General features: G+C 43.8%; 3 protein-coding genes and 1 long non-coding RNA gene across 10 annotated transcripts in view; 2 read left to right on the forward strand and 2 right to left on the reverse strand.

Annotated features, from left to right (window-relative positions):
- Positions 1-1,682: 1,682 nt before the first annotated feature.
- On the reverse strand, positions 1,683-7,403 carry LOC129858025 (RNA-binding motif protein, X chromosome-like). 5 transcript variants are annotated; one of them, XM_055926890.1, is made up of 10 exons: positions 7,294-7,403; positions 6,530-6,655; positions 6,120-6,226; positions 5,869-6,022; positions 5,571-5,684; positions 5,358-5,472; positions 5,101-5,232; positions 4,931-5,016; positions 2,715-4,387; positions 1,683-2,576 (listed from the first exon to the last, which is right to left on the reverse strand). In XM_055926890.1, exons 2-9 carry the CDS (start codon positions 6,636-6,638, stop codon positions 4,074-4,076), a joined length of 1,131 nt encoding a protein of 376 aa, XP_055782865.1. In that variant the 5' UTR covers positions 6,639-6,655; positions 7,294-7,403; the 3' UTR covers positions 1,683-2,576; positions 2,715-4,073. The 5 variants fall into 5 exon arrangements, with proteins under 5 accessions (XP_055782865.1, XP_055782864.1, XP_055782863.1 ...); XM_055926889.1 differs by having other exon boundaries at positions 5,565-5,684; XM_055926888.1 differs by having other exon boundaries at positions 5,571-5,711.
- Positions 7,404-9,544: 2,141 nt separating this feature from the next.
- On the forward strand, positions 9,545-31,197 carry LOC129858023 (transmembrane 9 superfamily member 2-like). 2 transcript variants are annotated; one of them, XM_055926881.1, is made up of 18 exons: positions 9,545-9,859; positions 13,495-13,562; positions 13,655-13,748; positions 16,786-16,913; positions 17,181-17,310; positions 17,587-17,714; positions 19,774-19,885; positions 20,026-20,105; positions 20,713-20,818; positions 20,983-21,030; positions 21,448-21,580; positions 21,783-21,902; positions 22,131-22,188; positions 22,381-22,540; positions 22,742-22,893; positions 23,055-23,166; positions 23,456-23,627; positions 30,181-31,197. In XM_055926881.1, exons 1-18 carry the CDS (start codon positions 9,725-9,727, stop codon positions 30,246-30,248), a joined length of 2,004 nt encoding a protein of 667 aa, XP_055782856.1. In that variant the 5' UTR covers positions 9,545-9,724; the 3' UTR covers positions 30,249-31,197. The 2 variants fall into 2 exon arrangements, with proteins under 2 accessions (XP_055782856.1, XP_055782857.1); XM_055926882.1 differs by lacking the exon at positions 20,983-21,030.
- Positions 31,198-31,459: 262 nt separating this feature from the next.
- On the reverse strand, positions 31,460-37,012 carry LOC129858024 (probable G-protein coupled receptor 101). The gene is made up of 2 exons (XM_055926885.1): positions 36,295-37,012; positions 31,460-35,637 (listed from the first exon to the last, which is right to left on the reverse strand). Exon 2 carries the CDS (start codon positions 35,523-35,525, stop codon positions 34,182-34,184), a length of 1,344 nt encoding a protein of 447 aa, XP_055782860.1. The 5' UTR covers positions 35,526-35,637; positions 36,295-37,012; the 3' UTR covers positions 31,460-34,181.
- Positions 37,013-61,450: 24,438 nt separating this feature from the next.
- The window catches only part of LOC129858028 (uncharacterized), a 133,849-nt gene continuing 123,654 nt past the window's right edge, over positions 61,451-71,645 (forward strand). The window contains exon 1 of one of the 2 annotated variants that reach the window (XR_008759974.1): positions 61,451-61,902. This is a non-coding gene — a long non-coding RNA (uncharacterized LOC129858028). The remainder of the gene's footprint in view (positions 61,903-71,645) is intronic. The other variant, XR_008759975.1, reaches the window with a different exon arrangement.

The raw sequence follows: 71,645 nt of genomic DNA on the forward strand, positions 1-71,645 counted from the left end.
AGAAGCTAGTGTGTAAGGAGCGTCTTCCACTTTGGAAGATGAAGAATTTTCCGAATATGATCATGTCTCTGTCAATTCGGAGTCTGACAGTGAGTTGTAAGAAGAGGATAAGATTGACCCTCAGCCAGCCACAGGACCAGCCAGTCAGCAACCAGCTCATCAGCAACCTGCAGGAGAAATATGGATGTCAAATTTTTGTTGGGATTGAATGGTTTTCTTGCTCAAGGAATGAGCCACCTCGCTTGACTGCCAATGTGATAAGGATGCAACCAGGGCCGACGTTTTGAACTGTTCATTCCAGACACCAGCAAGGATAAGAACACCAAAGTATGCATGTAAATGAGTTTGGTCCATCTCTCCAAAAATACCCAAGATATTAGTGCAGTCCAGAAAATCATTCTGGACTGCACTAATCTGGAGGTTATTTTTGGAGAGATGGACCAAACTCATTTACATGCATACTTTGGTGTTCTTATCCTTGCTGGTGTTTTCAGATCCAATGGGGAGTCTACAGAATCCCTGTAGGATACAGAAACCAGCAGAGAACTTTTCTGTGTAACAATGTCTCTGGAAATCTTCCACATTCCTTCCAGTATTATCCGCTTCGATAACCGAGACACCAGACCAGCTCTGCGGCAGAGACAAGCTAGCTGCAATCAGGTCAGTGTGGGACAATTGGGTGGACCGCCTTCCCGTTTTCCAACCCTGGGCCCAACGTTACTGTTGACGAGCAGCTTATGGCATTTAGGGGCCGATACCGTCTAAACCCGCAAAATATGAAATCAAGATCTGACGCTGCTTCATCATATGCGTGGAACTTACATGTGTTTACGGGGAAGCCAGAAGAAGCCCCTGGGAAGAACCAAGTGAGGCAGGTTGTCCTGGACAAGACACAGGGACTCCGTGGCCACACCACATGCAATAACTTTTTTACTTCGGACAAGCTCCGCAAGACAAAGCTGACAATGGTAGGAACAGTACGAAAAAAAACAAGCCAGAGCTCCCACCTCAGCTGTTGAATACACAGAACAGACCAATAAATTATTATAAGTTTGTGTTCATGGCCAACACATCCCTAGTCTCCAACGTGCCAAAGAAGGGCAGAAATGTGGTACTCATGAGAACACTGCAAAGGGATGGGAGAATCTGTGGCCAGGAACTTCAAAAAACAAATCATAATGGATTAATGCCACAAAAGGAGGGGTGGACCATTTAGACAAGCTGGTGCCTGGCTACAGCTGTAAAACAACCCTACACTGGCCACATGATATTCTTCAACATTTTGGCATACAACACATTTGTCATCTGGATGGCGTAGCACCCAGATTGGCAGAGGGAAGCTCCAGAAGAGATGGCTCTTTCTCAAAGAGCTGGGCAAGGCATGGGTAAAACCTCAAATCCAGAGGAATCAACATATCCCAAGGTCCACAGGTTCTGCAGCCATCATAAGGATTCAGGCGGATGCTGGCGCCACCATCCGCTCAATCCACAGAACCAACAACTCCAATACCAGAAGAGTGAGTGATGTTGCATGTGTGTGCCTGACTCTCCTACCATAGCCTGCTGTAACTATATGTTATAACTATAGCACCAAGAAGCGGCGCTGCGATGTGTATGGACACAAGGACAAGAATACACAGTACACATACATCTAGTGCAAGAAATACATTTCCAACACACAGTAAAATAAACTCTCGGTGTGTAGACCGGCTTTAATTATTTATGTTCAGTGGGGCTCATTTATCTTTTCCATAAAATACAATTTTCCTTCCAATTTGTCCAGTTCAAAGCAATAAACATCAATAGTGATAAAAACCAACCATTTATATTTGTTCTAGATAAACATAATTTATTCCACCAAAGTCTTGATTATAGATTTTTGTCTAGGGGAAAAAAACAGAAAATAAATAGCGGTTATATTGATAAATGTGATCTAGCAGAGGTAAATGTCAATTATTAACCATGTATGTTGTCTATATTGCTTGTAATTGATAAGTCAACATCTAAGTATATTGTTATGGCGGTATTGTTTTAACCCAATAATGTTGTGGGTCCATCAGACATTGGGTGAATAACAAACACACACAGGGGTTAATGGGTCTTTCGATTCTTTGTATTAATTATTCTCCTGTACACACCTGGGAGACACTGGAGAATTCTGAGCTATGGTTGTTTGCGTGTGATTCCAATTCCACTGCAATAACATCAGGAAACAGAAAACCGTTATCTGATGGGCTCTACCATATCCGGCAAAGAAACATTCCATAATCTAGATTTCCGTAAGATGCCTATCACAAATGTGGCTCAGCAAACCAAACAGAATATGCATTCCAATTCTACTGTACCATCTTAATGAAGTTGCATAACTCCAGCAATGAATGATTATTGTGCTTTTGGGAACGTGTAACTCCTAACTTTTGCTCTTCCAAATGTTTTTATTTTTGAAACCAGGCATTGGAATGACCTTCCTTTTGAGTCTCATTTCTCTGCCTGGTTTGTGTTCAATGATGTTGGCTGTTTCCATGCAGGCGCCTGCCACTCTTAGTTGTAATTGGGAGCGGTGACAGCACAGGTACCTGAAACAGTGAAGAAAAGATGCATAGTCTATCACAAAGTTAACATGGTGCATGTAGCCATCCACAGGTGTTCTTCAAATGTGTTTAAGAGTTATTAAAACACTGTTCTTTTGATCCCTGAATTGGTGCTGGACATACCTGTTCGGTTCTCTGTGCAATGGTCCAACATCAACCAACAGGAAGGCTTAAATCAGCAATAGTTCCAGAAGCCTGCTCTTTTAGAGCTCATCCTGAAACAAGAAAATATAAATTAATGTCCTGCCATTTCTTTGATTTTGTATTACAGAAAGTTGATAACCCAACCCGCCAGTTTCCCCTGAAAATAAGTCAATGGTCCGATTTGATTTTCTCGCTCCCATTCACTTTCCAGTTTTGTTGTTAGGACATGGCTGGTCTTCCGAGTTGTCTCCATTTGTGAGAGTCGGCATGCTTGTGACAAGATGAGCTTTGACTACACCACTTACTAAAAATAGAAAATTAAATCCATGGTACACAAAAACAAAGATACCTTATGAATATTGCACTTAGTAAAATAAACTAATTTACCATACTTTTAAGTTAAAAAGAAAAAAGGTCTCCGGCAAAGGTGATCTCCTCGTGATTCTGCACATCGTTGACAAGTTACCCGTTGACCCTTAACCTAGGTTTAGTGGCAAAGTCATCATTTATCAAGCGAAATATAACTCCTTAAGTTGCTATCAATTTGGTTGACGAAATATGACAATTTAAATTGAACGCCATTGTTTCATTTCACTTCCTGGTGCACCCAGTGGCTCGCACACCAACTATTTGAGAAGACTAATTTACGGGTATGAAATTAATTTCACAGACGAGAAACAAAAAGGTTTTCTTTGCTTACCAGCTGTTGACACTATCAGTCGTGTTGAAAAGACTCTTGCGTTTGGTTGTTGGGGTCTTTCTTTGGTTAGGTCGTAGCAAGCCACCATTGTTTGGCTCTATGGTGAAGGATCCATATCCAGAGAAAACTACACCGATGAAGAGTTTGGAAAGTGACATTTGCTTTGTCTTCAGACAACCGGTTGGTTGACTGAAAGTACAGGACCGTTAAGTATTATCTACAAGCTTCACAGTTAACTGCATCTCAACTGATCTCTAGTGGACAAAACTTGTAGATGTGCGCTGAGATATGGGTGTACATTCATGTCAGTTTCTGAACATCCATTAGCGTTGCGAAAGGTCTTTGGTTAAAAACTTTATTAGTGTATGAAAGCCATATCCAAGACTATAGCAGGACATAACAGCACTAAATGTACAAAAACTAAACACTCATCACTTGGCAATGGTATCACATGGGCCGGGGAAATATAAAACAAGTAATTTTAACACTTAAAACAAAAATAAATTGACAGGCTGAGGATAAACAGCTAAAAACCTAAGCTTGTCCACGGAATTTGACATCCTAGTTTTTCCCCCCTCACTATACAAGTAGTGAATGAGCAGACGTTGTGTAACGATCGCTCTGATGTCATATTTATCTCAGTATCTGCTGCGGGCAATTCCTCTATCGACTCTGCTGCCGCCGCGGCCACCACGGGGCGCCCCGCGACTTGAGCCACTGTACGCTTCACGGGGGTAGCCTCTCTCGATTGGAGGTGCTGGCCCCCGCTCCTGCTTGCCCATTCGCTCACCACGGCTAGGAGGGTATGGTTCACTCCGACTGCTGGGGTAACTTTCACGACTGCCATAGCCATCCCGGGAACTGCTTCCATAGTCGTCATAGCGACTGCTTCCGCCACTGCCATTGTAGGATGGTTGGGGGCCCCTTGAGGGTGGGGCGCTGCGTGAGTTACCTGCAGGGTCAATGGGTCAGGTAATTGGCAAGTTGCACTTCACACACTTTGCTGAATTGTTATGAGCCAATCTTTTCCGTGAGTATTTCTTAATGACAATCAATAGCAACTACACGTTTAAATCTCCAATACGCTAGGGATCTGAACAAAAAGGTACACTGAACATTTAGGTGGTTTGGCAGATTATTTATCCAAGCTTGGCAGAACATAAAATACGCAATGAAACCCCTTTTGGCATGCCATGTTTTGTTGAGTAGCTGTTTTTTTTCCTTTTAGAATTCCAGTTGTTCGGGTCGCACATTGGTCACACGTGTTTTTCAGTGAGGTCTTGATGGTTTTGTGAGGGTCGTTTTACCCCCCAAAAACAGACTTATGTGCATGATTCCTTTGTGACACTGTCGAACGAACGATTGGTCAAGAAGCTTTGTTGGGCGTTTCCACCGACTCGTGATGCATATACGGTCACCAAATCCCATGGCCACATTGAGCAGGTTGCGAGATTAGAGCAACTTGATATCATTACACTTAAGTGGTCAATCTTACCGTAACCATCGTAGGGCTCTCGATAAGAGGCTGCACTAGGGCGCTCCATATAGCTTTTGGGTTCCCGGCCTCCACCATAACCATCACTGGTGAAAGAAATGGTGTAACATTACTTCACATTGATGCCAACGGAAACCTACACAATCTTTAGATTCACAAGTCAACCATACCTGTAGCCCCTTGACATTGACCCATATTCATCGCGGGAACTGGATTGGGGATAATCCCTTGGCGGATAGTCCCGTGGTGTTGGTGCGTAGTCCCTTGTATCCCTGGAACTCACATATTCCCGGCTAGAATAGCTGCCAAACGGGAAAACATGTCACATGTGTAAACAAGCAATGTGACATTTCTAAAGAAGTTTAATTCAGAATGTGTAACCAACCACAAATGGGTAGTGAGAGATTTGTTGCACGGGAACACCCACCTGTCCTTTGTGCTGTAATATTCATCTCTTGGTGATGGGTAATCATCCCTTCTGGACATTGAGTCTCTGCGGGGAGGGGGTGGGCCATAGGGGTCCCTGTCCCTAGACATGGAAGCTAAAGAAAACAAGATCCCATGTAATCATCATAAGTCTTTGTGGCACTACATGCTTAGTCAGTCCTCAGTGATAAAGTCGAGAGGTCCTCACACTTACGTCGGCCCATCGGAGAAGGAGCATGTCTCTTGGGTGGGGGGCCTCCATTACGAATCGGAGGTCCCCTTTTCAGTGGTGGGGGGCCTCTGGACGAAATCCCTTTGAAAAAGGGTTCTACAATCCCTACGTTATCATAGTAGTCTTTCGGCAGACAAGAAATCCAAATATTAATGGCAAGCTCAGAACTCACAAAACAAATCCAGTTTCATAGCCTACATACTTATTTAGATGGTTTTACAATAAGACTTTGCATAAATGCCCAACACCACAACCCCTGTGAGTACTTCTGTAAAGGTACCTCTGGATGGTGGACCCCTCATTGGTGCTCCTCTAGATCCTCTAGGACCTCTAGGGGGACCGCGGCCACGCATGGGGGGTGGGCCGCGTCTGCCTGCTGACTCAAACTGAGGTTTTGTTGCTTGTTCAACCTTAATTGGCTTACCGTCAAGTGACTGAGGAGTAAATAGATTATAACGTTAATATTACAAATGTATACAATCTACATAAGTTGGGGTCGTTTGAAGAAAAAGACAGTGCACAACTGTTTACCTTCCCATTCATTTCACGCGCAGCATCCTTTGCATCTGCTGGACTCTCAAAGGTCACAAAAGCAAAACCTCTTGATTTGTTCGTTTCACGGTCTTTCATCAACAGAACTGGAAAGGAAAAATATCTACTTAGTGCTCACACAGGAACTGTACTAGGTTACAAAATATTAATCTGAACTGATACTCAGAACTTTTTAGAGGTATTGTGCGTTTTTCCGAACCTATTGCTCATCAAAACCATTTGGTTATTAACTTACTTTTTCACACTTTACTTAATCATAACAGTTTATCCACTAAAGGAATCAAGACATTTCAACTTGGTACTACTGAATCTGTCCTCATACATATGTATTAGCCATGCATGGGCAATCCATTTAGAATGATTTAGTTAACCAATGCATTTATTTTTACCTTCTACTATTCTGCCATATTTGCTGAAATACTTCTCAAGGGCCTTCTCGTTGGTTTCAGTGTCCAGGCCACCGATGAAGAGCTTCCCTGGTCGGTCAGCCTCTGCCATATTTGGGTCGGTTTAAGCTATTAATAAGAGAACAGTCATTATTCCATGGAGATACCAGATCAACGTTTGTGAAACAAATGAGCATGTTTGCACTAGGGCATATTTGAGAAAACAACTTGTCCTGACCTCGGTTTCGAAACATGCAGGTAGCCATCTTGGCTAGCATAATATTAAATTCAAATATACGCGGTGGCTAACTGTTGGAAGTATGCCACGTTTACCAACAACGGCATTGTACACTAGAATGGTACGTTTTAACAGCACAAAATGGCGTCAAAGGGGGAATGAATGACAAGCTAACTAGCATTTCCAAACATTTGTGGCTACTCCTTCCAGTTAAGATGGCTTACTTGTTTGGAAGCTACGTTACAAACTAGCTAGTTAGTTTACAATAAAATAACCACGTGGGGTCATTGTCAGTTCAAGTGCATTATCAGTAAATTAACAATAAAATAAAAAAAGACGAAACTGTGGATTCATTCAACAAAGCTCAAAATGGCGACTGGTTGGCAAGCTGTTGGTCGATAAAACAAACGTGCGTGCATAACTGTATCGTTCAACGGATTTTTATAAAACATTAAAGTGTGTTGGCTGTTTAACATCTGCAAAACAGACAAGCCATTGTGCACAAATGTGAGCAGTGTCTAATACCTACCTTTTAAAATTTCACGACACGCTCGAAGCCTCCTCCAGGAAAATACGAAACGTCGAAGGTAAACGTATACTGATCACGTGGTATCACGCATCCGGAAGTAGTTGCCAACCTTTTTATTTATTTATTTGTTAAATTTATTCAAACATTTTCACAATCAAATTGCCCCCTTTTACATACAAAAAAAACACTTGCGCTAATTAACAGACCGAGCAACTAGAAAAATTACGAATAAATAATATAATGTAACGACCCGAGGAGAACACAATACCGGGTCGTTACAATAACATAAAATTAAACAAAGATGTAAACAAAACAAAGACAACGTTTTCTAACCAGGGATCAAATTAATTTGTATTTGTCACATGCGCCGAATAGAACAGATGACCTTACAGACCTTACAGTGAAATGCTTCCTTAAGCCCTTACCAACAATGCTTTAATACGTTTAAGAAAAACCGCTATAGAGTCAATGTGCGGGGGCACCGGTTAGTTGAGGTAAGTGAGGTAATTATGTACATGTAGGTAGAGTTAAAGTGACTATGCGTAGATTATAAACAGAGAGTAGCAGCAGCGTAAAAGAGGGGTCTGGGTAGCCCTTTGATTAGCTGCTCAGGAGTCTTATGGCTTGGGGTTAGAGCTGTTAAGAAGTCTTTTGGACCTCGACTTGGCACTCTGGTACCGCTTGCCGTGTAGTAGCATCGGAGTACAAAAGTTATTATAAAAACATAGGGCTTGTTTAGAATTAACTAAATTCAAAGACTTCATGTACAATGTAACCTCATTCAAAAATACTACAAAATGAGGGGTAGATTTTTAGAAACAACATTTGTGTTTGAAATATGTTTCCATAATAATACAATTATTGTAAATAAATGCAACATTTCTATCCTACATTAGGAAACCAAATCTGTCATTGTTATAAATTAAAGTGGGTTTAATAAGATTATTATATGTAAACCATATTGAAATGCATCCCAACAGGTTTTAGTGGGTTGACATGTGAAGAAAACATGTTCTGATGTTTTTCGTGTGGCTCAGTTAGTAGTGCATGTCGCTTGCAATGCCAGAATTGTGGGTTTAAGTCCCAAGGGGGTCTACTACAGAGAAGAAATAAGTATGACATGTATGCACTCAATACTGCAAGTCACTCTGGATAAGAGTGTCTGCTGAATGACGACAATGTAGAATAGCAGAGTTACAAAAAAGACAGTGGTCAAGGTTAAATATGTGTCTTAAGAAATCATTACATGGGTAAATGTCATTCATTGTTTTGAGATGAACAGAATTTATTTAGCTTTAGGTAATAAACGAAAAGAAAGGTATCTGGTTGTTATTATGACTATATAAATCCTAGTGAAATCTTGTCATATATATTTCTGTTTCAAAGTTGAAGAGAAACACTCAGAAGTAAGAGTAGTTCTTAAGAAATTGCTATTGCATTTTATCTAAGAATTGACATCCATCTATAATTTGTGGAATTGCCTTAACTTCACGCCACTTTGATACAGTTCAGACCAGAAGTGATTTTCGTAGCAGGTTAGGATAGCATTTTCAATAACCTCCTAGCCCTTTTCCTAACGATAACAATTTTAAATGTCAACTTCAATGTGGTAGTGCCGTCCCAAGGACCCCAGATAGTAAGGGTCCAGAAACAACCACGGCCTGCTGTTTTTTTATGTGCATGTCATGTTTTCCCAATCTAATGGGATATTCAGCATACTTTCTAAATAAGATATACAAATATAGAACATTGAAAGCATGGAAGAAGAAGAATTTAGGTAGTTTGCTAAATTTCAAATTACATGATGTTACCGAGAAGACCAATGATGTATAAAATAACAGAGAAGACAAGAGTCTGGAAGAACATGCACTGAGGCCTGAGTGTCATCAGCAGGATCCAGGCATGTTACATGTGAAGAAAGTGGACTGTGTTGCTTTTACAGCAATGATGGTAAACAGCACAGCACAAAATGTAAATATGTCATGAAAGATTGACATCATGTTTTCTGCAGCTGAGGTATTTCTATGATTAGAAGATGTAACATCTGAGGCGCTACATGGATTAATGAATCGTGCGGTCCCACCCACCCACCCTGTACATTTTCCCTTCCCTGTAGTGGAATTAACTTTTCTAGTGATTTTGTTCTTCACCGCCGTCCAGTTGGAGACGATAATACACGTTCTGCGTGTAGTTCGCCAATAAAACCAAAGAAGAAGAGTCTGAAAAACGACCAATCAAACATATCGCCCCTCCCTCTTCCTCACGACAATCACACAAACGACGTGTTAGACGCTAACTAGCTAGCTATCTAAACTCAACTGGCCGTCTTCGTAGTGGCTGACAAGTTGGCTAGCTAACGTCACTTCTCCTTGCAGAATTAAAAACGAAACTACACATCAGGTGAATTTAAGTTTGCAACAAAACCGGGACAATGAAGACGCGGATAGACATGGATTTTGTACTTGTGTTCACGTTAGTTGCCTTCAGTACTTGTTCAGGATTCTACCTTCCGGGTTTAGCCCCAGTGAGCTTTTGTGAAGACGATAAAGGAGGTGATGATTGTCAGGTAAATTAACACGGATGGTGGTTTTCTTTGAAATATTAATGTTTTCAGATTGAAGTTTATAAATGTTCCATTTGTACTTTATCTCCTTCCTACTGGCTAGCTAGGTGGTTAGTTAGTTGCTAACGTTAGCTACATGCTAACTAGTCAAGTGACACCAGGAGTAAGTTATTATTGTAACTAACGTTAGCTGAGAATTCAACTCCACGATACAATGGAGTTAAGTGGTGATGAGTTGGAAATACTACGGATTGCAGCAGCCCAAAATATAACGCATTTGCACAGGACAAACATAGTTATGTACAACAAGGTATGCATTAAATAATTTACATGTTTACCGTCTCGATGTAAGTTAGTCGGAGGTACACTCGGCCAAAACGCATCGCCGCACAGATGTGGCGTTCTCAGCTATTATTATTACCGGTCATAAGCTAAACTATCAAAACGTTAACGTAACAAGTGGGGGTACGTGCTCACCCCCCTTCCGTACTCCCTGTGCACCCATGACTGCGTGGCCACGCAAGTCGCCAACTCGATCATCAAGTTTGCTTATGACACAGTGCTAGGCCTGATTGCCACCACCAGAGTGGTGCCAGGAAAATAACCTCTCCCTAAACATCAACCAAATGAAGGTGCTGATGGTGGACTACAGTAGACAGCAAAGAGAGCACGCCCCCATCCACAAAGAGTGCACGCCCCCATGGAGAGTGTCAAACGCCTCAAGTTCCTCAGCGTGCACATCACTTACAACCTGAAATGTTCCCTTCACACAGACAGCGTGGTGAAGGTGCAACAGCTCCTCTTCATCCTCAGAAGGCTGAAGAAATATGGCTTGGCCCTTAAGACCCTCATGAACTTCTACAGATGCACCATTGAGGGCATCCTGTTGGACTGTATCACCGCCTGGCATGGCAATTGCACCGCCCACAACTACAAGGCTCTCCAGAGGGTGGCGCGGTCACACATCACCGGGGGCACACTGCCTGCCCTTTAGGACATCTACAGCACTCAGTGTCACAGGAAGGTCAAGAAAATCATCAAGGACCTCAGCCACCCGAGCCACGGCCTGTTCATCCCGCTACCATCTAGGAGATGGTGCAGTTGCATCAAAGCTGGGACAGAGAGACTGAGAAACAGCTTCAATCTCCAGGCCATCAGACAGTCACCACTAGCCGGCCTCTGCCCAGTAGCCTGCCCTGAACCTCAGTCACTTTTCTAGCCGGCTAACACCCGGTACTCTACCCTGCTGCCCTTTGTACATAGTAATAACACTGGTGACTTTAATAGTTTTTACATGCCGGTTTAACCACTTTATATGTATTTACTGTATTCTAGTCATGGCTCATCCTATATAACTACTGCTGTACACGCCTTTTCTATTCATATATCTTTACACACCACAGTATGTACTGTGTATGTATGTATGTGTGTGTGTATATATATGTATATATATAACACACACACACACACACACACACACACACACACACACACACACACACACACACACACACACACACAGTCGGGAGAACAAGTATTTGATACACTGCCGATTTTGCAGGTTTTCCTACATACAAAGCATGTAGAGGTCTGTAATTTTTATCATAGGTACACTTCAACTGTGAGAGACGGAATCTAAAAAATCCCAAATCACATTGTATGATTTTTAAGTAATTAATTTGCATGACATAAGTATTTGATACATCAGAAAAGCATAACTTAATATTTGGTACAGAAACCTTTGTTTGCAATTACAGAGATCACACGTTTCCTGTACTTCTTGACCAGGTTTGCACACACTGCAGCAGGGATTTTGGCCCACTCCTCCATACAGACCTTCTCCAGATCCTTCAGGTTTCGGGGCTGTCGCTGGGCAATACGGACTTTCAGCTCCCTCCAAAGATTTTCTATTGGGTTCAGGTCTGGAGACTGGCTAGGCCACTCCAGGACCTTGAGATGCTTCTTACGGAGCCACTCCTTAGTTGCCCTGGCTGTGTGTTTCGGGTCGTTGTCATGCTGGAAGACCCAGCCACGACCCATCTTCAATGCTCTTACTGAGGGAAGGAGGTTGTTGGCCAAGATCTCGCGATACATGGCCCCATCCATCCTCCCCTCAATACGGTGCAGTCGTCCTGTCCCCTTTGCAGAAAAGCATCCCCAAAGAATGATGATTCCACCTCCATGCTTCACGATTGGGATGGTGTTCTTGGGGTTGTACTCATCCTTCTTCTTCCTCCAAACACGGCGAGTGGAGTTTAGATCAAAAAGCTCTATTTTTGTCTCATCAGACATGACCTTCTCCCATTCCTCCTCTGGATCATCCAGATGGTCATTTGCAAACTTCAGACGGGCCTGGACATGCGCTGGCTTGAGCAGGGGAACCTTGCATGCGCTGCAGGATTTTAATCCATGACGGCATAGTGTGTTACTAATGGTTTTCTCACCACGAGGTGAGATCTTGCATGGAGCCCCAGACTGAGGGTGATTGACCGTCATCTTGAACTTCTTCCATTTTCTAATAATTGCGCCAACAGTTGTTGCCTTCTCACCAAGATGCTTGCCTATTGTCCTGTAGCCCATCCCAGCCTTGTGCAGGTCTACAATTTTAGCCCTGATGTCCTTACACAGCTCTCTGGTCTTGGCCATTGTGGAGAAGTGGGATTCTGTTTGATTGAGTGTGTGGACAGGTGCTTTTTATACAGGTAACGCGTTCAAACAGGTGCAGTTAATACAGGTAATGAGTGGAGAACAGGAGGGCTTCTTAAAGAAAAACTAACAGGTCTGTGAGAGCTGAAATTCTTACTGGTTGGTAGGTGATCAAATACTTATGTCATGCAATAAAATGCAAATTAATTACTTAAAAATCATACAATGTGATTTTCTGGATTTTTGTTTTAGATTCCGTCTCTCACAGTTGAAGTGTAACTATGAAAAAATTAGACCTCTACATGCTTTGTAAGTAGGAAACACTGCCGATTTTGCAGGTTATCAAATACTTGTTCTCCCCACTGTATATATATTCCGGTCCCTGACGTTGCTCGTTCTGACATTTTGTTGTTTTTATGAATTGTGTCTTTTTATTGCTCGGTATTACTGCCCCGTTGGAACTAAACACAAGCGTTTCACTTCACCTGCAATAACATCTGTGTACATGACCAATATACTTTGATTTCCTTATTTGAAGTGGGCTATATGATATTTGACTATGTCCCAATTATTGTTCACTAGTTAGAGAACTAGACTTGATTTTTAGTTTGCCAAGATCATTAACTCGTTAGCTAGCAGCTTATGCCCCACGGCTGGCTGCTCAGTGGCTGGCTGTCTAGCTAGAAAAACATGAGTCATGCAATGCCTATCTTTTCATAAGGTTGACGAACAAGTCTGTTCAGATTGGTAATCCGTGCCTGGTTGTAAGTAAGTTACACTATAGCTAACTAGCAGAGTTTGTAGCTAGAATAATGTTTGGAAAACATATTGTAATTTCTTTAAGTAGAAATGTTAGGCCCCTGTGTGTGTAATGATACAGATTGAAATGACTAGAAACAATACCAATACTGACAACCCAATAATTATCCATGTCTTCCCTTGTCATTGTACTGTTGCATGCCTATATACAGACCCTCTCTCCTTCCTTACAGACTCTCATCCAGCTATTTGTGAATCGCTTGGACTCAGTAGAATCAGTTCTGCCCTATGAATATGATGTGTAAGTAGTTGCTCTGACTGGCACATACGTCTTTACTTTACCTTATTTTTGCTGGATCATTGCGCATTCATTGTTATCTCTTTTTTTCACAGCTTTGACTTCTGCAAAGATGATAACGAGAGGAGACCGTCTGAGAACCTGGGCCAGGTGCTATTTGGCGAGAGAATTGAGACATCACCATACAAGGTGGAACTCAATCATCATATATCTTCCTTGGGGGGGGGGGGTAGTAGATCACCTTTAAATATTGCAGTAATATTTTGGGTTCTATTAATTATTTGAATAAGTTCTAATCCCTGCTTGATTGAAGTCAACTAACAGCACCTCCCGAGTGACGCAGCGGTCTAAAACACTGCATCGCTGTGCTTGAGGCGTCACTACAGACCTGGGTTCGATCTCCCAGTCACAGCCGGCCGTGACTGGGAGACGCATGAGGTGGTGCACAATTGCCCCAGCGCCGTCCGGGTTAGGGGAGGGTTTAGCCGGCCGGGATTTCATTCCCATCGCGCTCTGGCAACTCCTCATGGAGGGCCGGGTGCCTGCAAGCTGATTTCTGTCGCCAGCTGGACGGCGTTTCCTCTGTCACACTGGTGCGGATGGCTTCCGGGTTAATCGAGCAGTGTGTCAAGAAGCAGTGCGACTTGGCAGGGTTGTGTTTCGGAGGACGCATGGCTCTCGACCTTCGCCTCTCCCGAGTCCGTAGGGGAGTTGCAGCAATGGGGAGAAAATGTGGTTAAAACCTTTTCTCAATAGGGGGTGCTGTTTGCACTTTGTAATAATTTCGTTCCCAAATTAAACTGCCTCGTACTCAATTCTTGCTCGTACAATATGCATATTATTATTACTATTGGATAGAAAACACTCTCTAGTTTCTAAAACTGTTTGTATTATATCTGTGAGTAAAACAGAACTGGAGTTGGAGCAATTTTCCTATGAGGATGTGAGAATGCAGAAATCTGCAGGCTGTTCTGAGGTCCCTTTTATTAATTTGCCTGTCTTCTATTGGTTGAGATGCACTGCATACGCCTTCCCCTGGATGTCAGCGAATAGTGAGAATTGAAATGGTGTTGCTAGGCAGATCTAAGAGCTTATAAATGGGCTGGCAACGTGGGGTCCTTCCTTTCTTCTCTTCGCCATGACGCAAAAAAGACCTCTGGATGTCGTTCTAGAAAGCTCCCGTTATAGCCCTTAGATATATCCGGCTCTGTTTTTATTCGATATAGGTATTAAAGACATCACAATGGTGTTATTTTAAACCGAGTTATATCAGTTTATAGCGATTTTCGGATATTTATCAGTGCTGCGTTATAGTGAGTTGGACACGTCTTTGCCACATGGCTAATGTTTACTGCTAATTCCAACGTTGAAGGCGACAATCTACAACCGAGCAACGATTCTTTTGGAAAAAGGACAACTTGCCCAGGATTCTGATGGGAGCTCATCAAAAAGTAAGAACTATTTATGATGTTAATTCGTTGTTCTGTTGAAAAATGCAAAACTCATATTCCGCCATTAATTTCGGTGCGGTCTCGCTTTAACGCACGCTGTATTTCGTAGTAACGTTAATTTTAAAAATCTAACACAGCGATTGCATTAAGAACTAATGTATCTTTCATTTGCTGTCCAACCTGTATTTTTTAGTCAAGTTTAGGATTAGTTACTGATTAGATTAGGTGCCTCTCCCAAGATTTCTCCCGACATATTGTTGGCAACTTGGCTACTTTTCTCATTGTATAAACACGATTTGTGCTGCTAAATATGCACATTTTCGAATAAACTCTATATGTATTGTGTAATATGATATTATAGGACTGTCATCGGAAGAAGTTTGAGAAGGTTAGTGAAAAAATTAATATCTTTTGCTGGTTTATTTGTTATCGCTATTGTTGGGCTGAATCAATGCTGTTGTGTGGTTGGCTATTGTAGTAAGCTAATATAATGCTATATTGTGTTTTCGCTGTAAAACACTTAAAAAATCTGAAATATTGGCTGGATTCACAAGATCTTTGTCTTTCATTTGCTGTACACTGTGTATTTTTCAGAAATGATTTATGATGAGTATTTAGGTAATACACGATGGTCTCTGTAGTTATTCTAGTTGCTTTGGTGAGAGTTGTGATGGTGGCTGCAATGGTAAACTATGATTTATACCTGAAATATGCACATTTTTCTAACAAAACATATGCTATACAATAAATATGTTATCAGACTGTCATCTGATGAAGTTGTTTCTTGGTTAGTGGCTATTTATATCTTTATTTGGTCGAAATTGTGATAGCTACCTATGCAGGAAAAAAATGGTGGGGGAAAAAAGTTGTCTTTTGCTATCGTGGTTAGCTAATAGATTTACATATTGTGTCTTCCCTGTAAAACAACAATCAGAAATTATTGCTGGATTCACAAGATGTGTATCTTTCATCTGGTGTCTTGGACTTGTGATTTAATGATATTTAGACGCTAGTATTTACTTGTGATGCTATGCTAGTCAGCTTTTTTACTGATGGGGGTGCTCCCGGATCCGGCATTGTGATGAAGTAGAAGTTAAAATAATACTTACAGCAATACTGCTACTTGGAGCTATTTTCGCTCACATGTATGGTACGTGTAGTTAATTAATTAGGCTACACATATATTCCTAATTTCCTCTTTCTGCAATTGCTGTAATACCACCCACAGGCAGCCAATCAACCATTTCATTCTAATCTTATCTCCATTGTGCCGATGTCCACAGATTAACCCATCTTTCCCAGTATTATACAATTTTGCTATTTCCTTCTACAATACGAAGGATGTATTGCAAAAGGAAATGGCAAAATGGTATAATACTTTGACAGCGATGTCATAGGAGGACCTTGAACCTCCCTATTTGTAACATTTCTACTGATAGTGCACTAAAAATAAACAATTTACCTAAGAGTATAATGATATTTCCCATCATTGATTTGTGGTTTTTCAGATCCCCTAACAATGCAGTTTGCAGGTCCATCTGCAAACAGCGACTCTTCCTTGCAGGTTTCATTCATAGTCTGATCTACCACTGGGCTTTAATTACCCTAAAGGTCCTCTGGGCTCAGCTTTCAGGTATTGGATTGCATTGTTTTGTGTTGCTAAATCACTCCTGGAAAGACCGGTTATTCACGCTATCTTGTCTGCCCTGTTCTTCCTGTTATACCCAGTAGTTCTTATAAAGTTTTTTTTTTTCTCTCCTCCATTTTTCCCTCAGTTCTCATTCAAAAAAGATGTGAAATGCCATGAATTGTGCACCAAAGCCTATGTGAAGGGCAAACCTGAGGATAAGAACATGCTGGACTTCCTCAAGAGAGGAATGCAGTTGAACTACCAGCACCATTGGTGAGCTAATCTTTCTCATGAATAGGTTGAGATAATTGTACATAATTTTACAGATACCGTTCCACTTACCCCCCAAGCATAGTAGAGCCTCTTAGCATGACACTAATCCTATACCACGGGTAACACTGTGTTTTTGCACAGCCTTTGGTTAGACAGATGGATGAACAGGAGACAGATTTGTTTAAACTAAAAACCCTGCAAGTGATCCCCCCCCCCCGTGTATTTAGAGTATTTTAATTGGATTTAACCAAATGTGTGTGTGTTCAGGATTGTTGACAACATGCCAGTCACCTGGTGCTATGATGTGGAAGACAGCCAGAAATACTGCAATCCTGGATTCCCCATTGGCTGCCTCGTCACTGCCGATGGCCGGGCTAAAGATGCCTGTGTCATCAATGTGAGCCATACTGTTACGTTGTCTCACATACAGGATGGTTGCCCAATATCAATCTGATAACGCCAGATATTTGAAGCTATGGCAATTGTAGTTCAAGCCAGGCTGTGTTGTGTTATAGTAATATAATAACACCATCATACGTTTAGACCTTGACTGAGACATGCTGTTTTTTTGAATAGCTCTAATGATGACCTGTTTTGTACGTGGTTGTGTTTAGTATAAGTATGCACTATGGAATCTGGCGGTAATTGACTGGCATCTTTATCACCTTTTCAGTCGGAGTTCAACAAGAAGAATACGTTTTACGTCTTCAACCATGTGGCCATCAAAATCACCTACCACAATGGGGAGGGGGAGGGGTGGAGAGGAGCTCGTCTGGTGGCTGCCACACTGGAGCCCAAGAGGTAAGAACTTCAGAAAGACCCAGACAGAGGAAATCAGGTGTGTGTGTAAGCATATGTATTCATTTTTCAATAGCAGCTCTTGAACTTATTGTCTCCGACGCTTCCTTAGGTGTTTATGAATATGCACTGTCCTATATTCATTTTAAAACTGTTTGCCACACGTTTGTTTGATTTGATTGTTGATCAGTGTCATTTCCACATTTCACAAGAGGAGGCCGAAACACCTACCCCCCCCACTGCTGTATCTGGCAGGTCTAAATTCACCATGCATTATTAGGTAAATTAATTGGCAGTTCTATTGTTATGGTGTGATTTCAAAATGTCCAAACCTAATTATACAATCCATTAAACCATATTTATGAATATGTTTGATTGAATGAACAGTTTTAGCAATCGTCCGTATACCCAAGCAGAGTTTCATATGAAGCACTGAAAGCACCCTCCTTTTATAATACTTTTTGAAGGGTTTTGTGTTGTAGCTGGTTATAAACACAACGCATTAGGTTACAACAGTGCCGGACTCAAATCATTGGAATGCCCCCACCCCACGGCCCAATTAGAAATGTATACCAGTCCGTATGGTGGTCCCGCCAGCGTGAAGAGGAAAAGAAAGGGTCAGAGCCGGGGGGCTGGACTCTTAAATATATGGTATCCATGATTCGGCTATGCATACTGTAGGCCTGTAGTATGGACTGGAATTGTGTGCCTCTTTCAAACCATGAAGCTGGGAGAGAACACACAACAATGATGGTTCCTTGATTTGCGTAGGACATGGCTTTTAATAGGCTAAGCATAGTAACCGTACTTCAATAGATGAATGCGGCTGTCAACTGAGCCGCAAATTCACAAGCAAATATTTGCCTCTAAAAAGGAAACCGCTATCATGTGCAGTGCGCATTAGAATGGCGTTTTCCGCTAGGCCTACTTGCATTATGGAACATTTGCGCGTATTGCCATGTGTGCATTGCTGCGCTTAGCCTTTGTTGCGAAGAAATAATAATGTATCAACATTTTAACAAGCACAATGTTTTGTCTTGTATCGTTTTTTTAACTTTTGGGATTTGCAGGAGTTGTATGAACTTTGGATCTATCATCCCAGAATTGTCCTAGAGTCTGTTTTTGACATATAAAAAAACAAATAATAATTGTAATGCCCTTAATTTCGAGCCCTGGCTAGGCATACTTGTCAACTGCAATGTTGCATATTTTAGAACAACAGGACACTTATATAGGCCTAAGGAAAACATTTTACAGATGTTGTAAGCCTATTCAAATCATTTAAAGTAAAATATGCAGTATTAAAAACTTGGATATGGCACCAATCTGTCAAGTATGCCAGGTTATAACAGTAGGCTATAACCACTTGTTATAACCTCTTGATCAATCGATTCAAATGGGTATTTCAAGACAATGGACTGGTGCCCACAAAGGTAAGACATCTAGGCCATTTAAATATCAACCTTGAACAGGATTATCTTTTTTCATGGAACTGATAGACTGTGACCACGTGCGCACAATTTTTTTTTTTCAAGCGAGGATATTCGAATGATGGGCCGTTTTTAAAACGCTGCAGCTGCAATTTTAAAAAACGATATATTATTTAGTCTACATAAAAAATTTAAAAAATAGGTGACCCCCGGAACTACCGGCTGTAGAACTAGCCATAATACGCAGTGACCGATGGAGATTAATGTACATTTATCATTCAGATATATTAGCCCTATTACTGGAGCATATAAAGGCTATGCTACAGCAAATGTACCTGTCACTGAGCTGATAAGATGATTCGTGCTTTATGAACTACGCTCCATCCACACTGAGATGTGGGATTAAGGATATGCTTTGGGAACACCCATGCGCTCTGGTGATTTGGCTCGTGATTTTTCTAGTGTCAAAGTAGGGCAAACTGACGAGAATATCAGATTCTTCAGGAGAATTCCAACCTACGGCCTCAAACACACACCGACATGCTCTGAATTTAATTCAAATATAAGCGACAGTACTTAACTCTTCCGCTTGCCCAGATATAAGTGGATTTTTATATTTGTTTGATTGACAGTATCAAAACTGCTGATGCTGAAAAACCGACATGTGAAGGCCTTCCTATGGAGGTTCCTGTAGAGTTTGACAGCGACTTGAAGATCACATACACCTACTCTGTCACCTTCGAGGTATGTTAGACCAATAGAACGATTAACCACAAAAATGATTTGTTTTGCACATGTAAGTACACCATTTTTGAATTTGTGTGGTCCTCAGCATAGTTCATTGAAGTATTCTCTTTTACGAATAATACTTTCTTCATTCACAGGAAAACAATGACATCAAGTGGGCCTCCAGATGGGATTACATTTTGGTCTCAATGCCTCACACCAACATCCAGTGGTTCAGGTCTGTTAGGTCTCTCAAGACAGCCCTCATAAGAGACTTTTTATTATTATTATTATTTTTAATTAGGCAAGTCAGTTAAGAACACATTTTTATTTACAATGACGGCCTACCCCGGCCAAATCTTACAGTAGAGAAAATGTCTAACAGGACTTTCCTGAGAAAGCCCTTATATCCTAATAGGCAGACACATGCTCTGTAAACACCAGCCTGAGAAGCTTGTAGGAAGTCAAAACAAAAGGTAGTGACTTTGTTTGCTGCTAATATATCAGTGTTTCACAAAATACAATAATAATCAGTAAGTCCTCTGTCCTTGTACCTCCAGTCTGACGTCAATCACTATCAATAGATATCAGTTTAATCCATAACATACAGCATCAAGTTTAGTGACCATCAACCCACATCTTAAATGTCACAAACAGAACACTGGAACTCGTGTCTAACAGAAACTCCAAATATGCTAAACATTGTGTTGATCGCTCTAAATGGGATAGGAACTTTAGTCATGTTAAATATTCCCATTCCAGTGCTGTTATACAGTAGATTACATTATGGTGCTCATCTGCTGCTGTTAGTCATGTTAATGGTGTATGACTTGTGTTCTTTCCAGCATTATGAACTCTCTGGTTATTGTGCTCTTCCTGTCTGGCATGGTGGCTATGATAATGCTGAGGACTCTGCACAAGGACATCGCCAGGTATAACCAGGTGGACCAGGTAAACCAGATTATTCAATTGTATTCTATTGTACACAAATGAATCCATCAAGAGTGAATGGGTGAGTCGGACATAGCAGAGGATTTGTCTGCCAAAAGTTAATGTGTGTTCTGTTTCTTACCGACCCACAAGAATGAAACCCTTGTAACATTTCACATTCACAGGGAGACTTGATAAAGGTTCCATCACCACAAGGAAAATCCATATCCTATGTAAGCTTATCGAAAGCCATTTGAGCACAAACTGGGGATTGGTGTTGTGATTTCTGGGAGCTGTCTCTTGAGGCGTCATAAAACTTCAAACTTTTTAAAATGTGGTGTAGTGCAGGCCATCATTTTACAGCCGCCAAGTCATTTGAGTAAAAAAACAAAAAAAGATTCCATCATTGTTTGTCTGCTTTTCGGCTAAGCTGAGAGTTCATGTCTACACCATATTTTACAGCCATTGGCTAATGTGGTAACGTCATGTGTCTTGATGTGTTTTTTGCTGCACTGTGTTAGACAAGCTGGAAGATAGGCTAATGACTCAGTCTTGGTGATTTGGCTGATCCGCAACAAAGCAATTTATATGTGCATAACTTTGACCGTTCTCTTGGTTCTGATTGGTTGTCATTCACTCTAACCCAATAGGAGGATGCCCAGGAGGAGTCTGGGTGGAAGCAGGTGCACGGGGATGTGTTCCGGCCTCCAAGGAAGGGCATGCTGCTTTCTGTGTTCCTCGGCCAGGGAACCCAGATCTTCATCATGACCTTCATCACCCTCTGTAAGTAACTCTTCCTCAGATACTCAGATAAGCAATGTAAACTCGCAATGCATTACAGCGTCTTCAGAATAGTTTTTCTTTGATGTAATAGTTATTACAGTTATAGTTATATTATTACCGTCTCTTATTTTACTTGAGTAATAGTGTTTGTATAACTGTAGTATGAGTATTATGTGTAGTGATGTAGGTTTGTCTCCTCTAGTCCTGGCCTGCTTGGGGTTCCTGTCTCCAGCTAACCGAGGGGCTCTGATGACCTGTTCTGTGGTGCTGTGGGTTCTGCTCGGGACCCCTGCAGGATACGTGTCGTCACGCCTCTACAAGAGTAAGCCTCATTTACACACACATCAGCGTACCACACGTGAATGGACAAATTTGAGATTTGAGTTTTAGAAAGGTACGATATAAATGCAAAGCCAGATCATTGTCAGTTCAGGACCATGACATTCCATCCAACATTTCAGTTAGATATGTATTTCTGTTCTGCCTGAACAGTCTCTCTATTCTGTATGCCCTGCTTATAACTTGCACCCTTATTTTCCTGTGTCCTCAGCTTTCGGTGGTGAGAAATGGAAGACCAATGTCCTGTTGACAGCACTGTTGTGTCCAGGGTAGGTCGGCTGTTCTCATTTGTAAAAATGTAATGTAACTAGGCAAGTCAGTTAAGAACAAATTCTTATTTACAATGACGGCCTCATACTGTAGCGTCCAAAGCTGCATTCATTTGACACACTCTCCTCCTTACCAGGGAGATATGTACAGACGCTTCACGTCTCTCCTTTCTTTCTCTCGCTTCCCCCCAGGATTGTATTTGCAGACTTCTTCCTGATGAACTTGATCCTGTGGGTGGAGGGATCGTCGGCTGCCATCCCCTTCGGCACGCTAGTGGCTATCTTAGCTCTGTGGTTTGGCATCTCCGTGCCCCTCACCTTCGTCGGCGCCTATTTCGGCTTCAAGAAACCTGTGAGTCCAAAATCCCCCCCCTCTGTCCATGTAATCTCAATTACAAAACGCATCTTAGATCAGCAGTCCTACTTTAAGATGGATTATTACTACGGACCATGATATTTTGTCCATGTTAATACCCAGCCCTTGTTTTGTTTTTTCGTACAACTTTCCATGTCTTGGTGAGTTATCACACCTCTGTCTTGCTCCATTTTACAGGCCATTGAGCAGCCAGTGAGAACCAACCAGATCCCCAGACAGATCCCAGAACAGTCCTTCTTCACCAAGCCTGTCCCCGGCATCGTCATGGGGGGCATCCTGCCCTTCGGCTGCATCTTCATCCAGCTCTTCTTCATCCTCAACAGCATCTGGTAGGGGGGAAAAAACAGTAATACAATTGTGTGTCTGTCATCTGTATGACCATCTGTCTGTGTCTTTCTGGTTGAAGCAACTCACCTGCTTAGCTGGGAGTCTTGTTTGGCTGATGTAATAAAGTTAAAAATAAATAAATAAATGTAATCTTCTGTTCCAGGTCTCACCAGATGTACTACATGTTTGGTTTCCTCTTCCTGGTCTTCATCATCCTCCTCATCACCTGCTCTGAGGCCACCATCCTGCTGTGCTACTTCCACTTGTGTGCAGAGGTGAGAGGAAACTACTGTTCACGAGTCTTTCTCTCAGAGTAATGGTCTACTGAAACGTTTAGGTGTTAAGTTACTGAAATGTGGACTGTGGTGTACTACGAAATAACATTACAAACATTTTCCAGGGTAGAGTTTCCTGGGACTTCCCAGTGGGCGAAATGGGTGGAAATGACATCACAATGACTTAATTTCGACTGCTGGCTTACTACTTACGTAATGATGATGTATTCGACTGTTTACAGTCAGACTGTCACTGTCTGTAGCCTAACCTACGTCCTGTTTCCTGTAGGACTATCACTGGTGGTGGCGCGCCTTCCTGACCAGCGGCTTCACGGCGGTCTACCTGTTCGTCTACGCCGTCCACTACTTCTTCTCCAAGCTGCAGATCGTAGGAGCCGCCAGCACCATCCTCTACTTCGGCTACACCTCTATCATGGTGCTCATATTCTTCCTCTTCACAGGTGAGTGAACTGGGAACACTGCGCAAGCCAGGTTTTGATTGGGATACTAAAACAGGTTGGCGTCACCTCAATGAAACATTTACCTTGTGTAATTTGCTAAGACCCGTCCTATTGTTTGTTCACGGACTATGGTTAAGAGGCATTAACTTGCCCATCCTTCAATGCCAAGTACTTCGGTGTCAAGTGTGCTGCTGCTTGCAGTTTTATGAATGACAGTGACGGGTCGTCTGTAGTAGCTATCTGTGTGTTCACAGAATTCGATAGTAATCGGCGTGTTCTCTGTCCCGGTACCTCCAGTCTGGCATCATTCACTATCAACAGATGAGAACAGTCCATCCAACATCCAGCTCCAAGTTTAGTGACCATCAACCTGAAATCTAGAGGCGTCACAAACAGAACACTGTAAAACATGTGTATAACAGAAAGGGTCAAATGTTTAAATATGCTGAATGTGTTAATTACTCTAAACTGAATATGAGCTTTATTGATCTTACGTTTCTGCATGGGGAATGGGAATTGGTTCGTTTCTGAAGAATCCCAGTAGGTTAATGTCAGAAGGGACAGCTCGGCCCATTCCTGTACACATTTACTTAGGATGCAGGAACTCGTATCCTGTTCCAGTGACGGCATAAACCTAGGAATGCACTAGTGTTGCGACACTTTTGTTGGTTCAACCCCCCCCCCCTTGTGACAGGTGTCACACCTCTGGTTTTACTGGCAGTCCAGCTCATAGGAGGAGCCTCAGAGGGAGAAGGGTTTTACTGGCAGTCCAGCTCATAGGAGGAGCCTCAGAGGGAGAAGGAGGGAACATCCTCAGCGAATTTCAGAAACATTTTAAATAGTGAGACATTTAAAGTGATCCTTTTTAGAGAACTATACTAAACTTTCAGCATGAGCTGACATGTTGTCCACCCAATCAAAGGAACAGAGAATGAATCTAGTACTGAAAGCATAAGCTACAGCTAGCATGTGGTGATTTAGTTGACAGTTTAACAAATTCATTTCTTAAATGGAGGGGCTAGCTATATTTGTATTTTTTCTTCCAGTTACTTAGCTAATGAATGCAGCTAGTTTAGCCTACTCAAATAGGGATGCTATCTATGTTAGCTAGCTGGCTATTGCTATCAAACACTGGAACTCTTCCAAGTCAAGGTAAGCTTTTGGTTTTATTAATTTATTGCCACTGGGGCCCCTTGGTGTAACTGCTCTAGTAGTTATGTTGACTATGACATTGGCTAATATGGGGAAAACGATGTAGGCTGTGTGTAGAGGCTAATAGTTATGATATGAAGGTTTGGCTTGGACGTTTCTTTTTTTTTTTGCCTGGTCAGGCAGCTGTGTTGTGTCCACCATTGTTCCTGTGCCCAAGAAAGCATAGGTAGCGGAACTAAATGTAACATTCACTTCTGTCATCATGAAGTGCTTTGAGAGACTAGTCAAGGGTCATATCAACTCTACCTTACCGGACACCCTAGACCCACTTCAATTTGCTTACCAGCCCCAATAGATCCACAGACGATGCCATCGCACTGTATTCCGCCCTATCCCATCTGGACGAGAGGAATACCTATGTAAGAATGCTGTTCATTGACTATAGCTCAGCATTCAACACCATAGTACCCTCCAAGCTCATCATTAAGCTCAGGGTCCAGGGTCTGAACCTCGCCCTGTGCAACTGGGTCCTGGACTTTCTGACGGGCCATCCCCAAGTGGTGAAGGTAGGAAACAACACCGCCACTTCATTGATCCTCAACACAGGGGCCCCACAAGGGTGCATGCTCAGCCCCCTCCTGTACTCCCTTTTCACCCATGACAGCGTGGCCACGCAAGCATCCAACTTAATCATCAAGCTTGCAGACAACTCAACAGTAGTAGGCCTGATTGCCAATAATGACGAGACAGCCCACAGGGAGGAGGTGAGGGCCCTGGGAGAGTGGTGGCAGGAAAATAACCTCTCGCTCAAAGTCAACAGAACAAAGGAGCTGATTGTGGACTTCAGAAAACAGCAGAGGGAGCACCCCCCTATCCACTAAAACCCTCACCGACTTTTACAGATGCACAATTGAGAGCATCCTGTCGGGCTGTATCACCGCCTGGTACGGCAACTGCACCGCTCGCAACCGCAGGGCTCTCCAGAGGGTGGTGAGGTCTGCCCAAAGCATCACCGGGGGCAAACTACCTGCTCTCCAGGACACCTACAGCACCCAGTGTCACAGGAAGGCCAAAAAGATCATCAAGGACATCAATCACCTTAGTCACGGCCTGTTCACCCCGCTATCATCCAGAAGGCGAGGTCAGTACAGGTGCATCAAAGCTGGGACCGAGAAGCTGTTTTTCAGCCTCTATCTCAAGACCTTCAGACTGTTAAATAGCCATCACTAGCCGGCTTTCACCCGGTTTACTTAACCCTGCACCATAGAGGCTCCTGCCCTATATACGTAGACTTGGAATCACTGGCCACTTTAGTATGTATCAATTTATATATTTCTTAATTCCATTCTTTTCTAGATGTGTGTATTGTTGTGAACTGTTAAATACTACTGCACTGTTGGAGCTAGGAACACAAGCATTTCGCTACACCCGCAATAACATCTGCTAAATATGTGTATGTGACCAATACAATTTCATTTGTGCACTGAAGTCCACAAATGATGGGGAAATGTGACAGGAGGAGAGCGCGTAGATGCGAGAAGGAATTATACAACGATCAAAGGGATCATGCTGTTTGTATGTGGCTGCTATGAAAGTGAACTGTGATCAGGGGTGTATTAATTCCATCGATTCTGTTAAACATTTATTAAATGGAAGCAAACTGAATGAAAAGGGGATAAACATACCTGAATTTGTGCAATAGAAACGCTTGTTTGCAACTGTTGGGCTAATGATTACACCCTAGATCAGCTAGATGCAGGCAATAGTGTGCAAGGCGGTATTGTGTCACTGTAACCTTGATCACTAAACATTTTTTCTATCGACCTGTGCACCTACATTGTAAACTTTTCATAGGCTAGGTTGTAGCAACCTCATGATGGGTATAGGGAAATTGAGTATCATGTAGTAGCCTAAATCTATCAATGTTACATTGAACTGGGTGAATGGAATATGAATGACAGTCATCCAATATGCTGTAATAGAAATGAGGCCATGGTACAGCTACACTGTGCTAAATGTAAACTTTTTAGACTTTTACTGCAGATGTCTCCGATTTACAGCAATGTCTTAAAGATGTCTTTGTTGATGCTGGAGTGGATCCTTGAAACAGACTATATAAAGGCAATTTTTATGCTTGATCATAATGTTAAAGGAATAGTGTGCAGTTAGCTTGTAGTATAAATGTGGTCATTTATACTGCAGAGAAACAGACCAGTGTTATGAATCGGTTATATTTAGTGACTTTGCCTCTTCCTGGTTCATGTGCCAAGTCTGGCACTGAGCAGCTCATTCATATGCTGAGAGGAGGTGACATGACAAGGCTGCCCTCTGTCAGGTCTAGAAAGGCCAGACTGACTGCCAGACTGACTGTTCTACACAGTAAACCCCTCTCACTCAACTGTATGGGGGGGGGGAAACTGGTCAGAGGAGTGTTGGCGTAACAGCACTCAGCCTTGCTCTCTGGCCACCTCTCCATGTTCCTGCTCATGCATTATACAGTGCATTCGGAAAGTATTCAGTTCCCTTGACTTTTTCCCCCTCATCAATCTACACACACTACCCCATAATGACAAAGCAAAAACTGTTTTTTAGAAATGTTTGCAAATGTATTAAAAATAGAAAATAAATCCAATTTACGTAGGTATTCAGACCCTTTACTCAGTACTCTGTTGAAGCACCTTAGGCAGTGATTACAGCCTCGTCGTCTTGGGTATGACGCAACAAGCTTGGCACATCTGTATTTGGGGAGTTTCTCCCATTCTTCTCTGCAGATCCTCTCAAGCTCTGTCAGGTTGGATGGGGAGCGTCGCTGCACAGCTATTTTCAGGTCTCTCCAGAGATGTTAGATCAGGTTCAAGTCCGGGCTCTGGCTGGGACACTCAAGGAGATTCAGTGACTTGTCCCGAAGCCACTCCTGCATTGTCTTGGCTGTGTGCTTAGGGTTGTTGGAATGTGAACCTTCGCCCCAGTCTGAGGTCCTGAGCGCTCTGAAGCAGGTTTTCATCAACAATCTCTCTGTACTTTAATCCGGTCATCTTTCCCTTGATCCTGACTAGTCTCCCAGTCCATGCCGCTGAAAAACATCCCCACAGCATGATGCTGCCACCACCATGCTTCACCGTAGGGATGGTGCCAGGTTTTCTCCAGACGTGACACTTGGCATTCAGGCCATAGAGTCCAATCTTGGTTTCATCAGGCCAGATAATCTTGTTTCTCGTGGTCTAAGAATCCTTTAGGTGCCTTTTTGGCAAACTCCAAGCGGGCTACCCATGTGCCTTTTATCGAGGAGTGGCTTCCGTCTGGCCACTCTACCATAAAGGCCTGATTTGGTGGAGCGCTGCAGAGATGGTTGTCCATCTGGAATGTCTCTGAATGTCCTTGAGTTGCCCGGACTTGAACCCGATCTAACATCTCTGGAGAGACCTGAATTTCTGTGCAGCGACACTGCCCATCCAACTTATGTAAATGTGATATTTCCATATTTTATTTTATAGATTTGTAACATTTTCTAAAAACCCTGTTTTTGCTTTGTTATTATGGGATATTTTGTGTGGATTGTTTCTCCCCCCCTCCACAATTTAATCAATGTAAGAATAAGGCTGTAACAAAATGTGAGAATTAAAGGAGTCTGAATACTTTCCGAACACACAGTATATGCACATATAGTGTTCATCAGACCTGATTCAATACATGTTAGCCAAGATCAACAGGCCCTCCCCTGGTCTCCTCAGTGAGACATTTGACTGGACTTTAGCTATTATCAGCACTGTTAAAGTGGAGCACACATCTCTTTTTTTTTTTAGGTCATCGGCAAACAAGTAACAGACGTATTAGGCATTGCTGCTTGTAGTACTTGATCTGTGGTTAACCATCCTAAAGGTATTCGTTTTACAGATGGCGACTTTCGTCTCCTAGAAAATCGATGTGGGGCAGCGCCCAATTTACCAGTTGCCATGGATTCTATTAGATGCACCAGCATCCCTGACTACGGCTGTTATGGCAACTTCCCCGCGCTGGCACTCAAAATATATTGCTGTGTACCATGAGGAGAGCAATGTGGGCGTTTACTTCGTATCCACACACAACAATGCTGTGATGAACAGAGCTGCCTCCCTCTGTCCTTACTGTGGTGTGGAACAGTTAGAAATGGACAAAGGGTTGACATGGTAACAGCGCTCTTTGGCGCCTTCTGGCCTTGTCTTACACACCCACACACATATGTGACATAGGACACCATGTAAGGAAAGTCGATACAAAACTACTACTGAAGCCATTAGTTTTTTCCCATAGTTGGCCTGTGGTTTTATGATGACATCCTCATAGAAACTTGGCATTTTAAGGCCAAATAAGTAGCCTGTATTGCTGGAGCAGTGTCAGACCCTATCTTTAGACTGGGATAATCAGTATTGGAAAGGGCTGGCAGAAGATCATCGCTACCCAAAATAAATCCAATAAAAAGATCTTCATTCTCCCGGCCGCTCAGGATCTTCATCTGAATAATCCTAATCTGCCCTATTTCTAATTGCCTTTTTAAGAAAAGACGTTTCTTATTTCTTTCCTTTTCACTTCCTCTAAACTTTGATCAAAACTAAAGCCGGGAGTTTCTTGTACGGCCCCCATTGAGCCGTCAGATACAGGCTTTGAGTTTGACGAATTCTTCGTCTCCTGGGATTTTGCCCAATTAACATTTTATCTACTGGCTTCTCTCCAGAGAGGAGCTCAAACAAACTGAGCTATCTCTTGATTTCTTTCTGCCAAACGGAATGCTGGTTGGTGCCTACTGCCTTGGCAGACTTGTGGCTTCATCTTCTTTTTTTCCAGCCACCTCTTTCAATCGGAATTGATCAGCCTTTTAAAGGAGGAAAATTTGGTGGCGCTGAGTGGGATAGCAAGCCGGGCGGCTATAAGATGTGACGCCAGGGTTATTTTGGGAGCGTATGCTCCTGAAGTGCCACGCCCTGAGCTCTTTCATTAGTTTTGTGTTTTTATTCATTCGTTTCTGGTCCCCTCCTCCCCGCGCTCCACGGGGCCTGCGTCTCACTGCTAAAATCATCCCTGTGTAGATGAAACCGCATCCCGTTCAAAAGCCACACGCACCCTACCTCTCTGCCTTACCCAGGCGTTTCAATAGGCTGATGTGGGTTCTTGCAAGATTACAAATTCAATGTTTTTTTTTTTCAAGTTCAGTGTCCTAACGTGACCCTTTCTTGCGAGGGCAGTGTGCAAATATATGTATGTATGAGTGTCTGTACGAGACGTGTACATTGCACATTACCCATGTCAGACGCATTGTATGTATTATGTTGCGTGTCATGTATACTGTGTAATTTGTATACAGCAGTAATGTGTGTCTAAAGACAATTTTCCCCTCTAGAAATTCATCCCTGTCCTTTCTTCTCAGGTACCATTGGCTTCTTTGCCTGCTTCTGGTTTGTAAATAAAATCTACAGTGTGGTCAAGGTGGACTAAAGGAAGGAGGCCCGGACTCCCTGCTCTCCCAGTGCAGTGCTTTTACAGTGGACCGTTATGAGGAAAGGAAGCCCTTTGAATACACTCTGACTTGAAACCATCACATATCTCAGAAAAGACCTGAAGAGGGCCTTCCTTTGTTTAAGCTCGGAAACTTAATATGTTGCTGTCATTGTTTTTGCTTTTACTGTCTGCTTAAGATTAAGTGACGCTTGATTTGACTTGCACCGTGATCCTCCAGGTTAGTTCCAAATATCTAATTGAACGGGCGACTACATAGGGGTGGGTGGTGAAGGATGAGCCGAAATGCTTTTATTTTCCGTTTCTAATGTAAATCAAATACGTACTTTATTTTGCTTTTATATTCTCAGAACCCCAAACGTCTATTCACGTGTTTTGTTTTTCACCAACTCTGCTGTAATAAGAATATATAAATGTTGATACTTAAAAAATGTGACCTAATATGGAACTGTCCTTTTAAAAATGTTTTATATCTGTTTGGACAGGTGAAGATGGGGGCTATAGAATCCTAACCATTAATGGCCTGTATTATAGTTTACTGTATAAATGACCTTGCCATGATAGAATCTATTTGTTCTCTTATTTTTATGGCTATATTTTGGTTTATGAAAATAAGAATAAATAGCAACCGTGGTTATGAAGCACGTGATATATTAATTTGCTATTACAGTGGAAATGTAAGCCCACGCTTATGACTCATCGACATTATATTATATATATATACATTTTTTTGGTTTGTAATATCTCACATGGCACAGGAGAAAGCAAGTTGGTAGTTGACGCAAATTTATTACAGTATTTCTTATTAGGTAACTTACTGTAACTAATGTGTATAAAACTACTGCGTTTTTTTTCTTTTTAGCAGTGGAGTCATCGCCTAAGGTGATAATGTTTTTACAAATAATAAATACATTTGATTCATTGGAAAGAGCTACTGCATTTTCACTTCCTGTATACTCTCAGATGGAACTTGGTGACGTCATTTGAACATTTCCCCACCTTTTTAAAGTGGCAACCCGGGATTGGTACATACAATTTTTTTGTCTTAAATTAATGATATACAGGCATTGATTCTTGAAGAATATAACACTTTACCAAAACAAGTGACTGGGTTGCCTTTTTGTTTTTCAAATGCCGGATTGCCTCTTTAAAGGAAAAGCATCCCTCTTACTGACATTGCATTGAAGGAGTTTTGTTCAGCGTTGTTAACTCACATTTTATTAATTTTTATAAATGAACACATCCTCGGACCATGTTGAAAATTATGAACAATAAAAAAAGCACAATAGAAATCCTCACATCTCTAGGACTGCATATAAAACATGTTATTTACTTTAGTTTCACTATGACATATTCAACAGGAAACATATCACACAGTACTTTTTACAATCGTGTCTATTGTCAACTATCTCTCCGAGTCAACTACCTTTTAAACAAAATAGCTGAAAACTGAGATTCTCAGTACTCGAGTCCATTTCACTCATACGTAACACTTCAGCCTCTCAACATGCATACAGATTACACTTGCTGAAGGACTTCCACTCAGAACAGAGAAGAACCAATGCTGAAAAGAACTACTGTAACTACAACATCAGCACCATGCTCCAGTTTGGTAACCAACAGGTCTGTGATGAGCTTGCTTTAGATTGAACAATTTCACTTGAGGTACTATGAAAACCAACCGTTATGGTTCCTCAAGACCATGGACAGAGACTGATCTCTACATGAACTGTACATTCATCATGGCTTTGAGCAATACATTTCCAAATCAATATGCACACATTTGTATGAGTTATGTACATTTTACTGTATTGAATATTTTAACCAATATTTTGAGGTCTCAACATGAATAAAATCCCTAGTAATGGTTTACAGTACATTGCAACCTGTTTCATATTGACGGATACTTAATGCTCTATGCTCTGATAAAGTAACAACAATACTGATATGGTATACTAATACTACCTATGCTTTACAGAAGCTGCAAAGTGGACAAATATGGAGTCAGTGGAGCCCTACCATGACGCATGGCCGCATTCAGGCAAGATGTGGATTTTGTTAGTGCTCTCAGCCGGCCTCCTTTGAACCTCTGAGATGAGAGAGACAAACTGGCTAAGGCAAACATGAACAGTGTACCTCTCAGAAGGTTGCCTAGAGCAGTTCCCTTGGTAGTGGAGGGGAACAGTCAATGAGACACTGCACAGCTCAGTAACAAGAGGTGCTTTGAAAGGGAACCAGACGGTACAGGGGGCAGAGAGAGTGCTGTTCACAGGCTCAAGAGGCTTCAAGGACATGCATGGGCACTCCACAGTCCCCATAACACCCTGAGTTTATTGGCAACACTGGCAGGCTGCTTAATCTTACTGAGTAATGGGGCACAGGGATAATCAGAGATAATCTTACTGAGTAATGGGGCACAGAGATAATCGTACTGAGTAATGGTGCACAGGGATAATCTTACTGAGAAATGGGGCACAGAGATCATCTTACTGAGTAATGGGGCACAAGGATAATCTTATTGAGTAATGGGGCACAGAGATCATTTTACTGAGTAATGGGGCACAGGGATACTCTTACCGAGTAATGCGGCACAGGGATAATCTTACTGAGTAAGGGGGCACAGAGATAATCTTACTGAGTAAGGGGGCACAGAGATAAATGGGGATAGTAGATGAGATTCTGGAAATGCAGAAGGACAGCTGTGCATATGATAGGTAGCTAGTTGTGATAATTCTAGTGCTAAACTAGTGAACCCGATTCACGAATGACATGAATCAAGGTCATTTTGTCCCTCTCAGCCATCTCTTCCTTGACATCATGTGTTATATTATACAGTACAGTTACAACATTATTGCACTACAGGCAGGGTGAGTAGTAATACTCCTCACAGGAGACAAACATAATAAACTGTCACCATGAGGAGTTTGTGTTGTGTAACAACAGAACAGTCAAATACATTTGCGGCATGTTCTTTCAATTTGATATGATAATACTGATCTGTTTCGTGGATGCTTGACAGAGATTTTTCTCTGAGGGTAGAAAACACTCAAAATAACGCATCAACCATAACTGAACAATAGGAGAACTAACAATGGCTTTTCACGGAAAACACTGCCGGACAGGTCTCATTGTGACGTGTAATGGAAACGGCAGATATAGGAGACATTTTCTTAAGATCGACAACATTTTTATCCATTCAACAGGGATGGAGTTTTCTTTTGTCAAACTTTCTTTATTGCAACAAATGATGATAGAAACTGTGTTTTTCGGAAAAATGTATTGCCGAATAATGTATTTTGAATGTACGCGGGGCACGTTATGTCAACACTTACTATGAAGCTCCACTCCACATTTTAATTCTAAATGCCTACTGCCTGCTAAATCAATGTTTTAACCATAAAAAGTATCTTTCTTTGCAGGATCTTTGTCCTGACTTTCAAGAATGGCTGAATTGCTTCACATAGATTTTCTGGTTGGCTGGATGCAAGTTTCACCACCCAATTATTCTAGGCTGTCGACAATTTATTAATGCGCAATTTGCCTAAACGAAAAACTTCAACCACTTAATTTTTATTCGACACTATAGGTTTTTTCGAAAACGTGTTTTATTAGGTGTGACGTCATTACGTACAGCTGTTTTTATCGACATAAATTTGTTTTAAATGGAAACTCACAGTAGCAGGTATTTGACGAATCTATCATCTATGCGAACTTTCTAAACGTTAACAAAAAAAATTACTGGACAAGTTCATGGAAACATAGCTATTGTCAGAATGGGAAACCCTGTAGACCAAAGGCAAATTTGCTCAAGTTTAGCCATGCTGAATAACCATGTCTTCACTGGAGGGGAAAACTGCCACACAAAAAACAGTTCAACCCATCTCCCAGGCTGTTTTGCTGTAGACCTGTCTACTACGTGGAGGTGTGGACGGCGAGCTCTCTCTCAGAGCTCAGGCTGGTGGAGGTGGTGTCTTTGCGGCTGTCCCTGGACCTCCTATCCATGGTGGAGGAGGTAGCCTCCGTGGTGGTGCCCTCCTCCCAGGTGCGGAGGGGGCAGACGCGGGCAGCCAGGCTGGGCAGATGGGGCTGCGTGGATCGTCCGTCGGTCACGGTGAAGCAGCTGTCCTGTGCGGAGGTGTGGCAGAGAAGGCCCTGCCTGCAGAGCGGACCACACAGTAGGGCCAGAAACTCCTTCCTCACACTGCGGTGCATGTAGCCGTAGATGTACGGGTGAAGGCAGCACTGCAAAAAGAAGAGGACCAGGGCTAGGGAGGCTAGCCATGGAGGCACAGCAGCACTGAAGCGAATGGACATTGTGTTGAGAACACTGTAAGGTCCCATGCTCAGGATGTACGATGCCATGATGACAAACACCACCCGGGCTGCCTTGCAGTGGTAGTGGAAACGTCTGTGCCTGCCCCGGATGGGGTACCCCCCGGCCGAGAAGGAGTCCAAGGGTGGGGGTGGCTGTTGGGGCTGGCACTGGGGGCTACCGGTGCAGGGGGCCTGGGGGTCCGGAGGCTGGTTAGGCTGGGACTTAGAGTGGGTCTGGATGGGGTGCACCAGGGCGTTCTGCCTCCTCGCTGCCCTGAACACCATCCAGTAACAGCCCAGCATGATGAGCACAGGCAGCCAGAAGGAGAACGTGGCAACCAGGGCTGAGTAGGACAGGCTAGAGGACCACACCACAGAACACACGTTATGCCTGCGGTCAAAGTCTATGGCCCCCCAGCCGTAGAGAGGTGGCGTGCTCTGGAGCAGGCTGAGCACCCAGGTGCAGGCGATGAGGTTGGTGCCCAGATGAGGGGTCATACGGGTGGGGTAGGACAGTGGGTGGATGATAGCCAGATAACGGTCCACCGACACCACGATGATGGTGTTGACCCCGGCAAAGGCAAACAGGTGCATGAGCACCACCAGGGCCTGGCAGAGGCGGGCGTCCAGGGGCCACATGCCGGGCATGGTGGCAGCGATGGCGAAGGGCATGACCAGCACAGTCTGGAGCAGGTCTGCCAGGAGGAGGTTGAGCACGAAGCGGTTGGCCACGTGGAGGAGCTGAGGCTTCCTCTGGAACACCAACAACACCACCACGTTACCAAACAGAGACACACACACGATGGCTGAGATCAGCACCATCTTCACTACGCTGTTGGCCACCGACGGCCAATCTGTGGGGCCAGGAAGACCAGAGGAACCAGGGTCCCAGGGCACAGTGCTGGAGTTACTGCCCACACTGGGCGCCTCGGAAGTGGGCATGCTGAGGCTGGTGGGGTGGGGGAGACAGCATGTGTGGCTGTAGCTCCGACAGGGTCCGCAATTTGCACCCGACGTCTCACAGGTCCTTTTTATCTGTCAGTCGAATTTCCATCTTGAAGGAGAGGATGACAGAGAAGAGAAAAGCACAAGCTCAAACGGGTTTGTCTGCTTTTTTTATCATAACATGTCACACTAATTCTAAAGGACTACACTGTTGAGGCGGATTCATTTCACTCTGAATTCATTCATTTAGCTGCAAGACCAACACATACAGTGGCTTGTGAAAGTATTCACCCCCCTTGGCATTTTTCCTATTTTGTTGCCTTACAACCTGGAATTAAATATGATTTTTGGGGGGGTTGTATCATTTGTTTTATGGCAATTGTTCTTTGTAACAGCTGCATTAGACATGTAAGGAGAGTATCACAATGAGCTTGTCCAGGCATTTTATAATCTGTCAACAGAAACCTGTGCCTGTTTGAGACCCAATCACCAGACACATTAGGCTACTGTTCTCACAGACCAAAATTTCACGAGACACAGTATTATAACATACCCCACTTTAAATGCAAATAAATATATATTTTAAACATAGGCGAATTGAAATGAAGAAGGAAAATGATTCAAACAACCGCCTCCGAATTTCCATTGTTCCTTGCTCACTGATGTCCCCATACAATCAATTGTAGACATGCAATTGATTTTGTATCTTGTGCTCTTCATTGTTTCCAAACAGCAACACAAATATCACTGAGCATATACGTTTTACCTTGAAATGGCCATCTGTACTTTGTTATGTAGCGGGTTCTGTTGAGATGCTGAAGGCTGCGGTGTTTTGGTCGGTGATGATGCTCCGTTCTCCTCAGCACCAGATCGCTGGTTCCCCCATTGATACGGTTCGATTGTCATTGCTTCGCCGCGCTCCCATTTTAGTCAGTCACTGCTGTATCGTCAATGTCAGCAGCCTCCCCACGGCTTGTCATCACTCACTCAGCGGGGCATCTTATTTTCACAAGCATATAACCTCCACTGCTCTTTACTGTCAATTTTCATGACAGATCAAACATAACGGACTAGAAATACTGCGCTTACCCATTGATAGTGGGTTAGCCCTATACACAGTCGATTCGAGCTTGTCATAAAACAACGACACCTGCCTTGTGAGACTGATAGCTGCTCATCTGTAATCAGCTACATTAGCCCCTTTTCTCTTTGTGCAAAATGCAAAGGCTTTTTGGTTAACCCCTGCATGGTTAACTCCCCCCCTGCATTCATATTTCAATCCTGATTTAGATCGATGTACACTACATTACCAAAAGTATATGGACACCTGCTCATCAAACCTCTCATTCCAAAATCATGGGAATTAATATGGAGTTGGTCTTCCCTTTGCTATAACAGCCTCCACTCTTCTGGGAAGGCTTTCCACTACATGTTGAAAAATTGCTGTGGGGACTTGCTTCCATTCAGCAACAAGAGCATTAGTTAGGCCTGGCACGCAGTCGCCGTTCCAATTAATCTCAAATGGGTTCAAGAGGTTGTTGAGTTCAGGGCTCTGTGCAGGCCAGTCAAGTTCTTCCATACTGATCTCGACAAACCATTTCTGTATGGACCTCGCTTTGTGCACGGGTGCATTGTCATACTGAAACAGGAAAGGGCCTTCCCCAAACTGTTGCCACAAAGCTGTAAGCACAGAATCGTCTAGAATATCGTTGTGTGGTGTAGCGTTAAGATTTCCCTTCACAGGAACTAAGGGGCCTAGCCCGAACCATAAAAACCAGCCCCAGAACATTATTCCTCCTCCACCAAACGTTACTCCACCAAATGGCACTATGCATTGAGGCAGGTAGCGTTTCCCTGGCATCCGCCAAACCCAGAAATAGTACATCAGACTGCCAGATGGTGAATCGTGATTCATCACTCCAGAGAACACGTTTCTACTGCTCCAATGGCAGCAAGAGTCCAATGGCAGCAAGCTTTACACCACTCCAGGTGACGCTTGGGATTGCGCATGTTGATCTTAAGCTTGTGTGCGGCTGCTCGGCCATGGAAACAAATTTCATGAAGCTCCTGACGAACAGTTGTTGTGCTGACGTTGCTTCCAGAGGCAGTTTGGAACTTGGTAGTGAGTGTTGCAACTGAGGACAGACAATTTTTATGACCTATGCGCTTCCGCACTCGCCGGTCCAGTTATGTGAGCTTGTGTGGCCTACCACTTCGCAGCTGAGCCGTTGTTGCTCCTAGATGTTTCCACTTCACAATAACAGCACTTACAGTTGACTGGGGCAGCTCTAGCAGGGCAGAAATTTTACAAACTGACTTGTTGTAAAGGTGGCATCCTATGACGGTGCCATGTTGAAAGTCACTGAGCTCTTCAGAAAAGCCATTCGACTGCCAATGTTTGTCTATGGAGATTGCATGGTGGTGTGCTCGATTTTATACACCTGTCAGCAACGGGTGTGGCTGAAATAGCCAAATCCACTAATTTGAATGGGTGTCCATATACTTTTGTGTATATAGTGTATCATCAAATGGGATTTTCCATTGCTTTGCATTATCAAATCAAATGTTATTTGTCACATGTGCTGTATACAACAAACAGGTGTAGACTTTACCATGAAATGCTTACTTAGGAGGAGACCTTTCCCAATAAAACAAATGGAAAAATGTAACTCTAAATGTATATTTGTGACCAAACTAGACCAAAGTAATTTACTGGAGTGAAGGCCTACACCTCTGAAATATCCACAGGTGCATTTTGTATGGATGGTAGGTGCACACTTGCAGCCATGTGAATCATTTGAATCATTGTCAAATGATTTGATAGTAAAATCCTAAAGCTATATATAGTTACATGACAATGTGTGGAGTTTTATGTGTCGGCCTTCTATCCCAGTTTGTTTTATTGGATCTTCAATAATCTTAATGGTCTCAGTGTTTAAATAATCCAATCAGACAGTCGATGAAGTGGGTATCGTAATGTTTGGGATGTAAACAACATAGCGTGTCAGGAGCTGGCACAACAACTGGACACAACCTGCAGTGAGTGACAAAGAGCTTTTCCTGATCCTGACCACATGATCTGAGACTGACCAGTAAGAACTCTGTGTGTTTGGCTCTGTAAACCAGGCTATAATAGGGTCTGGATTTGTTTCTTGGTCAGATCATGTGATCAGGAAATATGTAAAACCATGTATGGAATAATTCATAATTAATATAAATAGACCAATCGTCTTGTAGAACTAGGTTTGTTTTGACAATCCTAGATTGAATGTGTTAATTACATCATCATCCGGAAGTCTTTGCAGTTGAAAGTGTGGAGAAACAAAAGCATCTAGGATACTCTGCCCAATCCAATTAAACTGTAGCATCCACAGCCTCGTCCTATTCATCGTCTGTATTGAAGCCTCTTGTTACCAGTCTGCAGAATCTAAGGCATCAAAAAGTCCTTTGAAGTGCTGAGTAAGCACTCCCTGTTAGATTTGACTGCATATTAAATGCTTGGTGGCTCTAGGAAGACGTTCCTCTTCTTCCTCCTTATTGCACCATGGCCCCTGGTTCAAAGGGAGCCCCGCGGGCCCAGCAGCCTGCAGTGGCCTGTGGGATTAGACTCTGTTCCTGTGGCTCTGTCAGGGACACCCTCAGGGGCCACACACACACTGGGCAGGAAGGGCCCCCTTGTCTCTGGAGCCTTCCAGCCAATACTACCCAGGTGTGAGGCCCCTATAACTCCCTCTGTCTCTCTTTCTCTCTCACACACAGGCTGTTAACTAGTGCTCATTATAACCTTTGGCAGAGATGAGACGGATCAAAAGAGAAAGTCACAGTGTTGAAAAGAACCACAGAGAAGAGAGAGAGAGGAGATGAAACATATTTAGTCCCCAGACTGTTGATCGGAAGAACGTTCCCAATGATCAGCCATGGAAATGGATTCCTTGATGAGTTCAAATCAAGTTGTAATATGAACCGGTCTGATGAGGGAGAGCTATATTTGGGAGAGGCATTTCACTTTGGGTTTGGGCACTCATGATACTTCAGACCAGGCTCAGCTGCTACTGTCTTTGAAGGTGTAAAGTACGAATAGGTGAGTGGGGGGGGAAGTACTTCTATGTGTAAAGTGACTAAATGTCTGTGTTAGCTCTCTGGGGGGCTCTTTCTCAACAGAACCCTGTTCTTTTGTCAGATGAAGATTGAGCCATCAAATGTTCTGTGTAGTAGTGGCTTGTCAAACATTACAACAATGTGAGTATGTGAGGAAATCTCTTATTACAGTTGTAAATTAGGAAGATTTTAAATGCACCATTTATTTAGTGACGCCATTGGTTTTCAACCGTCATAACAGAGTGGTTTTATACTGCCATCTAGTGCTGAAATTAAGACTTTTAATCAGATTTTTTGGGGGGTCCTCACTGATTCATAGTTATCGTAAATGTTTCACCATACATCACTACATTCATCTTAATTGAATGGATTAATGCAAATAATTAGAAAAATCTAAAGATTTCATATAACCATGAATATTAACTTAGCACTTAGCAAAATGTAGGCAGAGTGAAGTGTGTGGCAATGTTAAGCAACACCTTAGCCCACGTCATTCTGTTTCGAAACCACTGATATCCATATCTTCATGATTAGCATTCCCTTCACATTGCCCATCCACATGCTTAATACATCAAACTACATGACATTATTCAACAATTGCCTCAAATCTACTGCTGCGCTGCCTCATCATAAATATATTAGGCATATTAAGTATTATATAGCCTAGCTTAGAGAGCTCTTTGATGTACATGCATAAAACATATATGTAAAGTTACATTTTACATTGACAATTCATTACGGTAGCTAGAAATTAAATTGCTGAAAGGCAATTCAGACTCACTGCTCTTGTAACTGAGCCAAAATGAAAAAGTTAAATGGATGAACTTACTGAGTTAAAACACTCTGGTAGCAGCTGAGTCAAATGTATTTAGAGACTACCAAGTCTACCTTCCCATACATTTTTTGCTTTATTCTTCTTGGAAAATTCCATAACTTCTGTTCATTAGGGGTCAGGGAATGTTCAAACAAACAAACAAACAAACACAAACAAACACACACACACACACACTTTAATAGGAAGTTCCAGGTGAAACAAAAAGGACAGCTGTCATTGGTAAAGTCAATCAAACATCCATCCGGTTTATTACGAGTCTAGCTGGCCCTTTCTGAGCAGGCCCTTTATATCCTAACCAGACAGCAGCAACTTCTGTAAACACCAGCTTCTTGGAGACAGGCCCTTTATATCCTAATCAGACAGCACCAACTGTTCTGTAAACACCAGCCGGAGAGGCTGGTAGGATTTCAAAACAAAAAGGCAGTGACTATGTCAGCTGCTACAGAATCACACAGTGTTCACAGAATGTCATCAGTACCATACAACAGTGAATAATCAGTGCGTTCTCGGTCCTTGTACCTCCAGTCTCACCTCAAACACTATCAACAGATATGAGAATAACATTTAGCTTTAATCTAGTGACCAACAACCTGCAACTTGACTCAATTACACACACACACACACACACACACACACACACACACACACACACACACACACACACACACACACACACACACATCCCCTATTACTGTGGTTGTGAGGGGCAGTGGCTGAAGAGAGCTGTCCATAAACAAACAGATAAACAGGAGATTCACAGAGCGAGCGTCACACTACTGCCCCTGAAAAGGACCCATTCACTTCTTCTGCTCACCACAATTGTGTTTGTCTCCAGAGCCCAAACAGTTTAGAAGTAATTACTTGTGTTTTCCCCAGAAGGTGATTACTTCGCCACACTTGGCAGCCATTGTCACCGGCCATGCTTCACATTCACGCAAGTGGGCCCGGCCCACAAAGGAGAGAAGTGCCCGATTGATGACAGCCCTCAGTGGCCAAGGGAGAATTTAAAAGTACTTGTATGGGGCTCTTTCAGGAGATTAACTTGCTATAAGGGCTACCTGCCATGGACACATTCGCCGTATTCATGGAGCAAGCACAAAGAGTTTTTTAGAGGGGCCACAGCTGCATGAAAGTGAATGGGATAATGGTCACAAAAGGCAACAAACCTCAAGTGTAGAAAAATAAAGTGTCCTCTCAGATGGGAGGCCTCCATTCACGGACAGACGATTCCTCCCATTGACCATTGAGGATCTGCCCGCTCCACCACCAAAGGCCCCAAGCTAATTAATTTTAGACAAGCAGTGTTGTGGGGAAGGGCTCCAAAGAGAGGGCACCACTCCGGAGCAAAGTGCTCTTTAATTAAACCTTTCTATCTGACAGACTTCCCCTGGAAATGGACGTCACAGACCAACACACCAGTATAACGAGGAGTCTCCTGGCTAGAGGCCCCTGGCCCCCCGCCTTGAGCAAGAAGCACACAAGAAACACACACAGAGACTTTGCAAGAACACAGATATATACTGCTGTCTGTGTGAGTCTTTCATAATACCAACACACACAAACAGCGCACTGAAGGATACACGTTACACTTTATGCTTCCTGACTTCAGGAAGTCTCTTAGACTACGAGCAGCAACAAATTGAGGATAGAGGAAAAAGTCTGTTTTTCCCGTACTCTGCATCTAGAGACCCAGGGTTGAGCTTGGAACTGCCTGTGCTAATAAGATGGGTCGGGGACTGTGGCCACATGGGTCAGATTCAGGCTCCTGCCTTTTCACATTCTGTGTATGCATGAGCAAGAGAAAGAAAGAGAGGGAGAAAGAAGGAAAGAGAGAGAGAGAAGAAGGAAAAAAAGAAGAAGCGCGAAACAGGAGAAATATAAAGGAGAGACAGAGAAACAATCCATGTGTGTCCAAATGCATTGCTTAAATGTGAAATTGCTCATGCAATTATTTCTGGGTTATAGATGAGAAAGGGGGGATTGATCTTCTTATATAAAACAGACATGGACTACCACATACAGAGAGGCCGAGGGAGGGCCAGGCTTCTTTGCTCGTGCTCATGCAGTGGAAAGGCACTGACAGGTGTGCCTTTGTATGTGCATGTGTGTTCATGCGGTGTGTGTGTGTGTAAGCGTGGGCATAGACGGATGTGTGTCCCCAGTTAAGCTTCTCTAAGTTGTGTGTTTAATGCCTCTCCCTGGCTACCTCCTCATACCCCTCATCATGGTTTGGAAATGAGGGGCCATCTTCTCACACTCTGTTGGTCTCCAGTCTTAACAGACCAGACGGCCAACGCCGGCCAGCAGTTCAGCTCATAGGTACATAGGGATGCGATGGATGGAGCAGACAGACAGACACCGTTTCAATGCTAATCGATGGAAGGAAAGGCCTTGGTGCATGAATATCTTTTCCAAATGGTCCACTGGCAGTTCATCTAAGACCCGGGGAAGTCTTCAAACGCAAAACCCCAAAAACCAAGCGGATATTTTGGAGACCTGGTAAGAATACTTTTTTAAACAATCAGTATAAACTCTGGATTTAAGTATAACATTACTGTACTTAAGTATATATATATATATTTTTTTTTTTGATTTAATTCATTGACTTAAGCTATGTCCTAAAAAAGACAGATTTGCTAAAGTGTATAAGTCAGGCTGTGCCAGGCTCACCACATAGCACCACTGGGGTGTACAGAGACATCATGTGTCAGGTCGTCCCAGTCTGACAGTAATAATGCATCACTGTCGGGGTGAGTGGCACTTCCAGGTCAAAGGTCACCAACTCCTCATGTTTACTGCCTGAGTGTAGCAAGCCTCTTTACACCAGGGATTAGTCCAGCGGGTGCATCTGTGTCTCTCTTGCTGTTGTATTGTAGTGTAGTTTTTCACGTCTACAAATGTCTATGTAATAGGAAAAAGGGAGGACCATGTATTGTATCCGATTACACTGCTATGTGTTTGAGAACTGGTAGAAACGGGTGTACTGTAGTATTTGGCCACTAGATGTCAGAGTTTGCCTTGTTAACAGAGCTCTGCTCCCGGCGCTGCTCGAGGGAAGCTTGCAGAGTAGTACACGTGGTGTGACAGCTTCCCCAGGAAGCTAGGGTGACATTTGCCTCACTTAATGACACAAGCTAATTAATCATTAGCGATCCCAGAGGTATTCCTGTTAGAGAGGCTTTGTCGTGCCTGGCCCTGGCAGGGGGTCCCCAGCCCCAACATGTTGTATGCATATGTTTAACTGCCGCAGCCCACACTAAAACGTCTTAATATTCTCCCGTTTAGGTATTTAGACTGGATTGCAGTTAGCTGTTTTTCCCTATTCCTTCCTCTTGAAACAAGTACAAGGGTAAAAGCCCTTTTAAGATAAGTGTAACTGTGTTCCTTAATCTTGTGCATGTAACCTTATGGAGGGCCGTGCAGAGGCTTCCTTGTGTAGGACTAGGGCCCAGCTCTATGTGTATCTCAGGGAGAGAGGGAAGAGAGACGTTATCAATGGTTGATTGGGCGGACAAGGGGAAGGAGGTTTTGTATTTCCTGCATCAGTGGTTTTAACCCCATCGCTTTGTCTTTATCAAGCAAAATAAGCACATTCGCAGACAGATCAATTCAGGCCAAGAGTAGCAGAAGATAGACTGATCCAGTCTACCTTGCATTCATTGCCGTTGTGCTGTGCTTTGTTGTTGTGCTCGATGAAGTAGCACCTGAGTATATATCCTCTCAGTGTTGAAATGCAAGGTTGACTGATGGTCAAAAGTGTGGATAACTTTTTTTATTTTTTTTTATCTCAAAACAAACAGGCGGTTTATCCTATTGTGGCTTGTCTTCCTGTTCTGTTAAGCCGAGCGGTGAGGGGGATAGGATGTACAGTTTTGACTGTGTATGTACATGAACTGTGGTAGCAGGGTCATTGGGTTATGGCTAATTGTCTCTCATGGGGTAAACCCCTCTCTCACTCATATTTGAATTGCACCAAAATGTGAGAACGGATTTTTATGAAATACTGAACAAGTGGAAGCTACCCCCCCCTGGATGTGTTCTCCCCTTATGCATCATTACTGCCCCCCCACTGTGTCCCTGACTGGGTCTTGGAAAGATCCAGTCTGGCTATTATGTACCGGGGGCTCCAAGTGACCCACCCTGATGCCCCCTCCACCCCTGCTGCCCAACAGAGAATGGCATGGGGTCGCATGGGAGCATAGGGGGAACTTGGAGATGAGTGGTTGAGCAGGGTTGGCTGGTAGGGGGGCTGAGTTCGTTTTGGAGATGAGGGGTGAGTGAGATGCGTTACCCTTGGGATAGGCTGACCCCTGACCCCTGAGACCTGCTAGCCAACCCTAATGCTTTGTACTGTGACCTTAGTGGATCAGGGCTGGGTGTTTTTGATGATATACAGTTCTGATGCTGGGCAGAAATATTCCTCTGGACATGAGCTGTAGCAGTGGAGCTACGAACCCACCCACTGAGTTTGACCCTGCTCTGACCTACCAGTTTCTACTGGACTCTGTGTTCCTCTCTAACCAATAGCCAACTTGGATAATGGAAGCTCAAAATGTACATATCGTACTTTATACTTCTCGTGTAATTTCGTCCTCATTCTTAGCCGCCTTTATTAGCGGGTGGCCGATGCTATTATGAAACACGACGTGGGCGTTCTCTTCTGTCTCTTTCCACCGCGGCAGTGACGGCCCACTGTGCTTCTGTGTAGCAGCTCTGCTCCTCCATTTTGTTTCTGCGTGGGTCAGCGTGGCAGGTTGCGACTCCCCCATTGAAAGTGACGTTAGTACGGTGATACAGAGGGATGAATTATTCTGTTTCATAGGGCCACTGTACGGCTCATTGATATGCAAAAGAGAGCCTGGCATGGCTTTACTGCCCTGGGCCCTGCCAGGTATCCATTTAATATCACTTGGAAATACACAGGATCCTTCATTTCTACTCTAATCAGGGGGATGATTTCATTCCAAACAGAGCCATTGTCATTTCACCGGCCTATAAAGGAGGAAGATACTGCCGAGTTCTTTCCCATGGCTGAGTAGGAGTTGTAAACCTGAGATGGGATCTGAGGTACTAAGGGCAGCATCCTCTAAGGCTAGGCCCTGGCCCTTCTACATAATCCCCCACCTACTAGGCTACAAGCTGCCAAACTCTTTCCCCCGAGAAGTAACACCTAGGGTGCACCGTCACAATAGAACGCCACGCATCTTAACATCATTATTTCACCACAGCATTAGAGATAAGGGTCAAAAAGACAGTACCCTGTCAGAGATTTGGCTCTTGACCCATCAAGTGTGTGGAATGGACACCTTCCGAGTGTGAATTACCATGGCTCCAGTAGGTCTGTGGAGAGACAACAGGCGAACAGCGTAGGACCGTAGTGCTCTAAGTCAGGTTGGGCGAAGAAGACGAAGTCGGCGCCATTTTTGTTTGTGCACAAAGTGCTCATCATCTCTGTCTTTTCGGAGACAGACACGGGCGTGTCTGTCCTGTGGGAACCCCATCTGCAGGCCCATGGTGGTGATGGTGGAACCTCCCCTTCCTCCACACCCATCAGCGTTCACCCCCAATTACACACAAATAGATAGACTACCACAAAGGCACAGCATGCGCAAACTTACCTGCCCCCCCCACACCAATTGTTTGTGCCCAGGAACATATTTAAAGATGCACGCTTCCACACCCTTATATCTCCGCAGGAGGCCACAGGAAACAGATGAAGATGCAGGCAGGTTGATCAGGAGAATAGTGCGGCCTACATGTCCCTGAGTGACGTGTCGCAACGTTGCACCGCCAAACCACTGCCATTATCAACAATGAATCGACATCATTTTCTGTAGAAAGCCCAATTTGGACTTGAAAGAGGCTGCCATGGAAGCCGATCGCTCAGATAGGAGAGGGAGGGGAATCACTTGTCGCCCGGCGGAGCTTCCACCCCTCCTGTCGTGACGGAGGCAGCCATTCACACCGAGCATCTATCAAGCTGCATGAAATTGCCTTTTTGCGTCAGCAAGTGGTGGATTTGTAACAAGGCCTTAAGGATAGCTTATTTACTCACTTGTTTATGGCGAATCAAAGTGAGCCAAACTTTTCTCATCTTTTTCTTCTCTCTCGGCGTCGAAGCCTCTTAGCCGGGGCCCTTTCATGGTGTCAGGGGCGGGGCCAAGGCGTTGCATGTGATTCCCTATCTCCGGGAACCCCGCAATTACATCTGGCACAACTCTGCATGAACTAGCGCTTTATAGTCCTTTGTGCATCTCAGCTTTGAAGCGCCGGGTCCCTCTATAAGTTGCCTTTTTGTCCCCCCCCATCGTCCTACACCCCGCACCCATCCCCCAACCAACCCCCGCTAGAGACAGAAGACAGAATGCGATGTGTCGTCTTCCTCCCCAACACAAAGCCCCAGTGCATTGGACACACCTTGGACAGCACAAAGGATGAAAAGCGCGGCGAGGTTTGGACACGCAGGACCACGCTGCCAGGCCCGATAAAGACGCTTCAAAAGTCGAGCTGTGAGCAGCGACCCTCCTCTGCCGCTCCTTCTCTTTCTTCCCAGGGTCCCGGAGTGACAGAAAAAGAAAGAAAAGAGAAAGAGAGGGAATGAAAGAGAAAAATATTATATTTTAGTTTTCCGCTTATTGTATTTGTGACAGTGCGTTCGAGGTCTGTGCATATAAATAGCAATGTGTTGCCGAGGAGACTAGGCAGACAGAGAGTAGGGTAAATGTGTAAATAAGCGTATAGATTAGTGTGTGTACGCTTGTTTTTGAGGAAGAGTAAAGGATTATCCAAAAACATCCCCAGCTTTGAGGCTGGCGACCTATTAATGAACTCTGGAACCCCATCAACAATCTTCCTCTCTCATCTCACAGAGACAGACTACCCACAGCTTGACAGTATCCTTCCAAAACACCATTACTGAAAAAAAACAGGCTTCTGGCAAACAGCTGTGGCAAATCTTTGACCAATTTGGTTATATTGTCACACGCAAATGTGTTTTGTGGCAAAGTGTTGCTGCAAATTTGCAAACTTCTGGCAAGCACTTCTGGGATACATGTGGCGACGGTTCTACAGTTTGCTTTAAATTTGCTGCAAACTCATTATGAATATGCAAATTAGATCAGGTTTTTGGTTACTTTGGCTATTAACAACAATGAAATGTCATATCTACATAAACCAAATCACATATGAACTTGCTCCTCACAGAGAAAAGTAAACTAAACATACTAAATATACTAAACAACATGCATTCAATGTCTTAACAGATACAAATAATAAATACATCCAATACAACTTGAAATCATCAGCCTGCTAAATATTTCCCTAAATATAAATTGTTTATTTCATATTTTTATGGAGCTACATTTACATGAGAGAAATGCCTGCCATCCAGGACATCTACAGCACCCGGTGTCACAGGAAGGCCAAGAAGATCGTCAAGGACCTCAGCCACCCGAGCCACGGCCTGTTCACCCCACTAGAAGGTGGAGACAGTACAGGTGCAAACAGCTTTGCTTGGACCAAGAGACTGAGAAAACAGCTTTTATCTCCAGACCATCAGACTGTTAAACAGTCACCACTAGCCGGCCTTGTATGCTGCCCTGTGCCTTAGTCACTGTACTAGCCGGCTACCAGCCGGTACTCTACCCTGCACCTTAGAGACTGCTGCCCTATGTATAGTCATTGAACACTGGTCACGTTAATGTTTACATACTGTTTCACCCACTTTAAATGTAGATACTGCATTCTAGTCCTGGCTCATCCTATATAACACATTATTTTTGTGTTATGTATTATGTGTGTATTTTTTAAATTATTGCAGTGTTGGAGCTAGAAACCCAAGCATTTCGCTGCACCTGCCATAACATTTGCAAATCTGTGTACACAACCAATAAACTTTGATTTGATTTTAGGATTAGGTTTAAAGGGGCAACTACAGAATTTACACGAGCCAAGTGATAACTGAACAATGAGCTTTCAACCAATGGATGTTAAAAAGAGAACGAACAAAACTGAAATAATGAAAACAACAAAATCAATCACCCGGTTCAGAACTATTGTCTTTGGAGACGGCGGACCCGTGGAAGTCCTTCGTCCAAAGCTTGTTGAATGCATGAACTGAAACAATCAGAAAACACCAAACAAAGACAACATTAGTATACTGAAAACAATTACTGAAAACATGTTCTATTTTGGCATCTTAAAAGGTAGACTCAGCGGCTAATGGATGGGTCTGGTTTTGGAAAAACAGGGTCAGCTGTTACAAAGTTGCCTTGATGTTGCTTTGCTTCTCACTGAAACTGGCATTCTGTGTGTTTTACAGCAAGGAAACATTTGTTTCTGCCTCGTATAAAAGCTGTATAAACAAACAATGTAGCTAGCATAAATGGGGACTTAGGCCTAGCAAATCTACCTTTAAATGTGTGGCCTACTGTTCCTAGAGACCCACAGTGTACACGTGCTTTTCTCCAGCCAAGCCTCAACACAATTGATTCAAACTATTGAACTAATTATGATCTTCAATCTAGAATGGGGACTTCATCACTAAGAGACAGTTGTTTACTAGTGGTCTCTTCTTCCTGACTCAGGTGTATAAGGCTATGATGGTAGAAAAGCAACATAAAATTGAGTTATGCTTAATACGGCAATTCATATTATTTTTCCAAAATGAATTATTGTTAATTTACATCTCAACGTCATGCATGCAAGAACCATTGACCTGGTGCACACATATTTCTCTGTCCTCAGTTTGATCGAATGCCTCAATCTGTATTTTTTCCCTTGTGACTGGATTGCTTATGAAAGAGAGAAGGTATAACACAGTCAAGATGAGCTAGGTACTAGTTTAAAGCAATTGTTACAAAAAATTCATGTATAGGCTACATTGATGAGAATATTACATGCATTTGCTTATCTACCTTATTAAGCTTGAAGACGATTTATCACTTAAAAAAGTGTAATGAGTGAGTGAACCACAAACTTCGTTCCAGGGTATTTATTGATGAATCCTCCTCCCAATACATCCTCCTCAAACACCATGGTTACGGGAAGGGTATCCATCTGCAAAAGTGACATTTTTGCTTTGATGCCAAGTCAGTTCATACTGTTGCCACAGATAGAACAATGAGACAGATATTTCACCAGATGTATAAATGTGAAGCATCTGGTTGGCATTTCCACTCACTACCAAATATGGTGATGAAAGGAAGCCCTGTGGCTGTTAGTGGGAGAAGATAGATTTTGGTCAACATTCTGCTAATTTTCTCAATACAGTTTTCTGTTTCCAAAATTAGAATCTGTCACAAACAGAGTGGACTAAGTTTTGTAGACAAAAAAATGGCATTCTTTAGGATTGCAAGAACGATTTGAGGTATTGCACACACACACACACACACACACACACACACACACACACACACACACACACACACACACACACACACACACACACACACACACACACACACACACACACACACACACACGTCATAGAGTAGACGTTCCCTAACGGAAATATGCAAATACATGCTAGAACGCGCCAATAGTATCTCGCTAGCTCGTGCTTGGCTCTGACAACACCCTTGCTTGTTCTGTCCACTAGGATTAATTTTCTCCCATTGGAAATGACAGACTGTGGCCTACCTTGGGTTAGTTATAAAAATCTTTGCTGTTGCTACCATGTTGTGCTAACTAGCTAACATGTAACTGAACAGTGACGCTAGCATATTGACATGCATATTATTGGTATTAGCTAAAAGACAGCAAAATATACATGTTTAGGCAAATCATTAGTTAGCTAGCTAGCTATCACATCAATTGTGCAAAATATGATAGCTAATGTTAGCCAGCTAACTAAGCGCTAGCCACTAGCTGACAGGCTGAAACTGATACAGCAACACAATATGTTTCACTCTTTCCCATAAAACATGACATTGCTAACCAGTCATCAATTATCTAACACAATTTGAAAGTTGATTAGGAAGTTTCATTAATAAGATAGACACTCACTTGACAACTTCGGTAGGTAGCTAGATAACTTTGTTTCCATTTTACAACAGATTTTTTTCCCCCCTTTGACTGGTCATCTATGGTTACTGGTCTTGGAACTCATGTGTTCACCAAAAACAACTTCTGTTTGTCACTACTAGTGGCAATAAATATTGTTGCCACAGATTAAAATTGAATCTCGAGGGAATTGTTTGCCAGAAAAAAACCTCTGGCGAATTTGCCACTAGTGTCAATACATATTATTATTGCCAAAGGTTTTCCACAGATACATCACTAGTGGCAAACATTTGCAAACTTCTGGCACTATTTCGTGGCACACTATAGATGGGTTAGATGACAACATCGTGAAAACGATGTGCACGCTTCCATGGGTGATTCTGGATGGCCAAATAGCTATCAACAATTACAAAAAGCTGCCATGTGGGGAATTGAAGATAGCTCATTTCAGCCAATTTCATCTTGTTCTTGATACCATGTCTTGTTTTGAGGTGTTTTGACTGATGTCACGTCTATCCTAATATGACCATAATTCACTAGCTAGCTAACCAACAACTGTACCGATGTATTTGACACAAAAAGTGCTCATTGTGCCAATTTATTTATATGTTTTCAATAAACATTGGAGACAAAATACAGTTTACATGTTGTCAACAATATAAGCCAACCCTGTCTGTTTTGCCCCATAGTTGCGCACGCATCGCTTTTGTTGCTAAACAACCGATCCGTCTATTTAGTATGCAGCAAATTTGCCACAAAGGTGCAGGAAGTTTGCCGCAACAAATCGTTTTTTGTAAGGGCAATCAAACTCCTTTGGCTGAAATGGCCGGTCAGTGGTTTACAAGAGATAGGGGGATGCGTTTTGTGTGACAGTCACTGACATTTGGGGCCTTGATTTATAGGCATATTTTTTTGTTGTTCGATTACATTTTGTATTACTCAATTCATAAATAGGAACAATACATGGATCAGGAACACAATTAGTACATAATTCCCTCCCTCTTCTTCTTGCTGTATCTCCCTCGTTCTCCAACCCCCACCGGGGGTCGTCCAAAATGGAGATGAAAAAGAGCAGAGTTTTTCCCCGGTAATAGCCCCCCCCTCCATCCCCCGCACCTCTCCTCTCTCCCCACCAAAACAGATGGCGTTTTATGCTGAGCACAATAAGGACTATTCAGCATAAGCCGGGCGAGCCCTCCCCACCTGCGCTCGGCTCCCAATCACAACCTAATGAACACATTGGGAGCAGTCTGCTCCAAATTACGCCCAGTAGGCTACGGGCCCACAGGTAACCCCCCTGCCCCATCTCCTAGTCCTCCCTCTCCCCCCTCGCCGGTCTCCCTGAACACCCACCCCAAACCTCTGCCCCATGCGGCACCCAGCCCCTACACACTGGTGCTTAATCTAATCAAGATTTCTTTATCTCCCCGTCAGCATTCCAACACAACACTGTGAGCTGGAAAGTGTGGACTGCAGCGACAAGCGTATATGTTACATGTGGGGAGATGCAGATTGACAGGCTCTTGTGTTTATGTGTTCATACAGAACTGAAGGGACTCTTGCTCTCATACCAGGTTTAGGGTATTAGGGTGTTTCTTTGTTGCGGTTGAGGGTTATATGTATAGTTTATGTTACTATCCATAATAAATACTGTTTTATTTGAGTTGCTCTCAACTGTGCACAAACTCCTATAGACACACTCCCTGATTGGGCACCTGAGGTCTTTACTAAGGACTAGGATGTGAGATTGAGAGATAACAACATCAATCCACTTCCCCTATTTGCCTGTTTTCTTTGCTTCTAAGGACATCACTAATGGGTTGCAGTAGGCTCTTTAGCACATTCAACTGCATGTACAGTTACTGTACTTGTGTTTGTGTGCGCCGTATCTGTGAGCAAAGGGAGGGGGTAGTTATATATTCTCAGTGCTCGACAACAGAAGTGTGCTGTGGACCAAAAAACCCTGACGTACCGAAACACCTTCCAACAGCCCCAAAAGTCCCCTGGGCACCCATGATTCCCTTCCTCACTTTGTCCCATCAATCGCCCCTGGTTCTCATGGACCTCGGGCCAACAACCACCCCCATCCGCCCCCGTGTCTGTCCATCACAGGGCCTGACAGGTCCCCCTGGCCAAATCTACACCTCAATCGGCCCGGGGCTGGTGGACCAAGCCTGGTCAAAGCCTGGTCCTTCTGCCGCATGTCAAAAAGCAGTCAGGAGCCACAGAGGAAGTGCAAATATCCTCTCTCCATCCTAATGGCCTTGCTTCAGATGGATGCGCCCATGACAATAGGACCCCGTGCCTGTGGTTTTTGTCAGCGGGCAACAGAGGCCACCTCAATGACTCTGCATAATTATGCATGTAGCCAGAGGACCATTGACATGTTAAAAAGCAACCGACAGTTGCTATGATAATTGATTTGGGCCCATTCCGAAACAGAGGGCCTTCTTGTCTTAACATGTCTTAAGGGCCACTTTGAGGGGCATCCGGCAGGTTTTATAATAAGATTCAGGAGGGTATCTTTTCTCTGCCTGTTCATCCTTTAACACAGGGTCGTATATATCTCTCCAGTAAGAGAGCTTTGATGGAGTTGTTATTGAGGAGATGTGCTGTGGGTTTTTTGAGGTCACCTCTTGTAGATTGACAGGCAGCTTGTAGATCGTTTTTTACGCCAGTGGAGGTAAATGGGCTTGAGGTAGATGAGACTGTAGTAGATTATTCGGAAACATTTCCAACACATTTTATTATCATCCGATCTCTATGAAACCAGACCTTTTCCAGAAAACAGTCAGAGAGGTTTGACGTTTGAACTCATCACTCCCAACAAGACCCTAGACAAGCAGCCTGCCTCCACCGCTGGGCTGTGTGAGTAATATCACACCTGCCATCAGGGACCACTGTGACTTGTTTATCCAAACATCAGCATCAATGGCATTCCTCCAGATCCTGCATGCCTTTTGATTGGGATGTTTGGTTACGTCACGGGACGTCCCTGCTCCCGCTACTCCCTCTCTGCTCCTTTTGCTTCCATAGTGTCTCATTGAGACTGGTCACTTCTTGTGTCCAGCTGCACTGTGTTTGGTCAGTAATGTAAAACCAGGAAGCCTTTGAAACCTAATGAAAGCCTCTTCGGGAGGAGGTTGGAGGTTCATCGTTATTAGGAGACTCAAAGGGTATCCCCCTGACTTCCTGGGGCAGGTCACTGACATCCTGGTCTCTTCTCTACAGCTGGAGGTTGGGCTGAGTGTGTTCAAGAGAATGTGTGTGTCAGTTCTAGTCTGTATGTCGGTTAGATTGTGTGTCAGTTCTAGTCTGTATGTCGTTTAGATTGTGTGTCAGTTCTAGTCTGTATGTCTGTTAGATTGTGTGTCACAGATTATCAGCGAGTGTGTCTCAGTTTTAGTGTTTGTCGGTTAAAGTGTGTGTCGTCAGAGCATATGTCGGTTAAAGTGTGTGTCGTCAGAGCATATTTCGGTTAAAGTGTGTGTCGTCAGAGCGTATGTCGGTTAAAGTGTGTGTCGTCAGAGTGTATGTCGGTTAAAGTGTGTGTCGTCAGAGCGTATGTGGGTTAAAGTGTGTGTCGTCAGAGCGTATGTGGGTTAAAGTGTGTGTCGTCAGAGCGTATGTCGGTTAAAGTGTGTGTCGTCAGAGCGTATGTCGGTTAAAGTGTGTGTCGTCAGAGCGTATGTCGGTTAAAGTGTGTGTCGTGTGTGTCGTCAGAGCGTATGTCGGTTAAAGTGTGTGTCGTCAGAGCGTATGTGGGTTAAAGTGTGTGTCGTCAGAGCGTATGTCGGTTAAAGTGTGTGTCGTCAGAGCGTATGTCGGTTAAAGTGTGTGTCGTCAGAGCGTATGTCGGTTAAAGTGTGTGTCGTCAGAGCGTATGTCGGTTAAAGTGTGTGTTGTCAGAGCGTATGTCGGTTAAAGTGTGTGTTGTCAGAGCGTATGTCGGTTAAAGTGTGTGTCGTCAGAGCGTATGTCGGTTAAAGTGTGTGTCGTCAGAGCGTATGTGGGTTAAGAGTGTGTCTGAGTTTAAAGTGCATCGGACTCGGTTGCAGTATGTGTCATTAGAGCAGCAGACAGCCTAGTGGGTTAAGAGTGTCGGGCCAGAAACTGAATGGTCGCTGGTTCGAATCCCCAAGCTGACTAGGTGAAAAATCTGTCCATGGGCACTTGAGCAAGGCACTTAACCTTAATTACTACTGTAAGTCGCTCTGGATAAGAGTGTCTGCTAAATGACTCAAATGTAAATGATGAGAGTGTGCGTTAGCGAAACGTTAAGAGTTTGTGTCAGTGATGTCTATCATCAGTATACCTATCTGTGGCCTACTGAGCTCCCCTCTCCTACACGGCTCATTCAAACCAGCCCGAACATGAGGTGTGTGCTCTGTCACATGAATGTTTATGTTTCCTTCAGAACTGTGCCAAGCAGCAGACAGAAGAGAGGAAGGATTACATAGACCACTCTAGCAGAGCATTTACGCGGTGTTTGCACATATAATTACGATGCTGTTGTATTTGTCATAAAAATCAGGGGGGGGGGGGGGGGGGGGGGCGGTGTTGCAGGAAATGTAGCAGGAGCCAATGTAGCCGTTTTCACTTTGAACAGTGGAAAATGTAATCTTGTCGAAACCCCACAACGTTGTTTTGACATCATTCCAACGTTTATGGATTTTCCTATGTGTGGTGAGATGGTTGTGTAAAAGCTGTAAGTGGTTCACCTGGTGTTCGTATGGGGTTGCAATGTTTGCACAATGCAGATGACCTTCAGGGAGGTCTAGCTTCCAGTGCTAATTCATGACAACCATCTTGTGTGACTACCTACCGTAAACCTAGCTACTAACGGGTCCTTATTCTGATGACCTGTTTAAGAGTCAATATTTAATCCATTCATCAAACTGTATTTCTATAACTGTTTTTGGAAGAGGTTTCTGTTTTACTATAACCTGTTCATCAAATGTTCTGTCCTTCAACAATAGACTATTTAGATTATGACTGACTGTCTTCTCATCAGCAGTACTTCCTAGGAGGGAACAGCCAAGTGGCCTACCTGTCTGTCTAACTATCTGTCCAACTATCTATCTATCTATCCCATGGTACACTTTTGACAAAGCCATACTGACCCAGATATCACAAAGAGAGAGAGAGAGATAGAGAGAGCGAGAGAGAGAGAGAACGTATGGAACAGATGTGTATTCATGCACGTAAGTACCAAGGACAAAAAACATTAAACTCTCAGTAGCCTTTCCTAGCCTGCGTGTGAGTGTCCTACAAATATTAGTGCCACTCTGTTAACAGCCTCTACGTAGAGAATTAACTCACAGACATTCATTGGTTTCTGATTGACCACCCGGGTTTTTTAGGATGTCCCCCACTTCACCATTTTAGGTCAATCAGCATTGTATTAGAGACGAACTTGATTTAACATCTGAGAGACCGCGAAGGATACCAAATGTTACAAGATATTGTTGCTCAGATAAGTCAGCTATGTCAGTGACATCCCTGGTCCTTGCGGAGCCCCCCTTTTATCTATGGAGATGAGAGTGTGGTGCCCTGGCGGTGGTGGCCACCCCTCCTGTCACCTTCGTCCCACCGGGTGGCAGCCTGATGCCTGTGTTTCTATGCTAATGGCTATGCCTGGTGGTCTCAGCACTCTCCTTTATCTTATCACTCTCTCTCTCTCTTTATCTTATCTCTTTCCTCCGCCTCTGTCCTCTGCCTCAATCACAGGAGGCTGCTGAGGGGAGGGCGGCTCATAATAATGTCTGGAATGGAGTAAATGGAATGGCATCAAACGCATAGAAACACGTGTTTGATGAGTTTGACGCCATTCCATTAATTCCGTTCCAGCCATTACTGAGAGCCCGTCCTCCCCAATTAAGGTGCCACCAACCTCCTGTGGCCTCAGTGCATACCTGGCATGCCTTATGGCTCTGGCTGCTCTAGCCCTCTCACCTGACTCTCTGTTTCTCACCTTCACGTGCTGCCATCACACTAGCTCTGTGGATGTAATCGCATATTTTCTCTGTATTTCTGGCACACATTTATTTCCTATTTTCTGCGAATCTCTACATCTGTGGTTAAAACTGTACCATGGTTTGAATGGCATGGTGTGTTGGCCAGCAGCCATAGATAGTGCTAAACATGGGCCGATCATTAAAACCCAAATTCAGACATATCTATTTATACTCTTTCTATAGATGAAGAGATGGCCTTGTTGCTATGGATCACCACTGGTTAACCCTATCCCCAGAGCCTGATTGTGTGAGTGTGAATTAACACAAACCCAGCAAAAGAATTAAAGGGATAAAAAGTTGTTGTGACCCCAACATTATTTCCGTCCAGAATGGGACCGATCAGACAGTATAAATCCGTGCTGACTTAACCCCCCGACCCCCCGCTCTCCCCCTTAGCCTCTTTGTCTCCATTGAGCCCTACCTCCCCAGGGTGATTATTTCTTATCATGTACTTATTTGTTTAATCCACCCCTCCCCCTACAGCACTTGGCGGGCCCACTCCCCATACACTGGCTGTCTGTTGGTAGGAGCCCCTCTCTCTCCCCCTCCTCGTCCTTATACAGTCCCCAGCCCTAGCCCTAGCCTCAGCCCTAGTCCCAGCCCGAACCACAGCCCCAGCCCTAATCCCAGGCTTAACCCCAACCATAGCCCCAGCCCTAACCCTAGCCCCAGCGACAATATGTGGATGTTCACTCCGGCAGCCTCTGAACCCCATCGGGGGGGATTCCTTCTCCCCCTCTCCACCCCCAGTACCCCTCCCTCTTGCATGCGGCCACCACTAGTGAGCCTGTATGCACACCATAAATAATGGATGCATTAGCATGCATGAATATCTTTTTAGAAGGGGGGGATGCCTTAATTCATTATTAATCCCCTCAGAGGAAAACGGGGCTGTTACTGCCTGGACTTGGCTGGGCTAGGCCCCTACTAAACCCTGATTTAGGGTCTCTGTCTATGGCTCGTCTGTACACTATCATACTCCCCCACCCCTCCCAAAATCACTGTCCCTCCCCACCCAGATCAAGTCCCCCTCCGCCCCCCTTCATCAAGCCTCAATCTTTCCCAAAACACATCTGGAAGGGGGGATAATCTGCTATAATTTTTGAGGGGGGCGAGGGGCTGATCCTGGGGGGCACAGTGGGGTGACCCCTCCCTAACAGTATCAAGGCTGGAGCTCTGACGGTCAACGGTTGTATTTCTTGTATTTGTATTTAAACAAAACAGGTATGGTCCATTATGTCCCTTAAATAACGTCCACTGGTGGAGACAAACCAAAGCAGGTCTCTGTATTTTCTGGTTGTGTTTTTTTTTAAGGTTGAACAGCCATAGAGCTATTGACTTTGAAGTTGCCATTAGCACCATTTGGTGGGGGGCGGGGTAGGATCGTGGGGGGTGGGGGTAGATGAAGAGGAGGGGGGCGGGTGACAAATACAATTCTGATCGCAGAGCGTAAAGTAATTTATGGTGGGGGGTTGTCGAGGGGTTATGTGGTTTCGTGTTATTTTTAGAACTGGAACAGTGGGCATTGAGGAAAGCTGTTGCAATTTCATCAAGCACATTGTAAATCCAGGGTTGAGTATTTAGTTGGTTTAGTACTGTAAAGAACATGTGTTACAGGAAGATAAAGATGCTCTACGCTGGCAATTTACAAATGTGTTTGTACAGGATGTTTGCATGCGTGTGGGTTGTGTGTGTGTGTGTGTGTGTGTGTGGGGGGGGGTGCATGGTTCGGTGCTACTGGATCTAGTCTAGACGTGTGTGTGTCAGAGTGTGTGTGTGTACGTCCTACACCCCATCCCTCTCTCCCACCACTAGGTCGCACTGCCTGCCTCACAGCATTCGCTCCTGCTTGACTCCAGCCTCCTGGCTCACACCAGCCAATCACCGCCCTCAAAAGCATTGCCACACTGCAGCCTCCACCAATCACGAATCACTATAGAATGCACACAGACACACATGCAGTGTCTAGTGAACGTCTACACACCACTTTGCTGCCTTAAAATGAAATCTACAGACCTATACAACCTACTCCACATTTTTAATGTTAAAGAAAATGATGGAACATTTTTAATAAATAATAAAATAAAATGAAGATGTCTTGATTGCGTGTCTTCACACCCCAGAGTTAAAACTTGGTGGAAGCACCTTTGGCACCGATTACAGCTTTGAATAATTTTGAATACGATTCTACAACCGTTGCACAACTCTTAGGGCAACATACAGTATATCCACTGAGTTTGTCAAAATTGCTCAAGCTATATACATTTGGTTGGGAGTCATTGATGGACAGCAATATTCAAATCTTGCCTCTGATTTCAAGCAAATTTAATTCAGGACTGAGACTGGACCAATCAGGAACACTTAACACCTATTGGAAAGCCATTCTGGTGTGTCTTTGGCTTTAAAATGTGTGTAACTGTTCTGCTAAAAAATAAAACTATCCCAGGATTTTCCTCTAGATTTTTACCTGGGCTTTGCTCCTTTCATATTTATTTTGATCCTGACAATCTCCCCATTCCCTGTTGGCGACAAGCATACACATAACATAATGCTGCCACCGCAATATTTGAAAACACAGAGAGTTTCACTTTGTATTGTGTTGTATTAGATTTTACCCAAACCTAGCATTTTTAATTTAGGCGAAAAAGTTAATTTATTTGCCGTGTTGTCTTGCAGTATAACTTAACGGCCTTGTTGCAAACCGAATGGATGATTTGAAGTCGATTATTTTAACACGGGCTTCCTTCTTTTTTTGACTTTGTCATACAGGCCAGTAATGTGGAGCGAATGCAATGTTGTTGATCCTCTGTATTTTCAAGTATTGTGGTGGCAACATCATGTTATGGGTATTCTTGTCACCGGCAGCGACTGGTGAGTTTGCAATGATCAAAATAAATATGAAAGGAGCAAAGCCCAAGTAAGAAGTTAGAGGGAAACCCGTCGTAGCCTTCCTACCCCTGGGATAGAATTTATATTTTTATTATTTTTACAATTGTATACATTTTAATGCCAAAGACACAGGAGAATGGCTTTCCAATAGGTGTTGAGTGTTCCTGAATGATCCAGTCTCAGTCCTGACTTTAACCTGCTTGAAAATTTAGAGACAAGGTTTACATGTTGCTGTCCATCAATGACTCCCAACCAAATGTATTGATCTTAAGCAATTCAAAAAAAAAAGGTTTTTGATATGTTGCCCTAAGAGTGCAAGGTTGGTAGACTCTTAATCAAAACGATTCACAGCTTTAATGGCTGCCAAATGTGTTCCCACCAATTGTTAACTCTGCGGTGTGAAGATATACGCAATCAATACATCTTCATTTCTTTATTAGTTTGGAAATGTTTCTATATTTTTTCATTAACTTTCAAAATGGGGAGCAGGTTTTGTAAATCGGTAGGGGGTAAAAAATCTTTAAATTAGATTGAATTTTAAGGCAGCTAAATGTGACGACTGTGTAAAGGGTTTGTTGACTTTCACTAGAGACTGTACTTACACACACACACACACACAGATGCACACACACACTGGATATTTGCTTGCTTTAGTCACATAGATATTAATGTACATAATCCTGTTTGCTTGAACCACCATGTAACATAAATATAATTGACCCAGATAGTAATGTCAAACTTGATCCATGGCTTCATTCCTGCTTGTGTTTCTAACAATCACATTTTTTGTCCTTGCAAAAATATTTGGCATAGGTTCCCAGTAGCAGAGATAAAAGGGAAATATTTGCCAGGTATTCGCCAGATAAAAGTTACATTTTTTCCTCTCTGTCTGTCAAGATATTAATACAGAAAAAGACACATAAGAATATGTATCATTTATGGTAAGAGAATGATAACAGATGTAAACCAACTGTACAAGTAATAGAAGCCAGTTGAAACAAAGTTAACCGGAGAGTGTGTTCTTATCATAAAAATGCAAGTTTATTTTTTGCTTATTACTGTATTATGCCAAGCTATATCTTCTATACTCACCAAGGTTGTAGTGAGCCCCAGTTGTAAGCTGTGCTGTTGTCTGTTGGCTGGGGTACAACGGGACGGCGGGCGGGCGTAGGGGGCTGTTTTGTGACACAGAGAGAGAGTGAGAGAGAGAGAGAGAGAGAGGGCCTAGGTTCTGGAATGTTCCCGGCCAAATGTTTGGGTCCTGGGTCTCCATGCTACAGCGCAGGGCCAGTGGGCCTGGTGGCAGGCGGCTGCAGGCACCACACTGTGCAGCTGAACTCCAGTCAACCCCGCCGAATACCTCCGCCTGGGCAGGAAATGGAAATATTGTGCAGTATTGGCATGCCGATGGCCAATCTATCACAGGGCCGGCAAGGGGACGGCCCATAAGGGGAGGCGCTCTGTAGATCAGAGATGGGCCGCTGGGATAGGGTTCAAAGGTAAACAGGAGAAACTTGAGCTAAAGAAAGAGGATCTGGCTCCTTGCAGGGGGCCACGCCCAAACCAACCACCATCACCCAGACCTGGCTCACCCCTCGCCCCTGCCACCCAACAGGGGCTCCCCTCTACCCCCCTAAAAGTGTCCAATCTCCTGTTTCTACAAGCCAGCCCTGTCTCCAACATGTTTGCTATGAAAAATGGCTCTTTTTAAAGACATACTTCCGCTGAGAGGGTCTAAGTTCTAAAACCGTGTTGCTCTAGTCTGTTGAAGGCTGAATTCAAGTGTGCCTCTTAACAATTATCACACTGTGTAACACTTTGCAACTCTACAAGGGTGAAAATAGGTCAGGGATTTGTTAGGGAATTTAATTAGACACTATGGACAAGACTTGGTCTGTATGATGTAACAAGTGTCTATTTTTCTCCATCAACTGCTGCTTTCCGTTTCTCAGTAAACTATTCCTTTAAAGCCACCCAGCTGCTCACTAGCCTATATCCTCTGGATAAAAAAACCGTACGTTAAAACAGTATCTGACGATGCAGCAGCTCATATTGCATAATAGTTTACGCCTCAACGTAAATGCGCACATCGTACCAGGAAATGAAAAGACGACTGCGGATCTTCAAGGGATAGGATGGTTGTGGATCAGATGATTATATAAAAGTATAATGTGCCCGTGTCACCAACGGATGATCGAGATGGTATGTCCGGTATCACTTTAAATGTTCACAACTCTCAGGATGGCGTATTTCTGCCTGCCGCTTATTTCCTGCTTGACCTTGTGAACTCGTCCGTGTGACCCGGAAAAATCACTTCCAATTCTCATCTTTTATTTTGATATGCCTGGGCTTGTTATGTATTACCCAGACAGGATGTGACATCACCGGGTCCAAACGTCAGGACGGGCTGTCTAGGATGTCCAGAACCCGTGCTGCTGGAGGATGCTTCCTCGCAGCGGGGTCCAGACAAGTGATGCTCGCTGGAGGATGTAGGATTGAACCAAGCAGGCGAGACAGAGGCACAGGAGACTGAGTGAGTCGCGTGCTGACTGAGCGCTTTTTAAAACCGGTCTACTTTCATCCACGCACAAGTTCAGATGCTATGCCACACTTTCCCCCTCTGTCTCACGCCGGTGATGCAGTAAACGAGAGTTGTTATGGAGACAAATAACGTCCATGGATGCCGCACTCTTTTGAGCCACGGACAGGGCTGTAATGTAAAGGGCGACAATATAATGTGCTGCAATTAGATCGAAAGGGAACATTGTCTATGTAACGACCTCAGCTTGAATGGCAGGTGCAATCGGCAGAAAACAGGGGGGGGGAGACGAGACTCAGAACAGCTGAACATCTTACCTAACTGTTCCGATTGTACTATAAATGTTATTGCGCATGTTGGAGCGATACTATGTGTTTTAAAAACGGAAATGTTTTCATATAAGAGATTGTCTTGAAACCCTAAGGATGCCAGAGGAATTTACGAACTAGTGATAGGAAAATGAACACCCCGTGTTGGGATGAGTTGGTGCATCTCCTCCTCCGCGGGACAGCAGGACGCTCTGAGCCTGATTCTTTCGTGTCTAGGCTCAAATTACTGCAGTCAGTCACGTGGTGTTTGTTATTGTCCGCCCTCTTTTAACTGAGGTAGGCTTCTGTAGTGTGTGGGGGGAGCTGTTTATTTCATAACACTCTAGTGGAATACTCGGATGTACTGCTGCACAAATCTACCAGGACACGAATTTGATTGGATAATGAAGTGATATGCAGATCATATGAATACATTTTCTCCAAATAGGCCTAAATATTTCATAATTTGAAAGTATTTGGATTATTTACACGAATGTACCACTGGGCACAGACGTCAATTCAACATTTTAAATTAAAATGAAATGACGTGGAAACAACGTTCATTCAACCAGTGTGTACCCAGTGGGTAGGCAATCCTATAAGAATTCCCTCATGATTTGCATGCATGGTATGGTATCCATTATTTAATTGAATATCTGGTATTTTATGGAATATTTTAACTAGGCTACTGATGCTGTGCGAATGGAGTAAACATTTCCATAACTGTAGAATAATGCGCATTGCCTCCTGCATACCACTGTATATGAATGTAGCCTATGTGTGTGATGCGTTCGTGCAGCGACCTATGGGATTAAGAGTGTGTATGACTCAAGCTGCTGTTGCCTGCTAGTCTGGAGTGATAGCTCTATTGTTCATGGCTTGCGTGTAGACAGGGTGCTTCATCTCCAGGTCGACTGTGGCAACTCGTGGCTCAGTTTGCCTACGTAGCTAGGAGCCCAGGGTGCCTGCTATGGAGTAGTGGGGGGGGGGGGCAGCCGGGCCAGGCCGGGCCAGGCCGGGCCAGGCCGGGCTAAGAGATGCTAAGGGTAGCAGTAGTAACTAAGAGCCTGGCCCTAGCATGGCCTATGGGCCCATCAGTAATTAGCCAGGCAGAGCCAGCGAGCAGGGCCATATATTCAGGCTGCTGAAAGGTCCCGGGAGGGGGGTCTATTGCCGGCCGACAGGTGCAAGAGGGAGGTAGGCGTCAGGAGCCAGGGGAATCGAAACTAGAGATGGGGGCGAAGAGGGTAGCGTCTGCGTCCCTGGGGTCAGATAGCTCCACATACCCCCTCCTCCCCCGTCCCTTGAGGGTCCGAAGCGAAAGCAAGTTCAAGAGCTTCTTCCTGCCCCAGCCACTTTGTGTGTGTGTGTGTGTGTTGGGGGGGTCAGGAGGATGTGTTATTGTGTATTATAATCATCATCTGTCTTGCTATATCTAGCTCAGTCAGGGTGGGGGGGATCAGGGTAGATCCACCATATATTCATTCATAACATTCCATTACTCACCGAAACAAATGCTCCAGTCCAAATGATTACAATCATTTGACATGATTTCACACATGTGATGATCTCACACTTTGTTCCAGTTCCATACATGATCAGGTTATTTTGTTCTTTGTTATAATCCCCATTGAGTAGGTAACTTGAAGTTTGATGGTGAAGTTGAAAGGCTTATTAAGGCTACTCGTCTTGCTGGGAAAAAAGGTACTGTATTGTTGCTGTGCAGTTTTTTTCTTCTCCCTGGCTGTTCTGCTTGAACTCCCTAATCCTGGTTACAGCCATTACAAATCCTGCTGTCTTGACGTGAGACTCCAGACAGGAGACTGGCTCTGTAACTTGGTTTCATTTAGCATTCCTTAGGGGTTTATGGGCAGGTGTTTACAATTACGGGCAGGATATTTATTGGGAACTTTAAAGGCATTTTTTTTTGCTTACCTCTCAATTAGACAAACACACACACGTTACACAAGTCGCGCGCATACTCACACACGTGCATGAGCGCACACGCACATACATACACAAACACACACATGCACACTTAATTTTTTTACTGTCTCTCAAGTAAAGAGAGAAAATCCCCTGGCCCGCTGTCCCTCTCTTCTTCTCTCTCTTCTCTTCTCTCTCTCTCTCACCAGTCCCCCTATTAGGCCAGGTCAGTATGTGATGTGGGTGGAAGGCAGGAAGGGATCTGTGACCTATAATTATGGGGGCTTAGCAGGAGCAGTGGCTCTTTGGCGCTTGGCTCAAATCAAGGTGCAGCCTGGAGTCTGGGGAGGCTGGGCGGCCACTGCCCCTCTGCAGCCCTCCATTCTGCAGCCTGGCTTGATTGCTGGCAGCTGGATGAGCCATGTCAAGTGGCAGCCTGGGAAATGTGAAATCCCCTGATAAAGCGCAGAGCCCCTAAAAAGCCATGAAGCTCTTGTAATGAAGAAAGTGATGGGGTTTGGGTGTGCTGAGCACGCAGGCAGCAGGGACTCACCACGCATGTGTGGTTTTGTGTGTGTGTGTGTTTGGGTGTGTAGAAAGAAAGATAAAGTGGAAGTTTAGTGTGTTTGTGTGTGCACCTATGCATGTGTGTGTGTGTGTGTGTGTGTGTGTGTGAGAGAGAGAGAGGAAGTCAGAGTGTGTGTACTTACTTAAACTTCCCTTTGCTCCCTGTGGAGCATAAGGCCGCTACAAGTCCATACCATGTGTGTTTGTGTACGGGTGTGTTTGTGTGCGTGTGGAGGAGGAGGAGAAAGAGAGTGGAAGTCAGAGTGCACACGCTTGACTCCTCTAATCCTGGATTTGGAAGGATCCACACATTTCCAGCAATGTAAATCCGGTAGTTAGGTCAGCCCTGCCACTGAGGTAGAGCTCAAATCTTCTCGGCTCACCCTCCAAGCCATGGAGGCATAATCATACTACACTGAATACCGGGTATGCCTCTCATGCACTACCATGCCCCTTTCCTTTCTAAACGACGTTAATACCCATGTATACCCTAATTTCAAGACCCACATTACAGTAAATACACTAAATACAATAAGTGAATACCTTCCTGAGAATAGTGGTGTAATTCCTGATATTAATGCAGGCGTTCCGCTTTAGAATGATTCCAGAGCTGCTGTAGCAGTTAAACGCATTCCTGGTTTTATGGAGGTCATTATTCCTGTTTCTTAATCACCACCTCAGCTTTTATAACCTCCCTCAGCCTCAGTGTGTGGCTGGAGGGAAGGAACCACATGTGGGCACAAACCAGGAAACACAGGCCCACAAGAATAGGCCCTCTCTCCCCGCCTCCCAGATCAAACAGTCTGGGCTCTGTAAGCTCAGTGGGCTGAACACAATAGGCAAATGGCACAGCGAGAAGTGTTCTGCTGCATTTGATTGATGCCTATGAGAAGGTAAAGGGGTACATTATTTTATATGATCCTGCTGGGGGTTGTCAAAGAGAGTATTATCGATGGATTTATGTGCAGAGAGCTGAATTCCCCACATACTGAAGGCTTCATGAGTCACCCTACTGAACATTTACCCTGGTCGTATTAGTTACATCTTCGGGCTAATAATATACACTACATGTCACATATAAGCGGTGAACATATGATTGGCCGTTAAGATGTAGGCGTTGGATGGAGTGATGATGCTCGGACTGTAGTTTGATGGATGAGTGGAAGGAAAGAGAGCAGCAGCTCTACAGTAACAGTGGCAGACTTGTGGTAGGCTCCATCCATCACCCTCTGCTTACACCGCTCTTTGTCCACCGACAACGGGGGAAAAGGTGGAGGGGGGGGGGGTGATTAAGCTGAGCGGATGTTTGTGGGAGCGGTGACGGCCGTGGTGATTCCCGCATAAATCCCAGCTAGCCAGACTCGTAACAGTTTATTGAAAGGGCATTAGCCTGGCCCTGGTTGAATAGGATCTATAATGTGTGAAGAGGCTTGTCTGCTCTGACCTGGTAGTAGGGGCTGATAGGGGCTCTTCTAGCAAACGGCTCTGCACTCTTAGCGACTAAATAAACCTTGCAGCCGGTTCGATGGGCGTCATGGGTGACGACATACGCTGCCAGGGGCCGACGTGCTTGACGCCATAGTTCACGGGGCAACAGCCGTACTTGACGTTGAGGAGTGGGAATGCGGAGGTAGCGGGGGCCAGTGTTTGTAGGGGAGAGGGGTAGAGATACACCCCTCCGCTTGTTTACCCTGCTCATGAGGGTCCCCTGCCTGCTGCCAGGGCACTTATCACCTTGGAGGAATGTGGGACCTGCGTGTTAAATTCCCCTTGACCCCCCGGGGGAGGAGGTAAGGGTGTTGGACCCGTGTCGGGGGAGTGGGGTGGCTGGGTGGGAGAGGAGGACCAGGGATGGTGGTCCAGGTCCGGGGGGGGGGGGATTCCTCGATCTGCCAGTGCTTCTCTCCATCCTCCAGCTCCACATCAGCCCTCCGACCGACAAGGCAAACAGGATTTGCATCCATGGTGTATTTGCAATGCAAATGGTTTCCCTCCCTCCTCATTTGATTTGGAGACTCATCCCAGGGCAGGCCTCACACCGTGTACATAGACAGGACCAGGGTTTCGAGTGCACACAAGACCCAGACAAGAGAAAAGGCGAGAAGACATCTTGTTTAGCTGCCTCAGGTACCTAACTACCAGACTGATGCGTTTGCTTGCTCTCCTCAGATATTAGCTAGGTAATTTTATGAAAAGTTTGTCTTTTTATTTATTTATTGTTATTTCACCTTTATTTAACTAGGTAGGCTAGTTGAGAACAAGTTCTCATTTACAACTGCGACCTGACCAAGATAAAGCAAAGCAGTGCGACACAAACAACAACACAGAGTTACACATGGAATATCAAACATACAGTCAATAATACAATAGAAAAGTCTATGTACAGTGTGTGCAAATGAAGTAGGATAAGGGAGGTAAGGCAATGAATAGGCCACAGTGGCTAAATAAATGACAATAAAGCAATTAAACATTGGAGTGATAAATGTGCAGAAGATGAGTCTGCAAGTAGAGATACTGGGGTGCAAAGGAGCAAAATAAATAACAGTATGGGGATAGGGTAGTTGGATGGGCTATTTACAGATGGGCTATGTACAGGTGCAGTGATCTGTGAGCTGCTCTGACAGCTGGTGCTTAAAGCTAGTGAGGGAGATATGAGTCTCCAGCTTCAGTGATTTTTGCAGTTCGTTCCAGTCATTGGCAGCAGAGACCTGGAAGGAAAGGCGGCCAAAGAAGGAATTGGCTTTGGGGGTGACCAGTGAAATATACCTGCTGGAGCGCGTGCTATGGGTGGGTGCTGCTATGGTGACCAGTGAGCTGACATAAGGCGGGGCTTTACCTAGCAAAGACTTATAGATGACTTGGAGCCAGTGGGTTTGGCGACCAATATGAAGCGAGGGCCAGCCAATGAGAGCAAACAGGTCGCAGTGGTGGGTAGTATATGGGGCTTTGGTGACAAAACGGATGGCACTGTGATAGACCGCATCCAATTTGCTGATTAGAGTGTTGGAGGCTATTTTGTAAATGACATCACCGAAGTCAAGGATCAGTAGGATAGTCAGTTTTACGAGGGTATGTTTGGCAGCATGAGTGAAGGATGCTTTGCTGCGAAATAGGAAGCCGATTCTATATTTAATTTTGGATTGGAGATGCTTAATGTGAGTCTGGAAGGAGAGTTTACAGTCTAACCAAACACCTAGGTATTTGTAGTTGTCCACATATTCTAAGTCCGAACCGTCCAGTGTAGTGATGCTGGACGGGCGGGGAGGTGCGGGCAGCGATTGGTTGAAGAGCATGCATTTAGTTTTACTTGCATTTAAGAGGAGTTGGAGGCCACGGAAGGAGAGTTGTATGGCATTGAAGCTCGTCTGGAGGTTAGTTAACACAGTGTCCAAAGAAGGGACAGAAATATACAGAATGGTGTCGTCTGCGTAGAGGTGGATCAGAGAATCACCAGCAGCAAGAGTGACATCATTTATGTATACAGAGAAAAGAGTCGGCCCGAGGTTTGAACCCTGTGGTAACCCCATAGAGACTGCCAGAGGTCCGGACAACAGGCCCTCCGATTTGACACAATGAACTCTGTCTGAGAAGTAGTTGGTGAACAGTGCGAGGCAGTCATTTGAGCAACCAAGGCTGTTGAGTGTGCCGATAAGAATGTGGTGATTGACAGAGTTGAAAGCCTTGGCCAGGTCGATGAATACAGCTGCACAGTATTGTCTCTTATCGATGGAGGTTATGATATCGTTTAGGACCTTAAGCGTGGCTGAGGTGCACCCATAACCAGCTCGGAAACCAGATTGCATAACAACAGTTGTTTGCCACGTAAAAATGTTACGGTGTAATTAAAAAAATATGTTTTTGCCCAAACACTGGCATACTTTGAAGGCTTGAGCCATCTGCACTTTGAATGTGTTTGTTTGTGTCAAGGTGTTTTTAGTACACAAGTGTAAATCATATCTTTACAAGTGTACCGGTAAAGGCTGACCGTTATTCTCTGTGTCTGTGTGGTGTGTGTATGTGTGTGTGTGTGTGTGTGTGTGTGTTTATGTTTGATGGTGTTTATGTGTGTGGGGGCTCCAATGTGGCACTGATGGTCTATTACAGTTACTGAAGGTGTTAGTCCAGGAGTGTGTATGTCTGTGTGTGTCTGGTGCCGTCTAGTCCAGAAGATCTATTTCTCTCATATTTCGTTACTTCCCTTCCCTTCTCCCATGTCTAATGTAGAAACAATTGTGGTTGGCTGACATGAGCATATATCATGTGCAGGATGAACATACCGTACTGTACATGACACCCATGAAAATCAACGCTGCCCTGTACCCTCCTTTTCAGACTATGGGATCTATTTTTGGCTGGCGCTGAGGCGCAAGTGTCAAATGCACATTAGTTTGCAATTGCGCCATGTAAAAAATAGCGCACTGGCATTTTCCACCCCTTACACCAGGGTTGGCAATTTACCTGTCTAACACCAGTTTAGAGGTGGGAGGGGTGAAAATATTTTTAGATGTGTCCTTAAAACATGTGCTAATTTCAGTAAGCGCAACTAGAGATATGTAATACCGACCAAAACATGGTCTTAGCGGTAACGCAGTTGGTAATGGCATTGATTTTGATAGCAGAGGCGCACACAGTACTTATGCACATCACCAATGTTTTATTCAAATATCACGAGCAGAAAAACAGTCAAACCACATTCCCCTTTTTTATTTATATTGGACATTATCTTCGTCCAGCTTCGGTAAAAAGTTTTGACTCATCATGTGCGATGTCCATTGGGTGAAAGGTGTCAGTGACAGTAGGGAGCCTGTTTAGGCACATCATGTTATTTAAAAAGGCTCCTTATTGTTTTTCTTCTGCTTTTGTCTGTTGGACCTAACTGTCAAATCGCAATTCAGTGATGAATCCGCTTGTAGGCTATATTTGCCTTTCACGTGGCAATGTCACGGCTGGCCATATTTAACCTTTCAGCAGTGATATCTAAACTCAGCCAACAAAAATAAACGTTCTCTCTGTCAACTGCATTTATTTTCACCAAACTTAACATGTGTAAATATTTGTATGAACATAACAAGATTCAACAACTGAGACATAAACTTAAGTTCCACAGACATGTGACTAACAGAAATGGAATAATGTGTCCCTGAACAAAGGGGGGGGGGGGGGGGGGGGGTCAAAATCAAAAGTTAAAGTCAGTATCTGGTGTGGCCACCAGCTGCATTAAGTACTGCAGTGCATCTCCTCCTCACGGACTGTACCAGATTTGCCAGTTCTTGCTGTGAGATGTTACCCCACTCTTCCACCAAGGCACCTGCAAGTTCCCGGACATTTATACATTGCAATTTATTGCCCTGGCCACATCTGCAGTCCTCATGCCTCCTTGCAGCATGCCTAAGGCACGTTCACGCAGATGAGCAGGTACCCTGGGCATCTTTCTTTTGGTGTTTTTCAGAGGTAGTAGAAAGGCCTCTTTAGTGTCCTAAGTTTTCATAACTGTGACTTTAATTGCCTACGTCTGTAAGCTGTTAGTGTCTTAACGACTGTTCCGCTGGTGCATGTTCATTAATTGTTTATGGTTCATTGAACAAGCATGGGAAATAATGTTTAAACCCTTTACAATGAAGACCTGTGAAGTTATTTGGATTTTTCGGAATTATCTTTGAAAGACAGGGTCCTGAAAAAGGGATGTTTCTTTTTTTGCTGAGTTTATATACAGTACCAGTCAAAAGTTTGGACACACTTACTCATTCAAGGGTTTTTCTTTATTTTTACTATTTTCTACATTGTAGAAAAATAGTGAAGACATCAAAACGATTAAATAACACATATGGAATCATGTAGTAACCAAAAAAGTGTTTAACAAATCAAAATATATTTATATTTAAAATTCTTCAAAGTAGCCACCCTTTGTCTTGATGACAGTTTTGCACACCCTTGGCATTCTCTCAAACAGCTTCATGAGGAATGCTTTTCCAAACAGTCTTGAAGGAGTTCTTACATATGCTGAGCACTTGTTGGCTGCTTTTCCTTCACTCTGCGGTCCAACTCATCCCAAACCATCCAAATTGGGTTGAGGTCGGGAAATTGTGGAGGCCAGGTCATCTGATGCAGCACTCCATCACTCTCCTTCTTAGTCAAATAGCCCTTACACAGCCTAGAGGTGTGTTGGTCATTGTCCTGTTGAAAAATAACCGATAGTCCCACTAAGCGCAAACCAGAAGGGATGGTGTATTGCTGCAGAATGGTGTGGTAGCCATGTTGGTTAAGTGTGCCTTGAATTCTAAATAAATCACTGACAGTGTCACCAGCAAAGCGCCCCACACCACCGCACCTCCTCCTCCATGCTTCACGGTGGGAACCACCCATGCGGAGATCATCCGTTCACCTACTCTGCGTCTCACAAAGACATGGCGGTTGCAACCAAAAATCTCTAATTTGTACTCATCAGACCAAAGAACAGATTTCCACCGGTCTAATGTCCATTGCTCGTGTTTCTTGGCCCAAGCAAGTCTCTTCTTATTATTGGTGTCCTTTAGTAGTGGTTTCTTTGCAGCAATTTGACCATGAAAGCCTGATTCACGCTGATTCAAGCCTGATTCTGTGAAGCATTTATTTGGGCTGAAATTTCTGAGGCTGGTAACTCTAATTAACTTATTCTCTGTAGCAGAGGTAACTCTGGGTCTTCCTTTCCTGTGGCGGTCCTCATCCGAGCCCGTTTCATCATAGCGCTTGATGGTTTTTGCGACTTCACTTGAAGTTCTTGAAATTTTCCACATTGACTGCTTCATGTCTTAAAGTATTGATCGACGGTCATTTCTCTTCGCTTATTTGAGCTGTTCTTGCCATAATATGGACTTGGTCTTTTAGCAAATAGGGTTATATTTTGTATACCACCCCGACCTTGTCACAACACAACTGATTGACTCAAACACATTAAGA

The sequence above is a fragment of the Salvelinus fontinalis genome, chromosome 6 (genome assembly GCF_029448725.1).
Source record: "Salvelinus fontinalis isolate EN_2023a chromosome 6, ASM2944872v1, whole genome shotgun sequence".
NCBI classification, from domain to species: Eukaryota; Metazoa; Chordata; class Actinopteri; order Salmoniformes; family Salmonidae; genus Salvelinus; species Salvelinus fontinalis.

Bases quoted from the DNA above. Each gene is read 5' to 3' on its own strand.
- LOC129858025 (XM_055926886.1), bottom strand. From the start codon at position 6,638: ATGGCAGAGGCTGACCGACCAGGGAAGCTCTTCATCGGTGGCCTGGAC. The intron at 6,227-6,529 runs GTAAAAATAAAT...TTTCCTTTCCAG, and splicing joins ATATGGCAGAATAGTAGAAG to TTCTGTTGATGAAAGACCGT. The intron at 5,017-5,100 runs GTATGGTTGACT...TTCTTTCACCAG, and splicing joins TCAATGTCAAGGGGCTACAG to TGATGGTTATGGTGGAGGCC.
- LOC129858024 (XM_055926885.1), bottom strand. From the start codon at position 35,525: ATGCCCACTTCCGAGGCGCCCAGTGTGGGCAGTAACTCCAGCACTGTG.
- LOC129858023 (XM_055926881.1), top strand. From the start codon at position 9,725: ATGAAGACGCGGATAGACATGGATTTTGTACTTGTGTTCACGTTAGTT. The intron at 9,860-13,494 runs GTAAATTAACAC...CCTTCCTTACAG, and splicing joins AAGGAGGTGATGATTGTCAG to ACTCTCATCCAGCTATTTGT. The intron at 19,886-20,025 runs GTATGTTAGACC...CTTCATTCACAG, and splicing joins CCTACTCTGTCACCTTCGAG to GAAAACAATGACATCAAGTG.